The sequence below is a fragment of the Lygodium microphyllum genome, chromosome 29 (genome assembly GCF_053477565.2).
Source record: "Lygodium microphyllum isolate KBCC chromosome 29, Lygodium_microphyllum_v1.1.10, whole genome shotgun sequence".
Taxonomy (NCBI): Eukaryota; Viridiplantae; Streptophyta; class Polypodiopsida; order Schizaeales; family Lygodiaceae; genus Lygodium; species Lygodium microphyllum.
Genome location: NC_141163.1, coordinates 21782491 through 21854579, shown reverse-complemented (window position 1 = coordinate 21854579; position 72089 = coordinate 21782491). Strand labels below are relative to the sequence as shown.

Below are 72089 nucleotides of genomic sequence, written 5' to 3'. Positions count from 1 at the left end.
CCCCCCTAGGCCTCTATCTCATCCTCTTCCTAATGCCATCACCGGTACTAGTTGATAGTCCATAAGGACTGGGTTGCCCTTATCGTCATGCGAGATGTAAGGGTATATGTAAGTCTCTTCCTCATTAGGCTCTTCCATGTAGTGGACTAGAGCGTCACTCAATGGATGGGTCACGTAGGAGCCAGGCGGTCTAGGTATGCATGTATGGTTTATGTCCATCCTAGGAACAGCCGGCTTAATGTCATTAGGCGCAGGAAGGGCCAATGGGACTCCCCTTCCGAAGAATGGTTGTGGCATGTTTGCTAGGTAGGGCTGGCCATATGGTTGGGAGTACGGAAGTCTTCTTAGTCATCTACAATGCGCGATGTCGTGACCGAACCTACCGCAGTTAGTGCAAGGTATTGACCTAGGGTCTTCACACTCGGCTGGCAAGTGGTTTCTGCCATAGTATACGCATTGGACGTGTGGGCGTGTTGGTCATCTCAACATGTCTTGCAGCTTGGCTATCTCCATCTTTACATCAGCCAAGTCCTGATTTGTCCTGGTGGCTTTTCCCTTATCTTGGGTGGTTTGGCTTGATTGTTCGCTAGAGGTTGAAGCTCTCTCTGAGCTCCTTGAGTTGGTTTCTTCTGAGTTTAAGCTCCTGGATCTTCTCTCTTTCAGTTGGTCGTTAACTCTGATGGCTTCCTAAAAAACCCTAGCTAGCACGTCTCATTGCAAGCTTGAGTTGCCTGCCAAAGCCTTATACAGTTCCTCATTTCGAATTCCACTAATGAATACAGTTCACACTGCTCTTTCAGTTGGTCGTTCACCCGTAGGGATTCTCTTGAAGAGACTCCTCACGTGGGTCATGTAATCGCGAATGTCCTCCTTCTCCTTCTGCTTGACATTCATCAGTCGCACTAGTAGATTGTCGGAGTATCCGGGCTCAAAAAATCTCTTGATGAAGAGATTCTTGAGGCCGTTGAAGTTGGTTCGCTCTGCGGCATCTAAACTCGTATACCAAGTCCTACCCTTGTCACCTAAGCAGAGCCCGAACGCTTGGGAACACTGAGTCACGTCGGTGAGGCCCTTGGCTTCGCAGACTTTCTTGAATTGCTCTGCAAAACTGTATGGATCGTCGTGGGGCTAGTACTTGTCGAGCTGCTTTGCAACGATTGGGATTTTGGACTGGCTCTTGGAACCTTGGTTTGCTCCTAATCCTACTACTAGTGATGTTGCTAGTGCTACGGCACTTTGCACTACTGTTGTGTTGTCTAGTAGTTGCTTCATGAGAAGCTCGCTCAGTGTTAAGTCTCCTTCCAGGGCTCTCTCATGATCAGTTCGGTTTCTACTGGCTAGGTTCAACACCCATTGTACCTTGCGCAATTTTGTGCTTTGCCTTTAGCTCCTAGCCTGCTAGTCTCTGTTGTACTCTACTATGCTTTGTAGTGCCTTGTGGGCTAGCTTCCTCTCCTCTTCTAAGTCTACGATGATGGCATCTGTTGTCCTACCGCGGTGCTCATACCGAGCATGTGCATCGTAGCTACTAACTACTGAATCACCTCTGGAAAGACTCCTAAGTCGAGTTCCTCGTTTGGCCTAGGGTCTAGGTTTTCTTCTGCCATCATCATATTCTCGTGCTCCACCAAGCTATCGATCAGGTTAAGTTTGTCAAATCCACCTCTTTGGCACCGCTTGCTTGGTCCTACTCCGTGTGTCAATAGTTTATCTACGTCTTTGGGTTTTCTCCTATTGGTGGGTCCCTTGAGTTGTTTATCTGAGTGAGTTCCTTGACTTATTAAATACAATCCTCGATTTATCTCCTCTCAGTGTGTGTGTTCCTTCCTGTGCACTTGTGCTCAATCAAGGTTTCAGTTTTCCTTGTGTCCTTCAAGTGTGAAAATTCAAGGTGAGTGCGGCAAACAATATCTGAGCATCTTACGCACTCTCGCTTCGTTTTGGGCTTGATAGGCTTGTCGATCAATTCTCTGGCCATCTTGACAGGGTTTCGGGTTTTCCTGCTACATTGCCTTGCTCGTTCTTGGTCCGATCAGGGTTTATGGCTCAACGGGTTGTCTCTAGGACTCTAGGTCTCGCGACAGCCTACGTAAGCTGCTAAGCGGCTGCGCCTTACGATTTTGCCTTTTCCTTGCTCCAGAATCGAGTTCTGAGCGTCAGGAGGACTTGCGACAGGTTGTGCGACTGAGCTCTAGCTGGGTCTGGTCAAATTTCTAGAAAATTTGGAAAAGTCTACACTCGGTCCAACTTGTTTGAATTGCAGGGGCCGAGTGGGTGACTGGAATGGGCCGAAAAGGTCCACTCGGACGAGGTCACTCGAATGAGCCAAGGGAGCCTACTTGGATGGGCCGAGGCACACGGGCCAAGGGCCGAATCAAGTTTGTCTGAGGGCCGACTTTTGCGCAGTCGAGGGCTGAACTGGGTCACTCGCACGAGCCGAGTAGGGTTTTGGGCCGGGTCGATCGAAAGACAAGGGGTCGAGGGCTGATTTTGGGACTTGGCCCAGAAGCCGACCACTCAGACAGGCCGAGTTGCACACGACAAGGCAGCGTTGAGGCGATTTTGATCGAAACTAATGATTTAGCTGATCATTTCACACACAACCTTCCAAATCACAACTAGGGTGCAAGGGGAAGTGATTGATATACCTGAAGCGATCAGTAGGCTCTCCGACGACAAGATCGAATCGATTCTCCCTAGGGCTCTCTCTCTCTCTCTCTCTCTCTCTCTCTCTCTCTCTGTGCAAGGGTTACAAATAGGCTCTTCCTTGGCCTCTTGGCTCTTAAACCCCTTCCCGGGTAAGGTTTGGACGTTCCCAATCACTCACTTGCCGCCATTAAGCATCCCAAGTAATCTTTTTGCCATTTTTTGCATGACTTGTGCCCTGTTTTGCAACGGTAAATCCTACCCTTTTTTTATTCGATTTCCTAATCCTAACCTATGCTAAATGCAACAAGAATCGAAAGCAAAAAATTGAAATGATTTCTCCATGTTTTCCAATCATCAAACAAACAAAATAACCCAAAATACTTACTTGCTTCGAAGATTTTTAAAAAACCCAACTTCCTACCTATCTCAAGCTCCGGTTCGGGGATGAATCCCTTACTTCGATGCTCGATATGAGACGGAAAAGTGCTCAAGCTTGAATCCGTTTTGGTCCCGGCAACGAAACCAAAATGTAGAGGGAGCTCACGCTCGACCACCAAGACCCACAAACTGCTTATTGTTTCAAGCGTTTCAAGCGAGCTCTAATGGCTATCTCTCACCTAGCCGATGTGTCGTTGATCCTAAGAGTGTAATGAGCTTACCTTGATGTCAAAATGAGTTGCCTCCTCTCTCTCACATGCTGATAGCTCCACAATCCTAGATGCTAGCTCAAGCATCCTCAAGCCTCCTCCATCTCCAAGCTCCATCCACCATAGCCGTGCGCACGAGAAAAGAGAAGAGAAGAGAAAAGAAGAATAGAAGATGAAATGGTGAAGAGCTTCACCCTCTTGATCCCTCACTCCCTCACACTCTCACACTCCCTCTCTCAAGAGCACACACAAGCAAGGAGAAGAGAAGAAGAGAAGAGGAAGAGAACTCTTGTTAGCCACACACCAAAGAATGAGCTCTCATTCACTTTTTGAACTTTATATACAAAACCCTAAATTCCCATGGGCACCATCCCTTTTTTACATGACAGGCTGTTGTGGCAAGGCCCTTTCTCTATTTCCCTCTTCTAGCCTTATGCCTCTAGCCTACACCCATCTAATATTTTACAATTGGCACAAGAGAGAGCCTGGCACTCTTTTACAAGAGTTTTTAGAGCTTTTTGAGATGCCTTTCATTTAAAATTGCACTTTTTGCCCCACTTAGCTTTAGAGGCCGCCTGCATGTCTTTGCTTTTTTTCCTTTTTTTTTGCTTTTTCCTTCATTTCTCTGCCATCTCAACTTGGGGTTAATAGTTGCTCTACTTGAACTAATGGTCGCAATCTTCGAGCTAACATCTCATGATTCACTTTCAGGATGCATAAGAATCCATAAAGCCTTTCAATTTAGCCATGAATATAAACTATAGTTCTCCCATCCACTTTCTAAACAAATCAGATGACGTTTTTCTTTTGCCATGACCTTTTTAAAATCCTTAGCCTACTTGACATACCCTTTTTCCATGGCATCATATTACATTACTTTAAACTCAAGCTCTTTGGTCAAAACATCAACTCTATCCTTCTTGGCTACTAACTATTTTTTCACATCCCATGCACAACCAATTTAATGGCACCCTCATCATGCATACTCTAGTGATAAGAAGACAATTATCTCAACATCCCACTAGCTTGTGGCAAAATCTCAATCCACTGCAATCCCATACATGAAATAACATTATCACCCTAGGATATCAAAACCTCACTCTTTATGCTTGCCATAGAAGATTGTTGGCTACCTTGACCCATGCCCAAAGAATTCAACTTGAGTTTACCAATCTTCACCTTATTCTTCATCGGGAGATCACCCAAACTAGGCTTTTCCCCCTCCGTATTGATAGCTTGCCATGATGCAACCACTTTGTTCTATGATGACCCATTTTCCAATTGGTTTGTATAACCAACATCATAACTCAATTCTAAAAAAGACTTATAGATCTCGATCTTCTCTTCATCACCACTACTAAACAATGTATCATCCATTCTACAAACTAGTTTCAATGCCTTCTTTCTTTTCTCTTATACTATATGAGATGGGGTAACTACGAATCCTTGTAGTTCACATGCAACAAGTGTTCCATAGTCAACCCTAGATGCATAGAGACCGAACATGAACATATAAAGCATCCAAGAGATAGCCACCTCAAGATCTCTAAAGAAGCTTTTCAGCATTAGGCAACATTGACATCTACCATGAACCTTTAATGGAACAATCCAACATGATTTGGCACCCCAACTTTCTTTCAAAACATGTGCTTTCCTATTTGCATCCAACTACTTCAATGCATAACATTCCTTGTCCACATGGTTCTCCAAATGTGGCTAGCATCTATGGCACCATACGTTTCCAAAGTGTGGGAATCTTATTCAAAGGTAAATGAAAAATGATACAACAAATTTTCAACTACTTCAACCCAGCAAGTCTTCATGAATAAAGGTGCCTCACCTAACATCTTTGAAAATTCTAAATAGACCTGCATACCGAACTTCAATTTTCTTGAGAACTTTCCCAAATGAGAATATTATTGTCTAGTCACTCTCCTCAAAACACCTTTTTGGCATGCCTATTGACCCAAGCTTGCCTCTATAAGTGGGCCACCACTCCTAAAACAAAAGCTATAAGCACTCTATCTTTTTCCAATTGCATCAATTTCTCTCATCAATGTTAAACTGATTTTTTAGGATTTAGTTTATGCTTCACTGCAATTTTAAGACTAGGCACAACTGCCTCAAGGGCATACACTAACTAGAAAGGTGTCAAACATGTAGCTACCTTGTACGTTGTTGTGAATGACCATAGTGTAGAATCCCTAATTTATGTACCAATCTTTATTGTTCTCCTCAAAAAATTATTCAAATTAGAGCTCTCCACTTAACCATTTGCCTATGAATGATGTAGAGTGGACTTCGTATGCAAAATCATATGTTTAGCATTTAGTTCACCTAATTCAAGAAATGCTTTCCTTTATCATTAACAAGCTTAATCAGACACCCAAATTGGGTCATAATGTTGGAATACATGTGCTTTGCTATAGTAGTTGCTATATTATACCATAAAGTCTAAGCTTCCACCCACTTTGTGCAATAAACAATGCAAACTAAGATATAATTTGTTACCTATCTTTGGAACAATTGGTTTGATTGACCCAACAAAGTCAATGCCACACTTTTGAAATGTCTTCAATGGTATCCTTCAACCTATCTCTATCAAGGTTAACTCTCTTTCATGAATTCCAAGCATTTAGCACATGGATGTGTATCTTTTAGGATTCATGGAGCACTACTTCTACTCATATTCAAGAACACATCTTCCAAGGATATTACCATCCCCATTTTATACAAAGTTTTCAAGATAACCTAATAGGATGAAATTTTCAAGGCCAATTTCCTTCTCTAGACTAGAAAATGCAATAATTGATCATAATATGAATCAAAATCCATAACCTACACTTCAAGTACTCCAACATGAAGCTCATGAGTCATCACTCTCTAATCTACTCAAATAGTCTACAATAACATGTTCTCTTCCTGGGGTATATATCACCTTGTAATCAAACTCCTAAAGTAACAACATCCATCCAGCCAATCTCCTTATGAGTTGAGGCTTATTAATCAAATAAAAAAATGACTAATGATCAATATGAAAGACAATCTTACTTCCAAACAAATAGTACCTAAATGTTTGAAGTTAATAATTATTCCTAGCAAGGTGGGATGCATCATAAAATGTGTGAAATGGCAAATCCTAGGCAAAAGGTTGTAGAATAGGAGCTACAACTAGCATCTTCTTGAGCAACAAAAATTCTTTCTCCTAATCTTCCCTCAAATAAACTACAACCTTTCCTAGTGACTATGGTGAGTGTCAAATACCTACTATGACATTTCACTTTACCAAGGAAATTGTTTGAGGTGCCTTTGCCTTCTAAATTCTAGAAATCTTTCATGGGTCTATAGCCATTCCCTTCTTAGATAGAATATGCCCCAATAACACTCCTCTCTTGGCTACAAAAGTAGACTTGAATGGGATTAGGGACATTTTGCATCTCTTAAAGCACAACCTAAGATGATTCAAGTGATCCTTCCTCATAAAGTTGTCAACTATGAAAACTCTCATAAAGTTGTCAAGGATCAAATGTCTTATGGGCTGCTCCCTAAGACTCTGGTGTCCCATTCTTGAGACCAAAATTCAAGACAGTGCTAACATGTTCCCCCCATTCAATAATAAAAATAGTATTATCCATATCATCAAGGTACATCCTACTGATTTATCCAAGAAATAGTATATTTGATGCCTAGCCAAATCATCAGGTAATGAGACAATAAATGGAATAAGGAATAGATTTATAGTCGTGGCTACATTAGGCTTCCTATAATCAACACATACACTAATCATACCATTCTTATTGGATGCTATCATAATGGAAGATAGCCATGTAACCCCATTGACAAGCTTGATAAATCCAACCCTCAACAATGTGTCAATCTCCTAGTTAACTTGCTTAGCATAATTAGCATTCATTCTATTCTATTTCTATACTATATCCATCATACAATTGAGGAGGTACAAAAATTCTCTTTAAGATAGGTACAAAAATTCTCTTTGTGTGGACTCTTCATCGCTTATGGTTGTAAGCCTTGGTCTCCTCTTCCTTCTAAATGGAATCCTCTTCTTGATAGTCTTGGGAGATGTTGTGTTGTTCTTGGCAACTTTGGATTTTTCTTTTGCACTAGGTAGAGTTCTACCTCAGTGGTTCCTATTTTTACTCTCGGGCCTTGAGTAGCTCTTTAAGTACTTTCTTGTTGTCCTTACTATGATTTATGGTTGGCACTAAGGTTGGTTTCATTTCTTTCCCTTGAGAAGAGGCAAAATCGCCTTTAGTGAAAGCTATGATTATATTGAAACTTGGTAAGCTCAACTGCATGTGTTGTGCTCCATAGTCAACATTGCATTTGGCCACATGCTTGAAAGTCCTAAAAAATCAAGACTTCCTTTCCCACATCTTCTTACTTAGAAAGCACATAACGCATTATTGGTATATTTTCAATTTTTATGGTCATCAAAATTTTACATTTTCTTAAAGGGAATAACAGTTTCATGATGTCTGTTACCAGTTGCTTCAATAACTCATCTTGGTCATGAAGTGAGATTCATTAAGATAGTATCATTTATATTTGCTATAATGAAGGTGAAGGCTACTTATGGTACTCTGGTAGATGATAGTTGAAGTTGTAGGTGATAGCTTGTAGAGAATGGTGTCATTGTGCTGATGTATATAGACTTGCTTCGTGGTCCTTTGGATTAGTAGAACTTGCATGGTCATGGAAAATGTGTCGGGACATACTCTACATGTGCAAAGAAAAACCTCTCATGCATTCATCTCATGGGGTGACTACTCATCTTTTATGCTCGTGCAGAAGACATATTATTGGATTAGGACATGGGTTGAACTCCAAGTGAGCATGGAATGTTGTCCCATACTTGAGAATCTAAACTATGTACATTATGGTGCAAATAATATGTGAGCATGCATGCTTACATATGCTAATACATCATTAGAAGGAACCTCCATAGGTTCTTATTGATAACTTATTGATAATAGTTCATGAAGGAAGGAATTTAGGGTTGATGAAGATGGAAATTTTTATCATTCCTTAAGAAAAGGGATACTCAACAAAGATTGTATGGAAAGAGTCGCAATCGAATGGAAAAAAGTTGGAATCCAAACTATGTAACTTTTGAAGGATGTGTATCTTTTGATTAAAGTGCCTTTTCCACCTTGCTCTCACAATTAACTTATTGACATTAGGGTGAGTAAGGTAAAAGAAGAAAAAAATGTAAGTGACTCAAGAAGATGAGCTAACCAAGACAAGTCAAGTCTCCTTAAGTGTGTCTTGCCCTTCATGAGTCTTGAGTGAATGTGGGCATTAGGGAAAATTTGGACTCCAAAAGGGCCGCATAAGAAGGAGATTAGTAGTAGATTACTTTTTCTAATCTTGTAGTATGGTAGGCCTAAAGTGCAATGATTAAGAGGATTCTGGATGGTGGTTTTGAAATAAAAGTAAGGAAAAAAAAGCACAATTTTAGTTTATGTAAATATCAAACAAGTGTCATGGCACAAGTAACTCCTTGTCTTGATGGTAGGGTGGAGGGCCCATAAAGAATAGGTAGGTGATTCCATTCCCATATGCCACCAAATTGTTAACTAAAAATAAGATGTAATAATGCCCTTGAGAGGCATGGTATATGTGGCACGAGCTGATATATTTAGATTTTTCATTTACATATTGTAGTGTTTCTAAATTCAATGTACTCCTCTCGATAAAATTTGAATTTGAAAACTCAAAATTCTATGCTCTTTTATTGCAAACCCACTCAACTTCTTGGACAAACCACTTTTGCAAGCCCGAGATGGAAGGCAAGTGGAGAGATGTGCACACCACCCCTCTCCCATTGGTACACGTCAAATCTCTTATTATTAGAAAAGTGATTAACTCTTGAGCTAAAGGCCCTTTTTCAGTGTATGTATTTCCTAATGGGAAGTTTGAATGAGGGGCTAGAGAGTTAGAGACAAAGTTAGCCAACTAGGGCTACCAAACATATCTAAGTCAAGGACTGCAAGGTGTGATGCAGTGTGCATGAGTGCATATTTTATTTCTTTTTTAAAGAATAAATATGATTAATAAAATTATGCATTCATCCTCACAACATATAAATTGTGAAGTATTAAAGATTGGATGACCAATTCAAGACAATAAGGCCAACTCTCAAAATTAGATGGTACAAAAAATGTGCAAAATGAATGCTGACCCAAAACATTTGAAGCACAATGCCTTGTTATAAATGGGCGTTCATCTTCAATGTTGCTAAAACTTAGAATCTTCAAGGGATTCTCCATTGTTGATATCTTCTACAAAAGCTTATTCTAGCATTGCTTATTACATGTTTTACCCTACATTCACTTGATGAAGCTTTGATAGCATCGTGAGCTCCTTAGATACATCATTAGACATGAGCCTCATGGGTACATCTACAATCTCCAAGTAATGCTAGCAAATGTATTCTTGCTCCTCCCATTCAAGAGCCATTCTAGGAATTATTCATGATTCGCAACCAAATATCTTATGTCAGCATGAACGGACATGTAAGCAAGCAATATCATCTTATTATGAATTTTGTTGTGACATGCAAATTACCAAGCTGATTCTCTTAGTAATTTCATTGGAGGTTGTGGCTAAAAAGATAATGTCTTCATAAGTGTTGGATTTTTTGTACCAATTCATCTTAAGATTGTATCCCTTTTTTGTGAAGGACTAGGGACAACATGTTTTTTAGCTGAGCTGGTGGGATTAGTTGTAGCTAGAGGTCGTAAATGTTTGGGTTCAACTTTGAATTTGGAAATAGTGGCTCTAGGCTTAGTGGATTTGGCAATTTTGGCAATCAATAATGACTATTTACTCAATTCCTTAGATTGATTTGAAGTAGACTTGGTGTTAGAAGTCCAGGATGTGTACGTAAAAACTGTCTCAAAGGGAGGTCATCGGTCATTTTGCATTTCTTGGCTATTCCTTGAGGAACCATTTTCTTAGATTGGATAACAACATGGGGCTGATGCTTTCTATTTTAGCTTGAATAATAAAGATTCCTAATATTCGAGAGACATTGGATGTAAGGATGGATTAGCAATTACATTGGGTTATTGCTTGTCTACATAGGATAATTCTATTGTTTCGCTCTTTGGATTTTCTCTTTTAGCTTGGGTAGTAACGCAAGGATGCTACTTATTAGTGTTCTCCTTTTGGGTTGATGGTTTCTCAAACACTATTAGTTTTCCTTGTGGATTGGCAATTGCATCATGCTATTGCACTTTAGTATGGTGTCTTCTTCTAATTGACAAGAATAATTGACTTTTTGGCTACTATATTGTTTGATTTTTTCTTCACAGGCATATTAACTATTATGTTTAGGACTAGTTCTCACTTTCCTCGCCGTGGATAGAGGTTTGGCCATGGTCAATGAAGGTGGTTATGGGGGTGGTTTTGATTACCATATGTTTGTGGATATGGTTTTGATTACCATATCCATCGATTTTCCACATAGTAATAACCTTGAGTACACAATAGAGCTTTGGAAACTCAATGCATCTTTTTGTGGACTCTTCATCACTTATGGTTGTAAGCCTTGGTCTCCTCTTCCTTCTAAATGGAATCCTCTTCTTGATAGTCTTGGGAGATGTTGTGTTGTTCTTAGCAACTTTGGATTTTTCTTTTGCACTAGGTAGAGTTCTACCTTAGTGGTTCCTATTTTTCCTCTTGGGCCTTGAGTAGCTCTTTAAGTACTTCCTTGTTGCCCTCACTACGATTTATGGTTGGCACTAAGGTTGGTTTCTTTTCTTTCCCTTGAGAAGAGGCAAGGTTGCCTTTAGTGAAAGCTATGATTATATTGGCACTTGGTAAGCTCAATTGCATGTGTTGTGCTCCATAGTCAAAATTGCATTTGGTCACATGCTTGAAAGTCCTAAAAAATCAAGACTTCCTTTCCCACATCTTCTCACTTAGGAAGCACATAAATAATTATTGGTATATTTTCAATTTTTATGGTCATCAAAATTTTGCATTGTCTTAAAGGGAATAATAGTTTCATGAGTCTATTACTAGTTGCTTCAATAACTCATCTTGGCCATGAAGCGAAATTCATTAAGTTAGGTACCTACATAAGCCTTGAGGGAATCTTCTTATTTCATGTTTATTCTTAAAATAGAAAGGTGTAGGTTTCATGACAAGGCTCAAGCTTTTAGTAATTTTAAAGAATTTCTAAAACTTATTGAGAATGAAATAAGAAAGAGTGTAAAGAAATTCAGAATAGATAGCGGTAGTGAGTTCAACTCAAAGGAGTCAAAAGAGTATTGCAAGAGAAAAGGGATTAAGTGTTAATTGATGATGCCACATACACTTCAATAAAATGGTAGTGTTGAATGCCAAAATTATATCATTATGGAAATGGCAAGGTACATGCTAAGGGCAAGGGGTTTCCTAACCAATTTTGAGCGGAAGCTATTAATACTACAATCTACATTCTCAATCAAAGTTAATAAAGGCTCTTAAGAGCAAAACTCCTCACAAGGCCTATATTGGTAAGAGACCATCTATCTTACACTTCAGAACTTTTGGATGTGAATGTTATGCACATGTTCCAAAGGATAAGAGAAACAAATTGAAATCAAAAGGCCCAAAATGTATGTTCTTGGGTTACATAATGAACAAAATGCTTATAAATTGCATGACTAAGAGAAAAAGAAGACCATAGAAGAAAGTTCACCAACCTATAATCATGCTAGTGAAAAGGCCATTTCCACATTGGGTAATCCTATATCTCCAACTATTGAGAAAAAGGTAGATGGACTAAGGAGGTCTTAGAGAATAGAGGAGCAAAGAAAAGCTTTTTCTCACATAGTCAATATGGCTTTGATGGCTAAGATTATGAGAGAAGTAAAGGAGTCATCACACTTGGAAGAAGAATTTTGAATCTCACATGAGGAGGTATGCAAGCTGGGTATGATAGTATGATGAAGAATGACACTTCCGAACTAGTGGATCGGCTAGAAAAAAGGAAGATTATTAGCACCAAGTGGATTTGAGAGGTAAAGTACAAGGCTAATGGTAGCTTGGGAAAGTATAAAACCAAATTAGTTATGTAGGAATTTTCACAATTCAAAGGATTTGATTTTTAAAAATCATTCATTATCCCGACTACCAAAATGACCACTATTTGCATAGCAACTGCTCAAAGAAGTGGCTAGTTTACTAAATGGATGTTGAGTTAGTATTCTTAATTAGTGACCTCAAGGAGGAGGTATAGGTGGCTTAGTCCACTAGGATTTAAGATCCCCCATTTTGAGAATAAAGTTTGTAAGATAAAGAATGCATTGTATGGGCTAAAACAATCCCCTAAAGCATGGTATAATTGGATAGATATATTTTCTTGAAGGCTTAAATTTCAAAATACGTGTCTTATATTCTAGCTTGTATGTTTACAAGGATTGAAAGTTTGTAATGATCATCCTATATATGGACAACCTTCTTATTACATGTGATTATGAATGTATGATCCATCATACTCGAAAGGCTTTGAGCTCTCTTTTTTAAATGATAAACTTAGGCTTATTGCACTATTATTCAAGGATTGAAATTTAGTGAGAGCCTGGCAAAATCTTCATCTCTCAATAGAATTATGCATGGAGGATGTTGAAAGCATTTGGCATGACCAAGTGTAAGGAGATAGCCACACCTATGGAGGTCAATGTGAAGTTATCCATTGAGAATGCGTCAACACTAGTAGACATTTGGACATATAGAAAGTTGGTCAACAATCTCATCTATTTTTGCAACACCTAGCAAATATCAATTTTTTTGTTGGTGTTTTTATTAGGTTCTCAAAAAAATTACAAGAAACTCATTGGAAAGATAGGATGTGGGTGCTTATATCTTTGAAGGAAACTCTTGACTATGGTATCACATATAGTTCTAGAAGTTCTTTTGTGGAACACTGTGACTTATATTGGGAAGGTGATAGTAATTTCAATAAATTAGATTCTAGATATTGTTCTCTTTAGATTCAAGAATCTTCTCTTGGATTAGTAAAAAAAAATCAATAATGGCATTGTCTTCTATCGAAGAAAAGTACAAGGTATCTTATTTTGTTGCATGTGAAGAAGTATGGTTAAGGAAGATTCTATGGTATATGGGAGTACTAGATGAAGATCCAACAATGCTACAATGTGACTGTCAAAGTTGTATCATCATTTCCACAAATCTAATTTTTCATGTATGCACCAAACACATTGAGATCTAGTATCACAATGTGTGACTTGATCAAGGATGGAATAATAGAGCTTATCTACTATCCAACAAAGGATAATGAAGCAAATACCATCACTAAATCTCTTAGGAAGGATCTATTTCAAGTTCAACTTCAAAGACTCAACATTTGGTTGAGGATGTAGCTCATCTATGGGGGGTGAACATTTGGACAGGGGGGAGGGAAGGGTGTTGGTTGCTATGCTTAAAGCCCCACCCTCATAAGGTGCCACTAATGATGATTGATGATCCTCTAAGTTGTAAGGCTCCCATTGTGATGAGAAGCCATGAGTGAGCTCTCAAGCTCAAACAGTAGTTGGATTTTAACTTGTATGTTAGATGAGGTCTATGTGACCAAATAGCAAATGATCTTTGTGGATCTGCCCTTTAGATTAGATAGAGTGATCATGCTAATAGCAACTTGAGGTAAATACATTGAGTTATGGGATGTGAGAGTTATCAAGGACCCCTATTTTAGGTTCTAAAGGGCCATGGAAGTAGCCCCTTATTAGGGGGGTCTCAAGGGCTCAACAACCCCTTAACAAGGCTCTGGGGGCAACACCCAAGGCTTGATGGTAAAGAAAATATTCCTTAGAATATTTATCGGCTAACTAGGGAAGGTTCATAACATGATCAAATAGGCCAACCATACTACCTTCCCTTGCTATAAAAGGAAGACTCCTCCAAAGCCATCACCAGTCTATCTTTCATCTAATCAGAGTTCTTCTATCTATCCTTAAGCTCTTCACCTACTATTCGTTTGGATCATAATCTAAGCTTCACATTGGAAGTACACAAGTAGATAGAGCCATCTTTGTATCACAACCTTCAGTTTGGGAGGAACATTTCAAATTGGGTTTTAAAGGTAATGAAGATGCAAGCAAGATGACAAAGATACAAGTTTAGAAATAACTCTCATCCCAATCAAAATTTGCTCTTATGTGGCCATAATTATTGTAATAAAAACACTTTGACATGCCTTGTGCATTATTCACTAAAAGGGATTAGGCTTATAGATATCCTCGTATACACATTTCTTGAACCAATAAAAAAAGTTATGAGTGCATCTAGCATCGTGTAAATACTCATGTCAAAAGACCCATGCATAATTTTGCATGTATCTAATGTATGAGAAGGGGCATAGCCACAAGTTAAACCAATGCTAAAGTAATGAAAATTGGTGTCACTTTTATAAGTCACTAATGCCACGTTATTTGTGATTGCATTGTATATGGAATGATGGGTATCTTTCATGCCATGTTTGCAATAGCATCCTTTAAGCAACCATTTTTTTTAATAAGCATCCTTCAAGCAACAGCCTTTTCTTTTGCTGCACATAGCAAAACTACTGCTTACTTTCAATCTTAGACTTTTGAGCTCTTAAGTTTGCTCTCATTTGGAACAGCCTTTTCTTTTGCTGCACATAGCAAAACTACTGCTTACTTTCAATCTTAGACTTTTGAGCTCTTAAGTTTGCTCTCATTTGGTCCTCTCTCTCTCTCTCTCTCTCTCTCTCTCTCTCTCTCTCTCTCTCTCTCTCTCTCTCTCTCTCTCTCTCTCTCTCTCTCTCTCTCTCTCTCTCTCTCTCTCTCTCTCTCTCTCTCTCTCTCTCTCTCTCTCTCTCTCTCTGTGTGTGTGTATTTTTCTCTTTTCTATTTTTTTAAGTATACCTTCATATAAATACTAACTCTGGCTATTATCTTTTTGTAAAGATCAATTTGTGGAAGATTGGATAAGTGCTCATTGATTTCTCTCTCCCATTTACTTACACATACTCTCTTTCTTCCTCTCTATGTTTTCTCTTTTTTGCTATCTTTACAGTAGGATTTGATTCTAGTTCTAACTTTTATATCAATTGTTGTTTTGCAACACTTAACACCATGCAGCAGAGCAAAGATTATGTAGCTCTAGGTTTTGACCACAATATTATCTTCAACAAATCAGGTTATAGGTAAATTCTCCCAATTTTGTGTTACTTTTATTCATGCAACTATCTATATATTTTTTGTTAAAATGTATTCATCCAATAAACAATCTAGTCATAGTTTTATCGCACTATGATTTCGATAGGTTTTAATGACCATTTCAAATCTATTGTTGTTATTGCAATCAATAAAGTAATGTAGATACTCTAACTTATAGATAAATTATTTTTTTTAATTGCAAGAACTCATGAATAATTAGTTATTTTGGTTTTTTTTTAAGTGCTTTGTTTTTGTGCCATGCAAATATTGTGCAAGGTTTAGATGAAGCACAAAACTCTTGATAAACTATTTTACTATGATGAGTGATTCTTTTGTAATGGATGATATGAATCTGTTGGAAGTCGAGGTTAAAAAATTCTTTGATTTGTTGATCCTACGTGTCCATTTGGATCTCCATCCTAATTGGCTATGATCCATAAGACTCTATCATATCATCCATATAATGCACAATATACGGAGTCATAGAATATCTCATGTCTCAATCCAATGTGCCTATTCAGATTTGCATGCCATGTTCATGTCATCCTTGTATCAACTTCTCTAATACTTACATTTTTATAAAATGTACACATGTTGTACCAACACCTTTGTTACAAGGTGAAAATCAACCTTCCTTTGTGTGAGAGCTATAGTTTTACCCTTCTAGTGCTTTGATATATCTACAATTGCAGATGGTTTCACCTTGAAAGCTCCCTTCATACTTGGATGCACATGTATCTAAGGTAAGCAATGATACATATTCGTGATCCCATTCCCTTATTTTTTGTTACATACTTCTATCAAGAGAATGCTTGTTCTTATGTCAAGCATTAGAACCTAGGCAATAGATGTAAAGAAGTATGTATTAAGCCCTAAACACTAAGTGTTTTAGGTCTAGCTTTACCAATATGCCGTATAGATCAACGCGACATTAAGAGATGTTTACACTTTTGTAAACAAACACAAAAATTGATATCAAAATGCATATAGATATGTACATTGATACAAGGTAAGGATTCCATTTCAAGGTATCACTTTAACCATACCATTTACATGAAATAGAATGAAAAGAGTAGTATAAGAATACTCAAAGAATTACACAAAAAGAACTTGCATTCTAATGAATAGAAGTATGATTTGACTCAATATATTCATGATTAAGAACTTTCACAAGAGTGAGATCAACTAACCATGAAAGGGTGTAAACTTAGTCACCATTGTAGCAAATGGTGCTACCAAGCACAAAATTCTTCTTTGTAGATGATGTAAGAAGGGGAAAATAGAACCATTTTCCCAGGAACCTAAATTGATGAAGAGCAGCTCGATTTTTATTAGTGAGACAAAAAGCCATTTCTCAAATGCCAACTCACTAAGCACCTTCGACAAGAAGTAAAAGAATAACTCAACCATGGAATATGAAGAATACTATTGTTTAAGCCAAGGCAATGAGAATGCCACTAGGGCCATGAGTATCCTTTTCATATCACCTAAGTATCCTTTCCAAAGTAGCCTTAATCCTACCATCAAAGTAGCCTTGATCCTTTCCAAAGTAGCCTTAATCCTATCATCAAAACTACAAATATCTTAGCACAAGGCTTTCTCCATTTTGACCATATCACCTTGTTCATTGTGAACAACAATAGCATATTCAAGCTCCATGTGGTCCACCTTCTACACTTTGGAGGTCCCATTTATGACAGGTGGATGGACTAGTTCAAGTATCCACTTCTAGTACATGCCCTACTAGGATGCAATAAGAAAGAAATTGTTTCCTATGCAAATAGACAAACTTCTCATGTTCCCTACTCACCTACCACTCTCGCTCCCACTATCCAATCTAATTAAATTGTTTTTGTTAGAAGTAGGGGTAAGGGGGCCATAATGTGATGACCCCCTTAACTATGTTAAGTGGCCCTGCCTAAATTTCACACACGTGGCCTAGCAAAAGAACAAAAATCCAATTATCTCGTTGGAGGAAAGCTAAGCACTCCAATCCGGAATTGCCACATGTCGTGTCACTTTACTAGTGCAAGTTTGTCTTGCTTTTGTGGCAATTTTTTAGGAACTAGAATCAATTCTAGAGCTTCAATCTTCACTAAGAGAACATAGTAGCTCAAATTTCTTCTAGATAGTCACTTGTAGGAAGTGAATGGCCTAAGAGATGGAATTTTTTGCACACTCACATGATAGCTAAGATCAAAAGGGGGGAAAGTTGCATGCCATTATACTAGTCCCCCTTACCCTAAAGGTGTTGGTGGTGGCTCCTTTGCTAGCTACTTCCAATAATGATTGAGTTGTCTAAAATATTTTAGCTATTCCTCCAAGTCCTACAAGCTAGCTTACAAGGTATTGAGCAAAACCCTTTAACTACTTGTTTTTTGGACTCCATGTACTACTCCTATAGGAATATGAAAATATTTACCTTGGGTGATACACAATAATTATGCTCTCATTTTTTAAAAAATGTAGATTCTCTTTCAAGCGACCTTGGAAAAACAAACTCTTAAGGGAACCAATTTATTCAAAATCTTAAGTATTCCAACTATTATACATGTATTCATATATCGCTTTTTGTGAGTGGTGGAAAATCATGCAAGATGCAAAGGCATATTTGACTAACTTGTTATTCTTGAACTTTTGGTTTCCTAACTAAAAAGTTCACCGGGGCGGACGTGATATTTGTGGGGGGCGGGTGCTGGACGCGTGGCACCCACCCCCGCGTTCTCTTTTTTTTTGTGGGGGAGGTGGGGGGCTGCCACGTGGCACCCGCCCCCCACCTCTCCTTATCTAATAATATAGATGGTATGGTGAACTCTAATCCTAATAGTTACTTCTAGTTAAGATGTAGACTTTTGTCAAAAGAGAAAGAGAAACCCTTTCTTTTTCCAATTAAAGTGGTCCTTACTTTGGGGAGTAAAGTAAAACAAAAGGGGCAATGCTCCACTAGTGCACACTTTTTAAACATACACGTGTTCTCTCTCTCTCTCTCTCATACCTAAAGTTTAAAAGATACGATTTTATCCTTCCAATCTGAACATGGAAAAAGATATGATTCTATCCTTCCAATTTCAACATGGAATATTTGTTTGATTTCACCATTTTATTTATACCCTTTTCAAACGCTTGAGATAATATCTTCTTTCAACATTTGCAATTATTACCTTTCTACATGTTTCTAGTGGATCTTTGGGATATTTAGAGAATAATTCATTTTTTAAAAGGGAGGAATTGTCCTTAAAGGTAAAATTCATTTTGAGAAGCATTAACTACTAAAAGCTATACTGTATTACAGATATGTCATCGCTTGAATTTATTGATCTTATTCCACTTGTCCATTCTTTCAAGGCAAGTCCTATATTCTGCTCTCTCCATCTATGGCAAGACCATAACCAAGCTTTTGGACACCCACTGTTACACGTTTGTGCATCACACATAGACTTTACATACGTGTTTAAGGGCCACACCACACCTAAGTCTAACAAGTAAAACTGAGAAAAAGCAACAAGGCCACCCACACATGGACTATGCAAGGGCCCTACTTGTGCCAAAATCCAAGTGTTTCAGGTGAGAGCTATTTAGAGGAGAGAGAAAATGATTATTCCATAGACTCCCTACATTTCTAACATAGTTAAAAGTGATCAAATAAACCAACCACTCACTGTTAAGCTTCACTTATGTAAACTTGTGGAAGTCAAATTTAGAAATTAAATTGCCAGGAAAGAAGAGATTACACATAAGACAGACATGAGAGAGAGAGAGAGAGAGAGAGAGAGAGAGAGAGAGAGTGTGTGTGTGTGTGTGTGTGTGTGTGTGTGTTTTGAAAGATTACGAGAAACATTGCGAGTTCAAAATAAAAGGCAACTCCCAGTTACACCTTACAACCACCTCTAGGCAGAAGGCAGAAGGCAGAAGGCAGAAGCAGCCACCCAACAGGCCAAGTACAGAGTCACCAAGATACATCAGAAGACTGAGCACAGCTTCCATTATGATAAGCTGATAATTTTGAGACTTATTCAGATGATTCATAAATTAAAAAATATACTGCTTGTAATCAACAAGTTCATTTCATTTAGTTGATTCATTAACTCCCCCTTCTTGCATCTATCTGCCTGGAACAGTTCCCACTCGCACAACTACCTTCCCTTCGACCTTTCCTCTGCAATGACACTATGGATTTGATTATGAAGGGCTTCTTAGGCACAGGAATATACTTCACTACAAAAGCAAGGGGCCAGCTTAGAAATCCAATCACTATGCTTATGAGCCAGAACCGCCATTCCAAATGGACTGTTGAAGCAAAATTATTCAGAAACTCAACAATGATAACCTGCAGAATTAAGCTGCCACCAATGACACCCAGGAACAACCAGTTTCCAAGTAGCCCTCGAAATACATTTTGCTCCTCCAATTTCCTTGCATTGACCTCATTGAACAACTGACAGAAAACAAAAGTATTGAATATTATTGTCCGATTGATGCTATCTGCATCAGGACTATCCAAGTTCAGCAAATCTTTGCCTCTGAATTGTAGAACAAGAAGTACAGTAACTTGAAAGGCAGCCTGTGAAAATATGTTCCTCCACATCACATTAGAGATTATAGGTTCTTTGCGACCAACTGGTGGTCTGAGCAGGAGCTCATCTGTAGGCTTCTCCGTGGCTAGCGCCAGTGCTCCAAGTGTATCCATAATGAGATTCACCCAGAGAAGCTGGACTGCTGTCAAAGGCACAGAACCATACGATACTGCAGCAATAAAATTGACAGCAAGTGCTGCCACATTTACAGTCAACTGGAATTGAATAAACTTTTGTATGTTGAGGTATACCGACCGGCCCCATTTCACCACCCTTACCACTGATGCAAAGTTGTCATCCAGTATGATAATGTCAGAGTTCTCTTTTGCAACTTCTGTTCCCTGGATCCCCATTGCAAGTCCACTATCAGCTTCACGAAGGGCCGGTGCATCATTGGTCCCATCACCTGTTACAGCTACAACCTCACCTAGTTCTCTCAGAGTCTGCACCATCAGTAACTTATCAGTTGGTGAAGACCTGGCCATCACCTCTATTTTTGGCACTTCTCGCAACCTTTCTTCAGGAGTAAGATCCCGGAAGTTGACACCTTCAATAGCGTATCCTTCCTTAAGAATTCCACATTCTGTAGCTATTGCTTTGGCTGTCAGAATGTTGTCCCCTGTGATCATTCGCACCACTATTCCAGCAGCTTGGCACTGCCTCACACTTTCTGGCACTTCAGGTCGGCAAGGATCCTTGATTCCCACAACTGAAATAAGAGTAAGCAGTCCTTCTGGAATCTTCCAATCTTCCAGTGCTGCTCCAGTTGGGACTTCTGTCAGGCTAATTTCCTGGAAACCAAAGGCTATGCAGCGTAAACTTTCAGCAGCCATACTTTCGATAACCTGCATCACATTATCCCTTTCAATAGCACTCATGGGAACTGCCAGGCCTTCTTCAGACAGAAGCTTATCACACTCTTGCAAAACTATCTCTGCAGCCCCTTTCCAATGAACGTGCACTTTCCCACCCAAAACCTTGACAGCCACCCCAGCACGTTTCTTTATAGAGTTGAATGTCTCCACCTGCAGAATGGTAGACTGTGATTTCACTTCGTCATAGTTCATTCCAATTTTCAGGCCCCAGCACAACAGTGCCTTTTCAGTAGGAGAGCCTGTCACCTCCGGCTCACCATCTGAAGGAACAAAGACACTGCCATTGCTGTTTTGGGCAATGCCCTCGATGAGTATACCACATGCATCTTTATGGAGGTGCCGTGTAGTAGCCACCAGGTCCCTTAATTTACCTGCAATCCAAGCTTTCACTACAGACATCTGGTTCAAAGTGAGTGTGCCAGTTTTATCGCTGCATATAGTAGTGGCGCTGCCCATAGTCTCGCAAGCAGATAAGCATCTTACAAGGGCCTTATCTGCTATCATTTTCTTCATTGCATATGCCAGGCTCAGTGTGACAGCAAGTGGAAGACCCTCCGGCACAGCAACCACAATAATTGTGACAGCAATTACAAAAATGTCTACTACAGCGTTTCCTACAGCAGTTCCTGAAGTTTGTCCTCGCTTGAACTTACCAGAATTGCCAGAACCATTAGTGTGGCCACTAAAGTAGAAAATGATCAAAATCACCAAAAGTGAACCAGCCACTACGAGCCCTACCTTACCAATAAGGGTTGCAACACCATTCAGCCGCACTTGCAAAGGAGTTTCCTCACCTGTCTCTTCTCCAAGGGCTGCCATCAGTTGACCCCATTCAGTCATCATACCCACTCCAGTAACCAGCATCAGGCCGTGCCCATCACTCACTTTGGATCCCGAAAGCAGAAAGGGCTGTAAGTGATGCACATGAACTGGCTCACTCTCCCCTGTCATGCTGGACTCATCCAAAAATAGAGAGTGTCCTTCAACAAAAAGGCCATCAGCAGGTACTTGATCCCCAATGTTGAGGAGAACAATATCACCCACTACCACATCAAAGATAGACACTACTTTCGTTCTTCCGCCTCTGATAATTTGAACCTGAACATTCCTTTTTTCCTCACTTAAAGCCCTGAACTGGAGAGACTGCTTGTAGTCACTGATGGCTGTAACAAGAATAACAAGCAGAACAGCAACGGTAATGCTCACACCATCATACCAGCCTTCCCCCACACCATGGCTCTTGATACCTAGGCCTAAAGAAAGGGCTGCACACAAAATCAAAATGATCAAGGTCAGGTCCTTGAAGGCATCCACAAAAAAGGCAAAGAAGCCTTTCGGAGGATGCCTGGTATAAGAATTGGGCCCGAAAACTGTCTTTCGTGACTCCACTTCCTGAGGGTCATCCTTTATACCCTTACTGAGATTGGTTTGAAGCCTGTAGGCAATGCCTCCAACTCCACCCAACTCTGCGAGGTATTCAACTTGATGGTCTTGCACCAGACCAACCAGCTTTTCAGGTTCCACACTGAAACCACTCGGCCGCTTCTCATCCAAGGCTGCCCCTGCCTCTTGAAACCGTTTTGCAGCTAGAACAGCATTGATGTAGGTCCTGATCCGCTTCAGCCTTTCGTCCCGCTTAGCCTTGATATCTTCAGCAAGTTGCTCTTCATTATACTTCGCAGTGTACCGGAACCTCCTTGCAGCGTTTAGGGCCAAAGTAGCTGCCTTCCATTTCCGCAAGTGAACTGAACTACGGTGCTTTGGCGGGATATCAAAGACATCATCCTCAGCACTTTCATAGTCAGGCGCAACTGCACCCCTGGAGGAGCCCTCCCAGAAAGAGGACCGGGTGGACAGAGGCTCATTGCGCGCTGAGAGGAATTGATCACCTGAGAGGGAACGGTCCGATGGAAGCATATTAGGGTGACGGATCCGTGCCTTTCCTCAATCTGCACCACGAAATCCTTCTGTAAGGGAAGCGCATGCGCATGAGGATACCTGCAGGACGCTGTGAGGATCACAAAAGCATATGGGGGATCAGAGGAGTTCTGATGATGTTGATGCAGAAGACAATCCACGAGAGAAACTGGTTGGGGGAAAAAGACAAAACCGAAAGAATACCTCGAAAAGAAAAACGAAAAGAAAACAGACACAGTTAGGTTTTTCTTTAATATGCGAGAGGAGAATGAATACAAACTGGTAAGGAGAAGCTGTGGCAGCGAGGGAGCGATGGACTACTGTGTGTGTTAGGGTTTGCAGCTGCGAACGGGCACCAAGAGGAGAAAGGCTTCATGCCGTAGAGCTTAAAGGAGCGGCCAGCAGGAAGCTTCTGCGAAGCTAAATCCAGAGAGATGATGATGATGATGGCTATAGTTCGGCAAATCCAGAGAGAGTATGTGCGTGTGTGAACCACGTTCTCAAGCGGACCCCGGCCCGCAGGAACAGCACTCAAACATCTCCTCCACTAACTCTGACGGAGCCTACGGGACCGTGGACGCGTACTTCGCCGTACCTCGTTTATACCGCGCGCCTCAAAATACACGCATACACGAATTTATTAATTAATTAACCACTATAGTCTATAGCTCTTTCTTAAAGCTCCTTTTATCATTCGGACACGATAAAGCTATTAGCCATGTCCCATCCATGGCAAATGGGGAACTCGGGAGTATAAACATCCGTCTTCCAACCCCCGCCCCCACCCCCCCCCCCCCCCCCCCCAAGTGTTAGGGCTTTGTAGCCATATCATGGCATAATTTACTACCAAAAACACTTATATAGGGAGTAATAGTGACTTTAAGCCCTACTTGGTTTTCACTCTACATGTGATTCCATATACCCGGTGGTGAACCTTCTTAAGTGCAGCGTCACGAGGGTGTAGTCCTGGCATGTGTCTATGTTATATCGTTTCTTTGATTGAATAATATAAGAGTATACTTTGCTCTCACATATTATGTTACCTTTCTGTGCCATGTTGAGTGAGTGAACGAGTGCAGGTGCACCACACTTGGTATCAAAGCAACTCTCGCTCAAAGTGAAGGAGTGCTCACGGGAGCAGGAGAGGAAATCCAGTGTCCCAAAGAAATTATGCCAAAATGACCCACATCGTATCGCCCCATGTTTCGTCGACCCCGTCGCATTGACCCCGGGCATGGTGACCCCGATACCAACCAACATCTAAATACGTGACGAGGGTCGACACAACCCCACGACCACCATTTAAAGGCAAAATGCGGCTTCCCCGCGTTGACAACCCTGAAAGCCGAGGCGCGGCTTTCCACAACCACATGGAGGACGACAAAGAGAATGCACCCATCCCAACAATGGAAGAGACGAAGAAGAGCAAAGGGCAAGAATGGAGAGTAGCTCAAGAAGAGAAGATAGCCGAACTAGAGAGGTAGTTGGAGGGCATGTCAAGCCTATTGGACTCAATTTGGAGGAACGTGCAGATGAAAGAGGAAGAAGAGGAAAGGATAAGAAAACTAGAAGTGGAGTAGGATTACAAAGAGTGGGCGTTACAGCAAACAAGAAGAGGAGAGAAGACATAAACTACAAGAGGAGATGGATAGGTTAGGGAGAGAGGAGACTTCTAGGAGGGCGCAAGATACAAGAAAAGACAAGGAGAAGCAGAAAGTAAGAAGAATGACAAAAGACACAACCATAGAGAAGAGGAGGAGAGAGATAGTTCAAAAGACAACTACGACAAGTTTAAAATGCCCCAACCCAACAAATACAAAGGAGAGAGAGATGGGTTGGTTCTAAAGAAATGGATCGCCAAGATAAACAAATACTTAAAGTATGCTAGGATCACCAAAGATAGAAAGGGAGAAGTGGCATCAATCTACTTAGAGGAAAATGCTGCTAATTGGTACTTGATGGAACAGGAGCAAGGACACACCATCTTTTTATGGAAAGAACTCCAAGAGGAACTCAAAGACTATTTCATTTCAAAGATGGAGAAATTCAAAGTTAGAGATGAATGGAGAAACCTCAAACAAACACAAGGGAAGATGAAGGAGTATGTTAGCAAACATAGACAGCTCATGCTGCAGTTAGCCAACATGGACATTGACACTAAGCTACATGGATTCCTATTTGGCGTGCAAGAACGGGCCAGAAAAGATGTAGAGAGACATGAGCTAACTAGTTTAGCTGAGGCGATGAGGATGGTTGAAAGATTAATGGACCTAGAAGGGAGGAGGATAGCCCAAGGAAGTCAAATCAGATTCAACACCAACCTCAACAACAACTTCTAGACCCCGAGACTCAATAACCCTAAAGGCCCATCTCGGAGACGTGGAGTCAAACCTCAGGCATAACCCCAACTGCGTCACATTCCCCCTTAGTACCAAGAGGAGCAGTTGGCAGATGGGGGGGTAACCACTACAGAACAACTCCGAGTGCATCATATGGGCCCACATGATCAACTACATCATGGTGGAGACCCTAAGGTTCAACCACATGGATTAGATGTTTCCAGTGCGGAGACCCTACTATCAAAATAGATGCCCCATGGGTGACACAACCTCATTAAGTGGGTCTAAAGTGGTAGGCACTAGTGCATATGGAGGAGAGGAGCCACAATCCCCCACACATCCAACAAATCCCCAGTGGAAGTGATGAAAGCCTAGACCATCCAAAGATGGGGGACAATCAATGCTCGTCCCTAATACATGGTGGCCAGTGTAGCAACAGTCCACACTTATACATCAAGGGCAAAGTGAGTGAAGGGGATCAAGCTACCATGGTGGACAAAGGGGCCACCCACAACTTCATCACACCAGACTGTGTAGCCAAAACATGGGCTAAAATTGTCTAATGGCCAAAAGGATTAACAGTAACTTTTGCACAAGGAGAAGCCAAGGAGGTGAAATGTGTCTTTGTAGTGCAAGTAGAAGCAGGGAAGTGGAAAGCCAAACCAACTTCTTAGTCATTCCCATTGACGATTTTAAAGTCATAATAGGCCTCGAACTCTATGACAAGTATGTCATCGCAATGTTTGGGAAAGGAGTTAATGAGATGATGCTGGATATGCAAGGAGAAGGCATTAGAGTACCCTATGAAAGAATGTAGCTGCCACATAGAATATCAATCAAAGTGCAAATGAAGGAGAATAAGTCAGGAATCTCATGCCAAATGGCAAAACCAAGTACAAGCCAACCAGGAGTACCAACCCAAGCACCGCCTTGCCAAGTTAACCATATTAGGCCTCACACCATGACCTATAGTGTATGCCAAGCAAGTGGAGAAGTCAGTAAAGTAAGAGATATGGTGTATCTATGGATGATTTGACCCATTAAGCAGGAGGTTACCAAGAAGCCCAAACTCCAAGTTACTAATACAAAAGTGGCAAAAATACTTGAGGAGTTTAAGGATGTAATGATAGTAGAACTACCCAAGGCCCTACCACCAAAAGAGATGTGGATGACAAGATCAAGCTCATTCCAGGGTCTAACCATCCCACTGGCTAGAGCCCTTTATTGTATGAATCACATGGAACTCATGGAGTTGAAGAAGCAGTTACATGAGTTGGAAGACCAAGGTTTCATCCACCCTAGCAAATCCCCCTTCGGTGTCCCAGTGTTGTTTGTCAAGAAGAAGAATGGGGGACTCCTGCTATGTGTAGATTATAGGGCCCTTAATAAGATCACTATAAAGAACAAGTATACCATGCCCCTAGTTGAGGACCTCTTAGATAGGCTACATGGAGCCAAATACTTTAACCGTATACCTTAGGTCAAGCCGGGTGCATGGTGGCCTGCCTTGTCGCGGCCACCTGGCTTACGAGCCTAACAAGCCCAAACTAAAGGGCCACCATGTTGAGACACTCCTTTGAGAAACAAGTGAGGTGGAATGATGATGCAACTCCATCCGGTCACTTTTGTGGTGAGCGAGGAAGCAAGTGGTGTCATGTAGCTGAGGTCTCATGCCCTAATGCCAATCATGTAAGGGAACCCTCTTGCCACACGAAAGTGTCCAGTGAGCCATGAGGTTGCTCTTTCCTTCGAGCTTGGCCTCAACTCATGGAAACCACGAGGCGGGTTCAAAATACGACAGTGCCATGATGCACTTCTTCAAGAAATTGGGTAGCATGTGTGGTGACATGTATGATGCCCACACTTGCCCGATCACAAGGGAGTATATGGTGATGCATCTGGTACCCGTGTACAGTAGCTGCAGAGGAGTGTATTGTGAACATTATGCATATTTGACTCAGGAAATGGCAAAGTATTTGTAGGACTGCCAAGGGGAATTACATGAGACACTCCTTAGGGAGGCAAGGAATGAGCTTGAAGGATGACAGAGACTCCATCCAATCACTTTTGAGGCGAGCGAGGAAGCAGGTGGTGTCGTGTAGTCAAGGTCTCATGCCCTAATGCAAGTTGTGCAAGGGAACTCTCTTGCTGCGCAAAAGTGTCCAGTGAACCATGAACTCATGCCTTCCTTTGAACTTGGTCTCAACATGTGCTAAGCACGAGGTGGGTTCAAAATATGGCAATGCCATGATGTACCTCTTCAAGAATTGGGGTAGCGCATGTGGTGACATGTTTGATGCCCGATCCTGCCTTATCGTAAGGAGTATGCATTGATATGTGTCGTATCTGCATACGCTTGCCACAAGAGAAGTGGGTTGTGGACACTTGGGTGTATTTTACCCCAAAATTGGAAAATAAGCAGAGTTTTTTCTTTCTCCAAGGGAAACTTAGGCTAACTCCAAGTACCTCAGTAGGTCGAGTAGATTGTTGGGAACTTGAGGAAGTTGAAACCAGAGACTTGAGGTGGGTTGAGCACTTCAATGCCAAACACTTCGAAGACAGGTCTAAGTGACTTGGGATGCCCCTACAGGGGTATCTCGTCATCGAAGCCAAGGGTCCAAGAAGTGATGAGTTACGCTAGGTGAAGGAGTTGTGCAACCAACTTGGATGGCCCAAGAGTATGTAGGACCCTCACCCTCTCAATAATACCAAAAGAGAGGTGTACTATGCCAACAACTGGGAGCAATATAATGGATCCCAGGGTGTCAACTACCTCTTAGTAAGGTTAAAATTTGTGCAACTTGTCACAATACGAAAGGAGCGTAAACTATGAATTGAGGCCTCAAGTCCTAAGGGTTAGAAAACCCATGATGGGAGGAAAGGACCCGTAAAAATGTCCTAAGGCAAGACAATGAGGCACAACTGAGTGGAAAACCCCCACATTGGCACACCACAGAATTTCCGCCAAGTCTCCTTGGGGGAGAGTATGATACCTAGTAAGTGGAACACTGCTAGTATGTGGCATGTAGGATAAACAAGCTCAGTTGCCTTGAGTACAACGTCCCAACCCTGAAAAACAATGAGGCAAAAAGCGGGTGGTTGAAGCGTGAAACGCTCCCCTAGGTCTCTTCAAGATGGAAGGGGAGAGATGCAGTACAAAGTCATATGGTCTGCTCATGAGCTCAAGGGGGATGGCAACTCCAGGGACTATGGGAAACCAAGTTTGACCCCGAAAGAAAAGGGCGATGGCTAAGTCCCCAGAATTGCCTCTAGTGACAAACAGGTTGGATCTCCGGGAAACCAAGGCTAATCTTCAAGGAGTGGATTGATGCCTAGAGATCCCAGCGTGTGTCATAGCACTTGCCCTAGGCAACCAGATTGCGACAAGGGGTGATCCAAATTGCCTAATGCACAAGTCCATTTTGGGGGTGATTGAAGGTTCTTAAGTAAATGGACTCGAGCACACATGGTCCCGTGGAGCTATGAGGCACAAGTGAGGGTAAGAACTTGACCTCATCCCCTCCAAATGCTTCATAGGGATGCTGCTCGCTTGCTGCCTGGACCCGAACTTTACTTATGTGTCTGTACAGATTTGGGCACATGAGTGGGTGGGTGTTGGTTCTTCTAATGAGTTCAAGGTCCCTCACGTGGCTTTGCCGAAACCCAAGACGTAACGACCTGATCTGGGGTCGAGTCAAGGGCGGTAGACATTCAACGTGTTGGGGAACAGGAGGCCCCAGTTTCGACCGCGAGGGGGTGCTGGCCCCTAAGGGGTGACGATGCTCCGGGGTGGCGGACTGGACATCGCTTACTCACCAATCCCTAAACTAAAAAGAGAAAACCTGGAGCTGGGCGGGGCAAATGGCCTAGGGGTGGGGGTTGGCCTGACACAGCACGCCCTCCCCCCCCCCCCCCGAACAAGAAGTGTTCCTAATCCTTACGAGTTACTCGTGCCAACTGGGACTTTAAATTGGGGCAACAGAGAGGGTGGAAACCCTAATCCCCAGGCGTACCAGGATCGGAATGGAAATCCTGTGTATCCAACTAGCATCATCACCCTAGCGACCCCACGTGATGGAGGAGATGCGGTCCCAACTGGTTCCGTGTTTATACCATTACCAAACGAGACAAGTGAGACATGTGCATTAACCCACAATCAAGGGTACTATTGCAAGAGAAGAAGGAGAACAACAGCGTATGCCTAAGTTGTCGCACACAACAAAGCTCCCAACTGAATAGATGCAGTGGGGGTGAGAGGAGCAGGGATGGACCCTTTATTAGGACGATCGATAACACCTCAATCACAACTAGTGTCGGTAATGGCGACACAACTACCTTTGCCATGGTGGGACCCTCGACACCTCGTAGTGAGACCCACACTGTCCTCATGGGGAGGGACAGAGACATGGCCATAGCATTAAGGTCAGCAAGCTTGCATACGTACTTGAGAATTGTGATATGGGGGGCCAAAAGCCTCATAGAATAGTCTATGTGGGGCGCCTTGAGACTAATGCTCCGTTCAGATTTGTATTGGAAGGTTAAGAAGTGCGATCGAATTAGGTGCTTGCGAATCGATATGTGTGGTTTGACATCACAGTCGAGTCTCATGAAGCAGCCTTGAGCATTTTGACTCGTATGAAGGAGGAACATGTGTTTTGTCGGTGGCACGCCTGCCTGTCAGTACCTTTCAGAGAACACAAGATTTCACAGACCTATCTTTGCCAATCGCAATATCAACTCACTCCGTTCCAAGTAGGGTGAGGGTGGGAGACCTCCTGTTTGAAGCCATATCAATGAAGCGAGGCGTATGCCAAGGGTGGCCCGGATCCCCCAACCTCTTTCACATATTTATCAATGATATCATAAACAAGGGTGACAAATTGAGAGTCAGCATTCCCGGTCTTCGAGAGAAAATTCAGGGGTTACTTTTTGCAGATGATTTAATTCTTCTTGTAGAGTTCGTCGAGGAGCTGCATTAAACTGGTTGAGTGAGTGGGCAACCAAGTGGGGAATGAGCTTTGGCCTATCAAAATGTAACGCCATGGTTTTCTTTGGTAACTTGCAAGCTCTGAGGGATCGACCATCTACTTAGGGACCAAATGGATCGAAGTCTATGAGAGATACACTTATCTGGGCATTGTTTGATAGTGAATTCTCAATTGAAACAGTAATTCGAGAGAAGATTGAGAAGGGCCGTAAGACCCTCCATGCCTATCAAGCATTCCTCTCTTCCCCTTCGACCCCCATGTGGACTAGACTCAATGTCTTCAATGTGTGCGTGCTTCCGGTCCTTACGTACGGAGCCAAAATTATGGGAGGACATTGTCGGACACTTCTTCAGCCGTTGGAGATAATGGCAGTCATGGTGATGAAGTGGATCCTAGGTAAGGGAGCTAAGTCAACATCGGTCGGTGTAGCCACCCTACATAAGGAATTCAATAATCCCCCCCCCCTTCCAACATTTTGTGGCGGGCAACATGCACATGCTTTTGAAAAGTACCCGAGGGTCGGAACATGGATTCGAGAGCTTTTGAAACCTCCCTCACGTATTAAGAAAGTCCACAAGTGGACCTAGTTTTCCAGGACTGTGTGTTGGTTGGAAACGTATGTCCCTGAAGCACCTCTACTTGTTGTAAGATATCATGTCTGGAAGAAATAGGAATGACAACATGAGTGTGAGACTCTCCTCTTATAATGAGAATGAGTTCGAATGCTCAAGGAACTACCTCTTTCACACCAATCTATTGGAGAACGTCAAGGCTTCAGAGGAAAGGTTTTTGTGCTTAGCACGAGTCAGCGGTGTGAAGATGGCAAACAGTTATTATCACTATCGGTGACAAACCTATCCCCTGTGCAACTCTCATGAAGCAAGAACCTCTTATGCACACATCCTGCTTTCCTGTCCTGTGTTGATCGATGAATGCGACAAGCACATTTCGGGTAATATAAATGAAGCTCGTGACCTTTTGTCCTGAGGGTGTACCTTAGAGGATAAAGCTATGCTACTCCTTCGTGGGGAGGTTGGCGGGGTGTGTTTACCCAACTGGGTGAGCACTCATTCGCACTCGAGGAATGTAGTCCCGGGGCATCGCCTTGTGGCAGCATTCCTCGGTGAGGCGATGCCGAGGTACCTGTGAGCATTATATGCATGATCCCTACCCACTGCAGGTAGGGAGATGAGGTATCCTCCCTTTGCAATCTTGTGTGCAAGCTTGTACTCATACCAATGATGGCATCTCCTCGCTCAAGCAAGTGAATGCTGTCGGGAGGCAGCGTATACTTGAGTGCAATGGGACACCACCTTTGAGCCGATGCCCAGCCTTGGGATATGGCATCCCTTTGAGGGAACTCACCATGGTCAGCGGTTTTAGCTGGTGAGAGTCCAACACTACCCCTGAACCGGGGTGGTAGGTGCCTATCCATGCTCCTTTCCTTAGGAGGAGTCTTCCAAGGACATTAGTCTTGAAGGAAGTAGCAAAATCATAAGCTAGTAGCACGGGATTCCACCTTTGAGTCTGATTAGGCGCCTGGCTCAAAAAAAAAACCTTAGGTCAAGGTGGCATCAGATTCACATAGCAGAAGAAGATATCCCCAAAGCAGCTTTATGTACTCGATATGGCAGTTTCTAATGGCTAGTCAGGTTTTGAACTGACTAATGGGCCTAGCACCTTTTATGGCCTCATGGATGGAGTTTTTAGGTCCTTTAGGTCCGAAATAGATGTCTTCGTCATTATCTACATCGATGATCTCCTAGTATATAGCAAAACTCTAAAGGAACACAAAAGAACTTACGCCTAGTTTTTGAGAAGCTGAGACAACACAAACTATATGCCAGCCAGAAAAATGTGAGTTTGTAGTAAAGGAATTAGATTCATGTAGGAGAGGTTGGCATCAAAGTGGACCCCAAGAAAGTAGAAGTTGTTAAGAATTGGCCTATGTTGAAGACTGCGAGGGAAGTGTGAGTGTTCCTAGGCTTCATGGTCTTTTGTAGAAGATTCATCAAGGATTATAGCCTCATCACTACACCACTATCCCACCTCATCAAAGAAAACATGTTTGCATGGGGAAGTGAGCAACATGCTACTTTTGAGCTGATGAAGAAATGTATGAGTCAAACCCCTGTCCTTAAAGTGCCCAACTTCACCAAGACCTTCAAGATATCCACCACAGATGCACTAGATTATGGCATTGGGGGCGTGCTAATGCAAGAGGGCCACCCCATAGCTTATGAATCCAAGAAGTTTACAGATGCCAAAACCAGATGGAGCACACATGAGAAGGAGATGCTAGTAGTAATTTATTGTCTTAGAAAATGAAAGCATTATGTCTAAGATAAACACTGTGTAGTTTTCACAAACATCATCTCCCTCAAATACTTCCAATCACAATCAAAGCTATCTATCAAACAAGCTCGATGGCTCGACTTCTAGCAGAATTTGACTTGGAGATCAAACACAAGCCAAGATCCACCAACAAGATAGTTGATGCTCTAAGTTGCAAAGCTAATTTGAAAGTCGTCAGTGTGGTCAGAATAACTTCCTCGAGTTAGTGAAGGAGGCTTTGGAACATGACCAAGATATACACAAGATTATGAAAGAGGTGAAAGTTGACAAGACACCGCATGGCATGTATACCCTAGAGGAGGGAATTCTGTTTGTACAAAAGAGATTGTACATTCCCAACAGCATGGAACTAAAGAAAGTCATTTTACATGAAGTGTATGATGGAAAATTAAGTGGATATAAGGGACAAAGCAAAACACTTGAAGTACTCACAAAGCAGTTCTTTTGGCCCAACATGAAGGAAGAAGTCATAGACTACAATCAAGACATGTCCTACATGCCAACTTGTGAAGGCACCACACTCTAAGCCAGCAGACTTACTTTAACCAATGCTAGTACCTAGCTGACCATGGGATGTAATTAGCATGGATTTCATTGTGGAGCTCCCCAAATCCCATGGTTACACCATCATTTTTGTAGTGGTGGACTATTTCTCAAAGCAAGCTCACTTCATAGTTGCCAAGCCACCATTGAATGCCAATGAGGTAGACCGCCTCTTCTTTATGTATGTTTTCAAGCTACACGGTTTACCCTTATCACCACTAGAAAGAGTGGTAGCATCTCCTGCATCGTCTTTGTCTCTGTTGCTCTCTAATCCGTCTAAAGCATTTTCTTTTAACATGCCCAAGCTTTCCACAATAGAAGCATATAACATCTGTAACTGAAGAACCTGTAGAAGATGACAAGCAATCCAAGTCATCATGAATAGGGCTATCCATAGCATCCACGGAGCTCAACGAGTCGAGGGCTGTCCCAACAAAGGGAACCTACTCATAAAGACTATCATCTGCAAGTACATCAATGGTAGAAGCATGCTACAAAGGCTCATGAAACCTCATCGGACGGGAGGACATAAAGGCATCGACCAAGGATGCAAAAGCTCCCACATGAAGAAGAGTCGTAGCCAACTGCATGGCATAACCAACCACAGTACGGTAAAGCATAAGACATCTATCATAAGAGCATACGGTATTTAGCCATGAAATCAACCCATAACCATAATAGCAAACATGACTCTACAGTACATCAGACCACATAGTAGCATTCAAGTCAATGCAAGACCAATAAGTGGCATAAGATCCTACAATGGTCAGGCTCTAAGGAGAAGCCCAAATACCTATACAACATCATCCATACAAGGGGCTCTATAAGGTATACAATAGTAGACCATGTGCATAGATGGGTAAGCATACATAGCATTTGCTCTCTAACATGGACGAGCAACAGTAGCCCACCAACTAGAATAGAAGCTAGACAACAAAGGAGCAAGAAAGCCATAACTGTTTGCTAATCCCAAGCACTATAAAGTCCACTGATCAAGCAAATAACCCGCAATAAATCCAAGTATAAATGAGCAATCACTGCTCAATAACCAACTGCCAAGACAAGGAAGCAACATTACTCAATACATGTCTGCATAAACCAAACATCCAGGGATCCAATCCATCAGAGCATAAGGCCAAGTAGCATCCAAGGTCGTAACGGAAAAAGCCAAATCAATGTTCAATTGCTCCACAAAAGTCCTCAAATGCAAGTCTTATCAGGTCCAAACATCTGCCATACTACAATTGAACCCAAAAGCATCCACATTAGACCTAAACCCACATGGGTAGCCTAGGTATAAGCAGTCATAAATGGAATGCCAACTCCAAATAAAAAATGACAGTGAACCATAAAATTGAGCTCTACTTCTTGCTCACAAGCATTCCTGGAGCAAAAAGAACCATGTGGCGTCATCCAAATACATCAGTACATAACCCCAAATAGCCGGGAGCACCCCGTGATCAATAGGCATAACCCAACTGCAGCATAAATAGCTTCAGCCATGAAGTTTCCAGCAGTAAATAAATCTCCAAAACTGAGCAAATAGTGGCTCAAACCAAGCTCAAAACCATAGGCAAACCATAGGTATACTTTCCCATATGTATAACAGGCATAATCGGGCATCAAATGACCATGTAGCATAAGCATAAAATGTAATGACAAGGGGCTGCCCTGTTTTGGGCTGCCTGTGGTCTGTGTAAAATAGTCAACGACTGAGCAAATTCAGCCCCAAAAGCATCTCACATCATAGGCATACATTCCCATAGCATTCGGGACCAACCGTGCAACCAATGTCAATGCCAAAGTGGTCTAGACATAAAATGCTAATGTAGCACTATTGTGGGCTGCTTGTAAACTGTGTATAACAATCCCAAATCTAAAGTAAATCACATCAATGCTCAATGCAAAGTTTGAAGATCAAGGCCAAGGTTGAAATCAAGTGCTGGGGGCTCAAGAAGCCATGTCCAAGTGCCCTATTGATAAGGGGTTGCTTCAAATGATGGTCACAAGTTGTAGATAGGTCTAAAAAATGGTGCAAAATGCTGAATCATTCAAGCATCACATTTTTGTATAAAATCAGGGTGGGGGGAGGCAAGACAAGTCCCAATGGAGACCTAGAGTATGCACAAACAAGCCTACAAAGGCTCAAGTCAAGGGGAAGTAGAAACAAGCTCCAAAGAGTGAAGCTATGGCTATCCCTGCTCTTCCAAACCCTGGTATACCTATGAGTGGCTGAAATTGAGTGAGAAGCAGGCTCTCGTACCTCGTGTGCACAGCCTGATCGCACTCCAAAAGACCCGCTCAGATACTAGTTGAAGGGGATGCAATGGCAGTGGAGAAGGAGAAGAGGAAAATGCCGGAGAGAGGAGTACACATAATGTAGGTGCTATCAAGAATGATATCGATAGCCTCATTGCACTTTCATATTATATATGAATAAAGAATGGGCAGGTCTATGTACATGGTTAGGCCCAGTGGCCTTTTACCCCAACACATGCTGCCACAAGCTACACACCCTTTAAGTTAGCCACAGGAAAAGAAGTCATCACACGCATTGCCTTAGCCTTAGGAGCAGCCAAAGCTAAAGATCAGGATGCGAAAGAATTCTTGAAGAAATGGAGAGACCGCAATGCCGCAGGTAAGTAGAGCCTAGAATTGAGCAAAATCACCATGACAGAACAAGCCAACAAGAAGCGAAAGACAATATGCTTTACCAAGGGAGACATGGTCCTAGTTAGCTCCAACAAGCATATGTCACTCCCAAAGAATATGAGCCCCAAATTCAATCACCGCTACTATGGACCCTACTGCATTACTCAAGTGCTGAATGAAGTCACATACAAGCTTGGCCTGCTAGAAAGTATTTGTGTTCATAATGCATTTCATGCTCGACTTCTATGCAGGTTCTAGCCCAACAACCAATGGGGGTGGCACATACCACTACTTCATTCTAATGGTCCCTTTGAAGTAGAAGCATTCCTTTGGTGCTATGAACAAAAAGGGTACCCTGAGTATCTCACCAAGTGGAAAGGACTCTCTCTCAAGGAAGCCACTTGGATTTCAAAAGTGGAGGTGCGTGAACGTGGCAAAGACACCTTTGCATCTGGCTCAAGGAGAATCCCACCAGTTCTTTCAATGTCCCTTGAGTCATTGAAATGGAACTCGTCATAGGCCTAGTAACGCCTCCACTCCTCATATGTAATTGAGTCAAGGGTGGACTTGCATGGTAGCTCGAATAAACCAAATATCCCAAATAGTCTAGATGGGCAGACACTTATTAGAGTTCAGAAGGAAAAAAAAGAGATAGAGACAAAAAACTCAGGCCCAAGGGTAGCAGACAGCTCCCTTCAGTTCATTCTCCATATCCACACCCAGTCACTCACAAGTCAACTATATGTAATTCACACACTCAAAGATAAACTGACCTAAATCTAATCATGGTTAAGTCAGTGTGACTTAACCTTATTCACTAAGGTAAACAAAATGAGCTTGAGTCTCAACACTCCCCCTCAAGCTCAAGTAGGATACTTGACTCCAAGCAACTCTCTGAAATGCACAAACTTATCTTTACCTAATGACTTGGTAAAGATATCTGCAGCTTGGTCTTCTGTCCTCACATGGACCAAATCAATGTCACCTGCAATCACTTTTTCCCTGATGAAGTGATAGTGTACCTCAATGTGCTTAGTCCTAGCATGATAGACAGGATTACTGGCTAGGAGTACACTACTCATGTTGTCACAATAGAGTGTGACAGGCCTGACTTCCTGCATGCCCAAATCATCAAGAAGCTTCATGAGCCATGCTGCCTCACATGCAGCTAGTGCAGCACCTCTACACTCTGCCTCAGTACTAGAGAGGGCAACTGTAGGTTGCTTCTTACTGCTCCAGCTGATCATACTACTACCAAGGGAAAATGCATACCCACTAGTAGATCTCCTGTCATAGGTACTTCCTGCCCAGTCAGCATCTGTATATCCTGTAAGCTCCAAGGCTTATCATGCTCATAGAATAGACCATAATCTGATGTAGCCTTTACATATCTCAAGATCCTCCTCACTGCATCCAAGTGTGGCTTCATAGGCTTCTGCATGAACTGACTAATCAGTCCAACTGAATAGCTAAGATCCGGTCTAGTAATGGTAAGGTAAATCAGGCTACCCACCATTTGTCTATACATAGTGACATTCTCAATCTCATGTCCAACATTTGCAAGTAGCTTAACATTTTGTTCCAATGGAGTGCTCAATGCTTTGCAATCCAACATACCATACTTGGTTAACATATCCTGTGCATACTGCTTCTGCAACAACCAAGTACCATGAGATGTAGAGATAACCTCAATCCCAAGGAAATACTTTAGATCTCCCAAATCTTTGACCTGAAATTTAGCATGTATCATTTCCTTGATCTCTCCAATTCCTGTGACATCATCACCTGTAATGATTAAGTCATCCACATAGATGACTAATACTACATAACCAGCTCTTGTCTTCTTTGTGAATAGGCTATGATCAGCCTTGCCCATAGTAAAACCAAGTTTTTGTAAGCATGCACTTATCTTAGCATTCCAAGCTCTAGGTGCTTGCTTCAGCCCATATAATGCTTTCTTCAATCTACACACATATGTAGGAAAATCTGGATGTGTATAGCCCTCGGGCTGATCCATGTATACTTCCTCAACCAAATCACCATTGAGAAAAGCATTCTTCACATCCATCTGATACATACTCCATCCTTTAGATGCTGCCAAAGCAATCACTGTCCTCACGGTTGCCATTTTAGCAATAGGACTGAATGTTTCCTCATAATCAAGACCATATTGTTGTGCATACCCTTTTGCCACAAGTCTTGCCTTGTACCTTTCCAATGTGCCATCCGATTTGCATTTCACTTTGTATACCCATTTGCAACCAATAGCCATTTTTCCTTCAGGCAATTCAACCAAATCCCAAGTGTCATTTTCAGCCAATGCTGAATATTCCTCATCCATTGCCTTACACCAATGATAATCCAAAATAGCTTCAGAAAACTTTGTGGGTTCCTTGAAGCTAGTGACTTTTGCCATATATGCATAGTGCCTCACTGTGTAACCACTGTATGTAAGCCTATCCATAGGCTTCCTGACTCTTTCTGATCTCCTCAACTGAGGTGCAGTATGAGACTCTCCTCTCTCATGAGGTGGTATATATCTATGTCTCACACCAGGAGTCACAACTGATGGAATACCAAACTCACTATCCAAGCTGTCAGTACCAGGTGAATCATAACCACAGGTGAGTGGCCCAGTAACATCATCAAGTTTTCCTTTGCCTTTATCCACATCTCTCCCCCTCACTGACATACCCGTGTCAGTGGACAAAGATGCTGAAGTCCTCCATCTACTTGCTAACTGACGTAGTAGCATCTTTAGAAGGCCCAGAAATTGCTGCACTTTCATTTGTACCTGCATGTACATAAGGCTCGTGATAGCCATCCTCATCATTCATCACAGTGATCTTCTTCTCATGCCATGATTTTAGCTCATCAAATACCACATCTCTTGAGATCAATGTCTCATGAGTAGAAGGATTGTAGCATTTGTACGCTTTCCTATCTTGTGCATACCCAATAAAAATGGCCTTTTCTGCCTTTGGATCGAGCTTGCTCCTCTTTTCATCTAGAACATGTACATATGCCAAGCATCCAAAAACCTTAAGATGGCTGATGTCTGGCTTTATCCCATAAAGCCTCTCATAAGGAGTCACCTCATGTATACCTGCTGTTGGTGTACGATTCATGACATACACTGCAGTCATTACAGCCTCTGCCCAATATGCATTTGGTAGGCTTTTCTCATTCAACATGGCTCTAGCTGATTCCATGATCACCCTGTTTTTCCTTTCGGCTACACCATTTTGTTGTGGTGTGTACCTGCATGTCAGTTGCCTTTTAATTCCATGAGCTGCCAAGAAGTGATCAAAGTCTTTAGAAACATATTCGCCACCACTATCAGATCTCAAGCATGAGATATAGCAAGCCAATTCTTTCTCCACATGTCTCTTAAAATCCTGAAAAACATCCATGACATCACTCTTGTGCTTTAGCACATACAACCATGTGTACCTACTATAGTCATCTATGAATGACACATAGTAACGTGATCCCCCAAGAGATGCATTCTGTGAGGGTCCCCATACATCAGAATGTACCAGCTGTAATGGTCTAGTAGTAGTGCTTACATGCCTCATAAATGGAAGCCTTGATTGCTTTCCAAATTGACAAGACTGACATACATGTCCCAATTCCGCATGCTTGAACTTAGGAAGTCCAAGTACAACTTGTTTATGCTGCATATTCTTCAACTTTTGAACATTTACATGTCCAATCCTTTTATGCCATATCTCAATGTCCCTTATTGCAGCATTTTCATGTGAGTACATAGCAGCATTCAATGCTGGAATTTTCGTATCCAATGTAAACATCCTGCCATTTCTTTTGCCTTTAGCAATGAGTTTGCATCCTTGACCATACTCTTCAATGTAGCATCCATCTCTATTGAATCTAACTTGTAGATTTTGTTCAGCCATTTGTCCCACAGAAAGCAAGTTTTTGGTTATGGAGGGTACATGCAATACATCATAAAGACTCTTTTTCCTGTCGCCATGCATCATCAAGGAAACAGTACCTGTATGCATAATGTCATGTTGCGTATCATCCCCTGTGCAAACATATCCATGAGCACCTTCTACCAATGTGTCAAACCACTCTCCATGAGGAGTCATGTGGTTAGACGCCCTTGAGTCTATATACCATACATCATCTGCTTTGTCGTGTACAGGCAACCCTTTCTTCACATGTTGCATTGCAAACAACCTGTCATCCTCCTGCATACTACTAGAAGAAGCATAATTACCATGTTGCTTTCCTCTTGCTCTCTGATCATTCTGCTTTTTGTAGCAATCCTTAGCTACATGCCCGTATTTGCCACAATAATGGCAATCCTTATTTGCATTTGATTGCTGTCCATAACTCATTTGAGGCTGCTGCCAAGTACCTCTTCCTCTAGGTGAATAACCTCCTCTTCCACGAGCATTTGAGGCACCTCTATTTGCTTGAGGCTGCCTATTTTGCCATCCAGTAGCTTGCTGTCCACGGGCTGCATATGCATTTCCAGCACCTCTTCCTCGAAAATTTGATCTTCCTCTTCCACCTCTACCCCTTTGATTTGAGTAGAAGACATTGTCCCTACTGTTTTTAGACCCACTAGAACTTGTATTAAGTCCAAGTTTCACTTCTTCATGCAAAAGAAGTGCTACAAGTTCATCAAAGTCAGGCTGCTCCTGACGCACTGAAATGGAAGTATCAAACTGCTTATATTCCTGTCCAAGTCCATGGAGGGTAGTGGCTACCAAATCATCATCCTCAACTTCAGCTCCAATTGATCCTAGTTGTTCTGCAATGGATCTGATCTCACTGACATAGTCCTCAATAGACCTTCCATTCCTGGATATGTGGCTGAACTTTTGCTTCAGTTGTGTCTTTCTTGCATGAGTAACATGCCCATAATTCTTCATCAATAAGTCCCAAGCAGCTTTTGGGGAAGTACAATTTGCAATTTGCATAGCCTTAGTGTCTGACACACATAGTGACAACCAATGCAAGACCTTGCTGGCCTTTTCCAACCAAGTCCTGTGTGCCTTCAACTGATCCTGTGTTGGAGGTCTATCTTCCGGTAGCTTGGGCTCATCTTCAAGACCTGTGACTAGGTCCCAATAGCCTCTTCCAATTAAAAAATTAGACATCCTGAATTTCCATAGAACGAAATTGTTATAGTCCAGCTTCTCACCAACTATCTGAGTGATAGTATCCTTCTCTCCTGTGTTTGCCATTTTAAAGCCTTAAGCTTTGTAAAACCAGTCAATTTTCCAAAATGCCACAGGCAATATACTTCAATAACTTGTAGTGCAACCAGTTTTTAATGTAAAAATGCATGTGCTTCTGTTTCCATTCAACTGCAGTTACAATGCATCAACAACTTTGCATAAGAGAACATCAAGTACAGATATTAAAATTTCACTTGATACATTCACTGTTGCTGCAGAATTTGTCTCCAACAAGGCTCTTACATGCATCAACAATGGGTCTGTAGCCACTGCACCTGCAGATATTACCCACTGTGGCAGATTTGCAAGTATCCGTATTTGAAGTGCCAGACTGAGCACTGTTCAGCCAAGCATACATGACATGTATATTTCAAGTGTGCACTGAGAACCATGAGAAAAACTGCAATTCTTTCTTGCTCTGCATTCTTCTCTGAGTTCCTCTGCTCTTTCTTCCCTTCTCCCCAGAATGCAGAATGCGGAAGCTCTAGCTTCACAGATCTTTAACGGCCTTCCGTGAGAACGATGCCCTTTGGGCTTACCAGTTTACCCTTTAGAGTTGCTTACAGTTTTCCATCGGTTCAAGCTACAATGAGCACAAGGGTTATGCTGGTCATGGACCAAGTGAAACAGATCAAGGTCATACATGATAAGTCTATCTGGGTTACCTGTCCTGGTCCAAGGGAGGTGATCGAGCATGCTGTGTTATTAAATATGCCATTTCTGCAGGGTGACCAAGAAGCATGCACCCTGCAATCTCTATACAACTTACAGTTTGAGTTTGATAATATACTCCACCTCTCAGTTGGGTGAGTCCTCAACAACCAAGATATCTGCACGCATGCTCTTATCATCCGTTTCCCAACCATTCAAGTATTGCTCGATTTTTACAAGTCAGAAGTGCTCGCTATTGTCAATGCCAAACTGACTCCCTTCCTTTATGGGCGATATGTGGTTGATTATTCGGCTACAGCAGCAAGTGGGGATGCAAATCTTAGTTCGAAGGTAGGAATGAATTGGGTGAGCCTCAATTTCCTGAGAGTGAAAGCAGATGTATGCTCTGAAGAACTCAAAAAAGCTTTGGAGGCTTTAACTGCTGTTGCAGAACACCTCGATTATGTGAAAGAGGTCACAGCAGGTGCCAATTTAGATGCCGCGGACAAAACATACACACATTCGTATGCAATGTATTTCAATTCAGTTGAGGGATTGGAAAAGGTGCAAAAGAATCCTCGATTTGCCAAGGTTTTAGAAGACAAAATCCTGTCCTCTCTCTCCATCGCTGCAACGCTGTCGGCATGGTTGTCTCCTTTGACAAAGCTGACAAAGGCGAGGTTTTGGGAGCCCTTGGAAGGAGCTGCGTCTGGTGATGAGCCGGCACCATAGCCGAGACCTTGCTTGAACCTGGCAGCAGCGCCCCCCTTTCTCACAATATCTTCAAGACAATCCAGGAGTGGATTGCCTCAGTCAGGGACAAACTGAACAAGCGCTGCGATGTGGATGACTCTAACCATGGCCTAAGGGAGCATCACATGAAGTCAGCACCAGAACTGAGAGACCATCTCGAGATCCTGCCCCCGGACTGTCATTCATCCACAGACTCCTCTTCTTCATTTAAGCAGGTCTCACAGAGGATGGAGGCTCTGATACCATATTAGAGTTCAGAAGGAAAAAAAAGAGATAGAGACAAAAGACTCAGGCCCAAGGGTAGCAGACAGCTCCCTTCAGTTCATTCTCCATATCCACACCCAATCACTCACAAGTCAACTATATGTAATTCACACACTCAAAGATAAACTGACCTAAATCTAATCATGGTTAAGTCAGTGTGACTTAACCTTATTCACTAAGGTAAACAAAATGAGCTTGAGTCTCAACAACACTAACTAGCTTGATAGAAAAAGATATATTAAGACCCCGAAGCTGATCCAGTCTGATAGTAAAGGATGAGTTAAGATCCCGCTAATGTCTCAAGTCCTAGACCAGTAGAAGTTGACACTAGCCAACTTGTTAGTAGAAGTTGTGTTAAGACCCCAAATGAGTCAAATAACCTCTACCCTTAGATTGCTGAGGACAGCAATTCAGTAAAAGCAGGGGTGAGTGTAAGGGCTTTGTAGCTATACCATGGTGTTGCTACCAGAAAAACCTATATAGGGAGTAGTAGTGACTCTGAGCCGTGCTTAGTTTCCACTCTAAGTGTGATTCCCTATACCCAATGGTGAACCCTCTTAGGTGCAGCATCACGAGGGTGTAGTCCTGGGATGTGCCTATGTTGTACTATTTATTTGATTGAATAATACAAGAGTATACCTTGCTCTCACATATTGTGTTACCTTTCTTTGCCATGTTGAGTGAGTGAATGAGTGCGGGTGCATCACACCCCCCCACTCCCCCAAAACTAACCCCACAGTCATACACCATGTGTTTGTGGGTGAAGGGGGTGTTAGCTTCATCCTAGGCTAACCCTACTAACACCCCCCCTTTTTGAGAGGGTGCTACCTTTATGCTAGCAAGGTTAGTAAGAAAGAGAAAAGTAGATTGATCCTAGTAAGCAGGCTTAGCAAACCCAACAAATGGGTTGCTTCAAACACGCTTTTGTTATGCGCTTTATCCTACATACACCCCTAAGTGTGATCTCTCATCTTGTGGGGGGAAGGCTTACCACCACTATATGAGCCCCACAAGCCTTGCAATCCCTAGGCATAACATGGCCCTTATATTACTTTACATATCCTCGACACTATGAATGAATGTCTTTCTTCAATTGAGATCCCACTAAACATAAATTTTAATCATATGAAAGTATTCATTTTTCAAAATGATATTTTGTGCCTTTCAATGATATTTGTAGATGGGAATAGCTATTTTTTAAAATGTGATTTTGCACCTCTCATTAGCAACAATTATTGATAGGAATAACTAGTTGAGCGTGTGGATTGGTTAATCGCATCTACCTTGTAACTTTTTGCTCAATAACATTTTTACTTTATTGCTTTTCTCAAAAAATTAAAAAAAAACTCTCTGTGTGTGTGAGTTGTGGGAAGTCAAAGGTCCAAAACCTCAATTGGTGGGCCTTGCAGTGCCTCACCATTGAATCCATTCTTGACAAGTCACCGAATAAAAGATTCATTGGATTTTAAAAAATTGCATGTAAGCCACCTTGTACTATCTTTCTTGATGGCCTTTAGAGTCACAAGTAGATATCTCCTCTCTTGCATTATCTAATATGTCCTATAAGCAGGATCCTTATCACCCATGTTTCCAAAATGGCATGGCACAAATGAGAACCGCTCTAACCACATGCCAAAGCTTGACAGATTCTCCATCAAAAGAACTACACATAACAACTTCTTTATTATGTTTCATGGAGCTTTTAGTGTGATTCTTTGGTATCATAAAATGCATGTGTGTTTGTCTTGCCTAATAGTAGTGGAGGAAGATAGAGAAGCATACAAACCCTTGGTCAATACCTTTTCTTGCAACAACTCCTCCCCTTCAAGCCAACCATAGGGAGAGTGAAGGATGACTAGATTGGATATTCATGCATAAGGATTTCATTAAGAATGAAATGTGTGTCCCAATGAAGAACATACACTCTGGTACCTTTGAACCCAACAATGCTATTAAGTATCCAATCTCTCTCTTTTATGGAAAGTAGACTTTACTTGTCATTTTGTGAGTTTTTTGTAGGTTATGAATGTGATATGGATCAACTTATACTATGTGATTGTGCAATAGATATTATAGAAAATATTATAATAATAAGATGATATCATATATATTTATTTATAAATTCTCATTGTTTATTTGTTGTATGATCGGTGACATATCACGTGATGTAGTATTGGCATGTGGCTAATCACCCACACCTATTATAGAGTTTGAAAGTGCAAATTCACTGTAGAAGGCAACTCTAATATGTTGAAGTTGAAATTTATCAAGCTTGGTTACCAATGATATTCTAATTTAACATAATATGACACATCTTCCATATTCTACTAGTATGGAACACTAGAATGTGCAATATGTGGGTGACTGAGTACTTGAGTTGTTTATGCCTTTATCATAAGTATCTTAAATTTGTAGTACTTTTTGTTTAAGCATTGATACTAGTTCATGTTTCTTTAGGTAGGAGTATATGCAATTGTGGATGATTGCTTCTCAATGAGAGGGCATGCTATAGAAAGTAGACTTTACTTGTCATTTTGTGAGTGTTTTGCAAGTTCTGAATGTGATAAGGATAAACCAATATTGTGGGATCATGCAATAGATATTATAAAAAATACTATAATAATAAAATGATATTAAATTTACTATTTGTATATTTTTATTATTTATTTAATATATATAAATAATATTACAATAATAAGATAATATAATTTATTTATTTATAAAATTTTATTATCTATTTATAACATAATTGTGACTTATTATACGTAAGCGTTGTGTGTGACACTGGTCTCATTATGCTTGGCAAATAGATGGAAAGAAACTAATGTGTTTTGTGATGTAGTGAGGAGATTATTATATAAATAATCTTTAGAGACGAGTCTATGTACTAAGCTGATGTATAATAATATATATTCACATGATATTGTATAGTATTAAATGTATTAGTTTATTTGTGAATTACAAGTTTAAGCTTCTTTAGTGATAATTTTAACTAAATCATTCATCCTTGATGTTATTAATTTATTTAATTTAATCTTTTTAGTACTAATAATATTAAAGTATCAAATTTAAGATATGATTTTATTAAAATAAGCTTTCTATATGGAAAGCTTTGTTATTTTCTTTATGTGTTTATTTTTAGAGAGGTTTACTAGTTTTCTTTGTAAAAGCACCAAGATTGCGTGCAAAATAAGAGAACAAGGTAAAAACTTAGTTTTCTTATTTCTCTCTCATTCAAAGTTGGAATTCAAAGCTTTCCATAAAGATTAAAAATAAAGGATACCAAACCATGACTTTTGTCATGGAGGAGGTTGGGCCTTGTCGTGTATTTTCTCTTGTTCTTTCTGAATTTCTTAACTTTTTCAATTCTTTTATCTTTCATAACATTGTTTGTATTTAATATTAATGATGTTGAATCTACCATGTGGTCCCTTCACAATACTCTCTACATATTATTCCATGAAGGAAAAAAAGAAATCCTTATTCACAAATCATTATATGTGTAACATGGTGTGTGTGATTAATATGTAACAAGGAACCATTTCTCAAAACTCCTCCTTGCTAGGAGGGATTCCCACAAAGAGAAATACAAGCATGCAAAATAAGCTTACATACTTGAGTTTCAACCTTGAGAGTGAGAAAGTTGCAAGAGCCTTAAATCCCTTCTTACTTACTTCCACCAACTTTAATCTCTTATGCTCATTATTGGAACAAAGGTCCTATCGCAACTTTCTTTCCAATCCTTCCATGTTAGCACTACAAATCCAAATCCACAAAGTTTAGATCCATGGCACATTTTATGCTTGATTAGAGTTTCTCCTAAGTGTTGGAGCTAAGTGAGGCATGTAGCACATCCTTGAGGATTTGTTTGCTTGTATAGTATCCTTCGATACATGCAATACATGATGTATTAGCATAAAAAAGGCCAATAAATGATTTGAGTTAGAATGACCTATTCATGCACCTTGTTTTATATATAAAGAGTCCATATGGATCCTGCTTTGTAATTTATACATGTATATATATAGATATACATGTATATATATACATGTATATATATATGTATATACATGTATATATATATGTATGTATGTATGTATGTATGTATGTATGTATGTATGTATGTATGTATGTATGTATGTATGTATGTATATATGCAAATAAAACAAACATATGTTGATAAAGTAGCTGCCCCTAGAAGAGTATCAACAAAGGATTTATAAGATTGCACCTAGATCTTTTAGAAATCTCAAAGGAATAGCAATAAGCTTCTTAGGCTTTTGGAATTTATAAAGCACTTGCCTTGTACAAGCACCACCAAAGGAAGAACAATAGGCGTCCACATAGGCTTTTTGGACATCCAAACAACTAGAAGTCACACTACATTTGCTTCAAGTAAAAAAATTGTGTCTTGCACATCACAATGAACTTGAAACTTAATTTGGCCTAGCCAATTTAATTATTGGCTAGTGAAATAAAAATTTTGAGCACTAGAATTATTATTGCCTCCTCATGTTTGTTGTCACCTACACTAAATGGACCTTGGGCTGCTATCATCTACTCCTAAAGGGGTCCAAATTGTTGTCACTTGCTGTAGGATTGATTTATGGTGATTGCAAAACACATCAACAGCATCTCCTTGCTCTTTAACAACCTTCTTCTCTCTCACAATGGTTGGAATAGTCTTCCACCAACCCCCAAAAACGTTTTTCCCACTTGCATAGGCAAGTTTTGCCAATTGGCAACCTTCTAATCCCATGTTCCAACATTATCCAACTTATTAAATTAATTCATGATTAGAAGCTTGGTTAGATTGAAAGTTATAGCTCTAACCTTTCAAATTGCATGGTAGAAGTTGAAAGATTGTATCTAAAAGTTCTTGATCATGGACTAAGATAAGATCAAACTTTAATCATCTATGTCACCTCAAGATGACTAAGACATTGGTCTCTTGAAGAGCAAACTTTGTATTCCTAAAGAGCACGTGAAGAAACCAAGGGAAAAAATGCTAGAAGGGAGCCATCACAATGTTCCATTTTTTTGCTGTACACAAATATGGCTTGAACAACTAACCCTCAAAAATCACTTAAACATAGTTGCCTACCATTCAAAGTGACATTATTGTCATCTCATAGTACCTTAAACTAAACATTAATGCATGATGGAAAATCTAATCTTACTAATTGGTCAAAACTAGGACAATCAATGAAAACCCCTATTTGCACTTCAAATGGACCATAATAACTTTTACCATGTAGCATCTTACATCAAAAATGAATTATATATGTCATATTAGATAAGTATGTAACTATTTGCCATGTGAAAAGTTTTGGGATCTCTTCTTTACCATTGATAGGAAAAGCTTTCCAAGCTCGCATTGCCCATAGCTATGATTAATTCACTCCTATGAAGAGTTGCTTGTAAAATCCAAAATTGTATACACTCAATCTTCCATTAAAAATCATCTCCACCAAACATTGTTGAATAGTATTGTAATTTCTACATGAATATTCTAAAGGAAAAGATCTCTCTCTCTCTCTCTCTCATGAAAAGAGTGGCTTATTACTTGAGTCTTTTATATCTTTTGAATGCCTCACCAACCATCACTTTAGGACCACACACACACACACACACACACACACACACACACACACACACACACACACACACACACACACACACACACACACACACACACACACACACACACACACACACACACACACACACACTCACTCACTCACTCACTCACACACACACACACACACACTCTCTCTCTCTCTCTCATGAAAAGAGTGGCTTATTACTTGAGTCTTTTATATCTTTTGAATGCCTCACCAACCATCTCTTTAGGACCATTTTTAACTTTGCATAACACTATTTTGATTCATATTTTATGCATAGCTTTCATGTTTCTCTCCTAATAAGAATCATTGTTCTCTTAGGCCTATTGAAGACTTTCTTGAGAGACCCAATGGTTGAGGGGCCAAACCAAAAGTTATCATTATGCCATAGAAGTTTCCCTTAGAAGCTTTGCACTCACAATCATAAAGGTTTATTGTACTGCAAATATTCTTAAATACGATGTAAGATGGTATTTCTTTGCATAATGACATGATACAAGATAAACAAAATAATAAATAATTTACAGTGAAGGATTCCCACCGACCCAAGAGTGCACATACACACACATGTAAAGCTCTATGGTCTACAAAGCAACAACTCAATATACGAATGTTACATAATCAAAAGTGGATATCATTACAAATGTTGTCCAATATTGACAGTGTCAAATCAAGGTAGTGCTTATACTCATTATGTTGTTGTGAGTGCTTAGTTTTTGTTACACTTTTAGTTATTTTACCACATATTAAAACTCAAAATGGGGAGATTGTATCACATATATGAAATGCTTATATCAAGAATTTACATATACAAATTGTGTATAACATTTAGTGTAAGTGAACTCATGCTCCTCTTGTTGGAGGGTTCTTTATGCCACATAGACCCTAAAAATCCTAGCTATGCAAGTTCAACTAGAATTTGAGTGAGCCCCCATTTTCATAGGTGGCATGAAGGTGTAACATGATAATACGACTTCCAAGAGACAAAGGTTTTGGTAACTTTTGGGCCATATCAAGGCTATCATAAAGCTTTTATTGTTGCATGAACCCCTTGAGACTCCTTAATTCAATTGACTTAGTTAACTTTTGTGAAACACATAATACACATGCTCTTTCTTCAAAAATCTTGGCATGAAGAGTGTGCTTATTTGGCTTATATTGTTACTTGATATACACCTATTGTTAAGTGTCAAATCAACAAGTTTTGCAAATTCTATCATACATGCATCTCAATGGAATGATATTTTCTTATTGTTTCTCTTATCAACAACATTTGAGATGATATGGCACTAACTTACCTTTTCATGGAGACTTCTATACTCTTATATGCTATTGAGAAATATGGAAATGAACATTCTACATGGTCAATATTTCCAACATGAAATTGTGCCACATGTCCTGAAAGCTTCTTTAAGGAAAAGAAACATGCCTAATAATCTCTATCTTGACACACAGTAGAGCTGGAATCTACTACTCATCTCTTCTTGTATTTCACAAAGCTCAAAGTTATCTAAAAGATAGTTAAATTTTTTGGTAGGAAATTCTCAGGATTCAAGGCTAATCTCAAAAGGTTTCTTCATGAAGCACTTGAATTGGCTTTTGTTAATTTCATAAAATCCTAACTATCATATAAACTTCTCAGTGTCTTGTGTTGTATCAACCTTTTTTCTAGTGCAATAGTTATAATGAGGCTATAATGTTGATTATGTAAGTAGCCACTTAGCTATACTAGCATTATGTTTACAAATAACCATTGACCTTATCTCATGCAAGATGCATGGTTGATTGTGAAACATAAATAAGAGAAGAGTAGCACTAGTGTCAAGATATATAGACTCTATACATGATGTTGTGCCCTTAACAAGATAATCCCACCAAAGTGAGATAGCATACCATAATCAAACGTTTAGAGGACCGCTACATGCCACTTACTATTCAACACTTTTAACACTCGTGTTGAGGTCATTGAACTATATGCAAGATTGATACTTTGGTTTTGAAATGCATTTTGAGCAATAAATGTTTTGCTTTTGCATGAACATTTGTGAGATTGCCTTTCTGTAGAGTCCAAGCAAACCCTTTCTTTTTATGATTATGTGAGAGAAGGGGTATCAATGGTGCCACTAAATTGGGTCCTTTATCTAGCATAATTGTGGATTTACTACTTGAAACTCAATGCTCATAGCTACAAAACAAGGTATGTAATTTGTGCATGCCATTGACGATACAAATTTACAAGCAAAAAGAAAAGTAAAATTATATCTTGTGGTAGAGTTATACCAAACAAGAATGAAACATTGAAAAACTCAATAAATTTTGTCGATTGTGCGAGTAGGATAGAAACTTTATTCATCTCACATGGTTGTGTGGCAGGGCTAGAGTTGTTATGCAATTAGTTGGCCTTAAACTTGGGTATTGGATGATGTGTTGCTTATCGTACAGTTGGGCATGCTACCCTAGCATGTCTTTGTATTGACTTCTACATCTAGGCTAGATATTGTGTAGTCCAATTTGAGATATTTCACACATGATAAAAAGACCTTTCAAGCATAAATATTATACAAAAGAAGAAAATTAAGCCTTTATAATCCACGGCTAAATAGCTTGCAAAATTTGATGGCAATTAGGGTCTTGTTCTTATTAAGCCCAAGTTTGTGATCAAGTTGGGAACCCGTTGTCAAATTCGCATGTTCCCATGGCTTTTGGATTTGAAGCCACAATGGGATGCAAGAGAGGAGTGGCTACCTACCAAATCAATGCATTAAATGGCAAAAGCACCACATTTTGGAAACTAAGTTGCTACTAAATCAACCAACCACTCTCATCAACCTTTCTGCACGTTAAAACATGTAAAACTTTAAATGAAGTAGCCTATGAAATCAACGTATGAAATGCTTTTTGGGTGCTAAACCTACCTGGTGGGAATAACTCCTAGATTGGCATTAAAATGTTAGCCTTGAAATTTGAGTGGGGCTTACACAAGTAGTATGAAGTTATGGATAATTTGTAGAGAATGCTAAGTTTTGAAGTTAGAGGGGGGAAGGGCCTTTGGCCGAGTGCTCACCACCGGCCATTCACTTGTCGAAGAGGCGATTTAGGGGAAGGGATATTTTCAAGGCCTAAATGGATATTCTCCAGAAAGATGGATGAGGCATGATGAAAGAAGAGGGTACCATCACTCACATTTGGCATCATTACGGAGGATGAGCTGGGTGTGTGCTATGAGTCAGGGGGAGGCAGCCAGCATCACGCTCAGTGTTCACGAAAAACATTTTTTGTAGCAGATACAAAAACCTTTAACTCAAAATTTTGTAGGGATGATACGAGTCGGGGGGAGGCAGCCAGCAGCACGCTCAGTGTTCACGAAAAACCATTTTCATAGCAGATACAAAAACCTTTGACTCAAAATTTTGCAAGGATTATTGAATCAAATTGCATGCATTTGCCGTATTTATAACTAAAAATTTTCAGAAGTTAAAGATTTTAAACCTTCTTCTTTCAAATTTGAAGGTTTTTTTTAGAAAATTCGCAATTCACTTTACATTAAAACTCAGCTTTTCGTGAACAATGAGCACATGCTATGAAGTTTCTTCCCCACTTGCCACTACAATTTCGGACACTTACTTAGAAAGTCCACTTAGTCGGTGGTTTGATGAGTAAGCGTGGGGCGCCCGGACACAGACAGCTATATTGACGTACATATTATTATCATTACCCCCGCCCATCCCACATGACATTGTGCGAGCAGAGCTTGCCGCATCCCACGGGAGGAGAGGATATGCCCCCTTTGCAGATCAGAGGTGGAGAGTGAGGAGCATTTTGTTCTCAGATGCCCGGCATACTCAAAGTTGAGATCTAGATACACATTGAGCAGCTCACTTCAGGGATGTATGACTGATATGGATCAGAGATCATTTGGCCGTTTTCTGGGAGAGGCATGGCACATCAGAGAGCAGAGCACACAATGGGTCCCAGTCAGAGAGGGGCCCACCCAGACGACTATTATACAGTTCTTTCAGACAGATAGAGTGAGAGCTACTGTACCAGCCTGCAGTCAGACCTCCGGGCTCACACTACAGCAGGCTGAGGACCAGCGTACCCGACGCCACACGAGGATCCGTGGGTTTCGGACCCCATAGCCACACCGACAGGAGATCCGGAGGATTCTTGATCTACATCGACAGCAGACTGAGATCCGACGACACTCGACACATTGGATCTCAGATCTCCAGTTTGCTCTTTCTCCACCGCCGATGTACCACATCCTGCATCCAGGAGGGATCACCTGCTATTAGCGACTTCGACGACTGCTACTACATCCCAGGATAGTATATCTTCCTGCATCTGTTACATATACACATCGCACTACTTTATCACAGCCGACAGTTGTTCCCCTATCACAGCCGACATTTGTTCCCCTTTTGTAGCCATTATCTGGAGTACCAGAGCTACATACGCACATACACATACACGACACTTATCATACTCACAGCACCGTATTTTCAGTTTCCAGTTTTTAGCTTTTCATTCAGCACTTTTATTTTGGATAGCTGGACCTCATCAGTTGTATCATAGTTTGTCTCATAGGCCAGTTTTGGTCTTTAGAAGACGTTAATATAACTTTCTTTCTTTCTTTCTTTCACTCTCTCTCAGAGCCATACGTGTGTCACTCGACATAGACGAAGTGTACCTCTCTTTCTTCTCGCAATGACGAGCAAGTTGACGAGTACGCCAGTGGGTGGCTTCGTTCACACTGCACAGAGACAGCCGGATTGATAGTAAATATACCCTAGCGCCGCCCCCGCCGACTCTAAGACTCTCGGAGCCATACGTATCTGTAGATAGAGACCTAGTTAGGCACGTGTCTCTAATTCTCGCAGCCATACGTAACAGCAGAAGTAGACCAAGTTAGCCACCTCTCTCTCTCTCTCTCTCTCTCTCTCTCTCTCTCTCTCTCTCTCTCGTGTTCTTCAAGAAAGACGCCATGGCAGCTTTGCATACGTCGAACGATACACCTACCTGCTGATAAGCCGTGGAGTCGGAAGTAACCATCGCCAACGCCTCCTTTGCCTTGGCCAGAGCTCCTCTCCTGCGAGAGAGAGAGAGAGAGAGAGAGGGGGGGGGGGGGGGGGGTTTTACGAAAAAAAAAGAGAGGGGGAGGGGGGGGCGGCGCCGGGGTTTGAGGAGGAAGGAGTCTGGAGAGAAGATGAAGTCACAACAGCTTGACTTGGAAGCTTCCACGCTCCTTCTCAACCACCCGATTTCGTATCCGCATCTAATGTTGTACGTCGATTTTCATTAAGACTCTCTTTGCTAGTCGGATACCTCCGCCTAAACTCGACGACTTTGGAGGACATTTCGTATTTCTCAATTTTGTGACTAAAGTTTTTCCGACGTTCAAACGTAACATTAATGTAGCGTTCTCTAAATATCTCAAAGATCCACCAAACATGTAGAAAGGTAACAATTGTAGACCTTGGTAGACAAGTAACGATTGCAAATGTTGAAAGATGAAATTATCTCAACCATCTAAGCATTTCCAAAGGTACAAATAAAATGGTGAAAGCAAACAAACATTATATTTCAAGATTACAAGATAAAATCAAATAATTTAAAGTGTATGAGAGAGAGAGAGAGAGAGAGAGAGAGAGAGAGAGAGAGAGAGAGATTTTAATATGGGGGGGAAAACCCCAAGATGCCTTAAAAGTATATCCCACAATGAATGTGTGTATATGTGTACATGTAAAAACTCATAAATACACACACATGCACATAGAGAGAGAGAGAGAGAGAGATAGAGACTTTGATGGATGACATCATGAGGTCATGTTACATTGCAAATATCATGTGAGCATTGTCATTTTCATGCAATTCATTGATAATTGAAAAAGAGTACTTCAAACGAGTTATTACATCTTGACTTGGAAGCTTCAATGTTCCTTCTAGCTTGACTCAATTTTGTATTAGAATTTGGTATAAATGCAAAGATAAGAATGCGTTCTTTATGGTAAGATAGAGTAAGGAGATTGACTTTGATCCATTCAATGCAACCAAAATGCTCAAACAAAGAGTAAGAAAATTCACTTTGGTCCATTCAATGCAACCAAAATGCTCAGGCTTATAGTGTGTGCAAGAAGCTAGCTTTTTAAACGAGCTTTTTTTGGGCAACCTCCAAATCCATTCCACATAGTCCACTTTTTCCTCCTTTTCTTTTGGGCATATATCAAGCACCAATGCTACTACTCCACTACCACCACCATTTCCATCAATACCACCACCTCCACTGCTACTTCTCCACTACCACCCTTACCACCACCACATCTTACTCAACCCCTCCTCACATCAATACCCCAACCAACAACGCCACCAACACTTAGTCACTCTTTCCCCCCTATTAACTACCTCAATTGCCAATGCTCCTCTCTCTCTCTCTCTCTCTCTCTCTCTCTCTCTCTATCTCTATCTTTCTCTCTCTCTCTCTCTCTCTCTCTCTCCTCATATGTTAGGGACCAACCACCAACACCTACCTCTACACAATAACATCTGTGTGTGTGTGTGTGTGTGTGTGTGTGTGTGTAGTTCTTTGTAACTTCTTCACATCCCCCCTCCCCCTCTTAATTCTTTGTATATTTTTTATAATAACATCATGATGTATTAGTACTTCAATTGTGCGCACATGAGTGAAACCACATACACTTATACTTACACATTTCTCTCTCTCTCTTTCTCTTTCTCTTTCTCTTTCTCTTCCTCATTTAATTAGGTTTATGTATGGATTGAAGTTATGCCTATGTTATAATAGACCTAAGCTCAGCTCTCTCTCTATCTCTCTCTTTGCGTGTGTGTGTGTGTGTGTCTCTCTCTCTGTCTCTCATGTTTGGGGACCCATGGCATGCATATCCTCTCCTCCTCCCCCCCAATAACACACACACACACACACACACACACACACTCTCTCTCTCTCTCTCTCTCTCTCTCTCTCTCTCTCTTTTCATCCCCAACTCTCTCACTGCTTTAGAATCTCAAATATTTTGATATACTAGTACATTTTGCATTATACTGCACGAAATTACTACAAAAAAGTACAATAGGTCCACAACTACATTTATAAGATGGTGAATCACTGTTATGCAAAGCAAGTGTACATATTCATTGCAAACATCAAATATCAATCTAGGTCCATTTTTTGAGGGTGGAATGGATAATCCCTAACAAACTTGGATTCCCTTCTGAAAACTTGTTGGTTTAGTCAGATAGGGAAGCATATGCTCCAAGAGAATGGTATCCACAGAATTTCCCTCAAATGTAGGTGGGTATTTAAAGGACATAGGTGCATTCCTTTGCATCTTCTCCATGCTATCATCCATAAATAGCGTTGTTGTAGGGCTAAACTATGGCCAATCAATATCATCAAAATATTTTAAAAAATGTGGCTTCCATATCTGACTCCTTCAAGAAGTAGTTAATATGGGAAGCGCTTTACACATGCCTTGACTATATTGAAATACAAAGTGTGGTGCTTGATTCATTTACTTTATATAATCACTTCTAATAAATAGTTGGAGTAGCTCACTCAGGTTGTCCTCCTTCATCGAGCTCCAAATGGTAATGTCAAACAATGCAGATATTCCCTTTAGAAAGTTAGTGAGGCCTAGTTGCAAAATCACCCAATATTTGCTTACTTCCAAGGGCTTGACTAGTAATGATCCCTTTTGCCTTGGATGCCTATATAGAAGCACCCCATTCACATCAAACACAATAAGCTTCTTATTTGTGAGGATTAATTGTATATGAACAATAGGAAAGTGAGCACATGTATGTATTAGTATGACAAAAAGAGAGCTCTATTATGATTAAAAATTAGTTGTATATGAACAATAGGAAAGTGAGCATGTGTACGTACTAGTATGACAAAAAGAGAGCTTTGCTATGATTAAAAATTATAGGGATTTACATAAACTTGTTACCTTCGCTATTAAAAGTCTCCCCTTTGTGAGACAAAGTGATATGAGCATACGAGCTGCCTTTGAGAATCCAACTATGTTGATGCAAGGACACCATACCGCACATTGTAATCTAATACAATGTCCCCTTCGGCAAAAATGAACTCCAGAAAGCCCTACCATGTTGCATGCCACTTGCAACATGCAGTATTTGTACCAAGGAATTAGGAATTTACTAAAACCTTGGAAACAACTCTCTAATACCTTAACAAAAATTGATCTCATACCAACCTCTCATTGGGGCTCCTATTGTATCTTTCTCTATAGTAATATCATCTATCATGAATTTGGAGGGATACTTATCTCATAATTGACATTTGAGTATCTATATGCTAGAGTATGTATCACATGTACCTGTATTTCATGCAAAAATACTAATTTTAGCTATCATAGTTAGTAAATGCAATCACCAAGTGTTGGCGCTCTAGCAAGCATACCGTCGAGACCCAAAGGACTGCTTATTGCTTCAAGTGTTTCAAGCCGAGAGCTACGGCTACCTCTTACATAGCCGTGTGCACTGTCTCACATACAAGTGTAGTGAGCTTATCTTTGAATCTGATTGAATTACCTCCTTCTAAGAATCCACTAGTAGCTCCACAATCCAAGATGGGCTTTCAAGCAAGCTCCATCTCTAAGCTCCAAGCTTCAGGCTTCATAGCCACATGTGCGAGAAAAGAGAAGAGGAGAAGGTGATGATGATGAGAGGAAAAGAAGAGCTTCTCCACGGCCCCTCACACACTTACACACACACACACACACACACACACACACACTCTCTCTCTCTCTCTCTCTCTCTCTCTCTCTCTCTCATACACAAGAATGAAGCAAGAAGCAAGAAACAAGAAGAGAATAAGTTTAGCCATACACCAAGAATGAGATTCTTCATTTATTTTTTGACTTTTATACACGCCCTATCTTCTCCTTAGGTGGCCACCCCTTTTTTGGTTTGGCCTCTGTTCACATTTCTCCACTCTTTTTCCTCCTCCTTTCCTATTAGCATGGGCTTAACTCGTGACTCTTATTCTTTGCAACTTGCACGAGAGAGAGCCTAATGCTTTTTACAAAATAAATTACAATATTCCTGGCACTCTTTTTGCAAAAATATTAAGGTGCGCTTATTCTTGTACGCCTCCCTCTTACATTCAAATTTTTTCCTATGCTTTGTGTCTTCAAATTTTCCTTAGTACGCCTTTGTCCTACGTCTTCCTCTTGCCTTGGGACTGTCTTTCGCTTTCAATTTTCTAGATTTTCTATCTTGATCTTTCAAGGGTTAACATTATCCCCCTCTTTGTTGAGTGCTAATCCTATGGCACTTGATGGTACGGGTTGAAGATGTTGAGGGTTGGTGTGGAATGGTTCTTGGAGCCTTTGGGGAGGTTGGTTATGTTGGAGACGTTGTGTGAAGCAGGTTTTAAGGTTGCTGATGCCAAAGATAGATTGGTGGTTGAAGAAGGCCTCCATAGTTGTTGGCTTGCGTGCGCCCTGCACAATGTACCTAAAAAGAAGAAGGAGTGCACTTTCTAGGGGGGTGTCTACCTTACCGTATAATGCATTGTGTAAGTGATAGTGGAATTGGGAGATGGGTTGATGAGAATAAGGTGTTGTTCCACACTTGAGGGCCTAGTTCATATAAAGGGAGGTGTTGTGTGTGACTTAGGGAAACATGTCTATTAAAATGTCTTGCCCTTGATGTGCCCTAAGTTATATAGTGAGGGAGGGGCTAGGGTGGTCCCTAGGTGCAGTGGTTGTGACACTCATAGAGTACAAATGGAGGGATCTCATTTTTCTTTTCTTTTCTTTTTCACTTGTTTTCTCTTATTTTCTTTGCTCTTTTTTTTTTGGGCTACAAAGAAGCACGTTCAGTGGCATCTTGTTCATGGGCAAGGGCCAAGCTACAAGAAGGCATGAGGAATTTGCTTACGAAAGATAACCTTTGCATATAGCACTTCAAATTGATTCTTACATTTAGGGGGTTTGGTGTGGATAAAAATGGGTGGTTGCACCCCAATAAACCTACTATCGCTCATATATTCTAATAAGCTCATACATAATGTTGGCAAGAGGGTGGCTCTCATCATGAGGCGGGTCATTGTGTAGCTATCTATCCATGCATTAATGTCAAAGAAGAGGAGTGGTAACCACTCTTCCTCTATAGTAGGCCTTTTTTTTAGTAAGATTCTCAAGAGATGGAGATAATTACAAGTGGTAATAAAGACAAGATTTGGGTAAGAAGAGAATTCCTTGAGAAAGCGTGCTATGGATGGGCAGAGGTCCCTCTTTATGAAGGTTAAGTACTCCTCCAGAGATGTGGCATTCACATTGTAGATAATAGGAAAATCATACTTTCCATGCACCTCTTGGTTGAAATTAACTCCAATTCTCCGCAGATAGGGCATGTAGGTAGGATTATTCATCTTGTATGGTAGTGTGTTACAGAATGCCATCCACGAATCTAAGTTAGAGTCCCAAATATTTCTTCAACCCTCCACTTTCATGGGCATCTCCATCACCTTGTCCTCCCAATAGTATGCAGGCTCTTGTTGCCACCTTGTGGGATGTTTAATTCTTTCCTTTGACCATCACTTCCCTAGCCTTGCCAAGAGCTTTATCACTTCCTCCACTACCCTTGGAGATAACACCCTGTCCAGTGTTCGAGGGAAGGTGAAGGCTAATTCAAAGGGTTGGTTGTGATTCTCCTACTGCTTCAATACTACAAGTTCTTGGTTCCAGTTCCAAGATAGCACTCCTCTCCTTGAGGAGCGGCCACACTAGGGACTTGTTGCAGCTTGGCTTGGAGTTTTCTTCATGTTAGCTCTATCTATTCTCTCCACTTGTGCCTTATATTCACCATTCTCTTGGGGGGTATGGTTTTCCCATCTTTCTCTTCTGTTTGCACTTGTGTTTGTAGCGGGGGGCTTGGTTCATACAGCTGCTCTTCCTCATCGTGGTCTTGCTCAAAGTCTGGCCCCTCTTCATGTATTGGCTCTCTCAACTCCTCAGGAGGAGACTGTGCTTGCTACTTTTTCTCTCCAAACCCTAGCAAATTAAGTTCCTGCATGGATAATCCAACTGTGATTAAATGAGCTCTTTGTTCCTCCACACCTCTAAGCTAGTGCTAGGTTTGGGCATCTTAGCATGGAGTCCATGCTTAAGTGCTCTCCTTGCCATCTCTAATTTCCTTTTGAGTTCATCAATCGTCTCTTCCTTTCTTGCCTAGGTGGCATTTAGTACTGCGTTCAAGAAGGATTTTTGCTCCTCAAGCATATCTATCTCCATAGCTTTAGCTTTACTTTCTACCATAATGCATTTGCTCTTTGAATGTGCTAGGCGGTAAGCTAAATCTTTAATTTTGTCATCCATTTTAGCTACCTATTCTTCAAACTTTCCTTTCATTTGCTCTAATCCTTGGTTCTGGTGTTGTACGAGGGTAGTGATTACTTGCTCTTCCTCTCGCCATAATGTACTCATTTGTTCCTTCTTTCGATTCTAACACTCTACTTGTTCCCTTAGGATGGCTTGCTCATGCAGTGCTGCATGAAGTTGATTATGCAACTTAGCTATCTTTCTCATTGCCTCGTGCTCACCTTGCACCTTTGCCTCTTGCAGTTCTTTGGATAGCTATTCTCTTTGTTACTTCAAGTTATTGATCTCTTCCTCAAGGCGTCCCCTGTCCTGAGATGCGAGAGTGCATTGTGTCTCTAGAGCAATGCGACTCTCCCTTTCTTCTTCATATAGGTATTTTAGACTTTCTTCAACTAGTCTTGCCTTTAGGGCCTCTTTCAGAGCTATCATCTCCCTGGTATATATCATCATTTACCTCATTTTTTCCAGTTGAAAGGCTACAAAGGCCTCCTTTTCTGCTTCTAGCTTGGGTACTGTAGTTTTTTTTTCTCATTCATCCTCTTGCACTAGCTTTGGAGATCTTTTACTAGCTCATCGTATTCTTTTATGTTGTGCATTGTTGAGGGCACCAAAGTAGTAGATACTTCAAGGTAGGGTACCTTCGGCCCTTGACATGATTCTACATCAGCAGGCCTTTTGGTTCCTATGTGAGTGGAGCTCCTTGTGATGCCATAGGCACCAACTCTCCTGTACTTTGCCCAATAGATATTGCACCCACACCATCACATTGCTTTCATTAACCACCATTACTATGGCTTCTTGTAATGGGGTGATTGTTGGGACCATGATTGGTGGGATTGCATGCATGGGGGCCTTTCCCTTTCATTCCATCACTAGCCTTTACTCAGCCTCCTCCTCTATAGTAGCATTTGTGCTAGGCACATCCTCACATGTAGGGCTCATCATGGTTAGCTCTTGAGATAGAGAGGGTTGCTTCACTAATCTTCTAATAGCCATGGTCACCTATTCCTCCTCCTCTCATCTTAGTCTCTCTTCCTTTTTCTCATGTTTCTTTTTACATTCTTCTTTAGATCTTTTTGACTCCTCTTCCACTCTCTCAAGCACTCATATTATTTCTCCCGTTTCTTTTTGTGCTCTTCTTCCAGTCTCCTTGATTCTGCTTGGGTGGTTTCTAGGTCTCTACCCCCTTTTGCTATGGCTCCGATCATTCTGCTTGGAATTCTCAACATGATTCTTCTTCTTTCTCCTTGGCTTGATGTCACAGAATTGTGCTCCCCTTGTTCACTAATTGTCCTCTTGCTTGAAGTTTCTTGCTATTGAGTTTGGCAATTGGCTTCTCTCTTCTTAGCAGCTTGATTTGCCTCCTCCTATTGAACTCTATTGAATTCTTCTTTCCCCAAATTTCCTATTGAGAATGAAGTGGGAGGGTTCACTAGAGTGGGAGAGCGATACTCTTCTTGGGTTGGTGATCATTCAGGGGTCTCCTCCACTGCTTCTTCTCTTTCCATCTCCCCCACGACTTCTTGTATTATGGTTGTCAGCACCCCTCTAAACCCTACGGTCGACACCTTGGATGCATGTTTTTCCTCTCCGATTCCACTGTTGTAGCTAGATACTCTCTTCTTGTTTCCCTTGGAGCTACTGTTAGTATCTTTGCCAATGCTTGGATTGTTTTTTGGACATAAGCATTCTAGTTCACCTCATCTAGTGCATTCGCTGCAAGGCTTTCAAGTAAGGGCACTCCTATTTTGTTCATAAGGGCATTATATCTTTGACTCCAGAAGAGAGTGTGGACCATCTTTGCTTGTAGTCTGATGGTGGGCTTGAGAATATCAGCCAACTTGATTGCATCATTCGTGTAAACTTCCTTCTTTTCCATTTCTAACATCCCATAGACATCTGTCTTCAGCCTCTTTTTCGACTTGTCCACTAATCCCAAGGCCTTCTCCATGACCTCTTGACTTTCACCCTCCTAGTGGTATCTCCTTGTTTGATTGTCATCGTGCCACTATTCTTCTAGATATCAAAAGCTTTCAAAAATTTAGTGCATTTACTATGATCTATATCCTAGCCCATGTTCTCCAAGTACTTAACAAGATTACACTATTCTATTATCTATTTGACTGCCTTTTTTGATATCACCAGCTCCTCTAGGTTATGGATGCTACGGTATTTCAAATGCTTGAAGATGTGTGTCTCAATGGCTAAGCTGTATTTTTTTGTGTTTTTCCTCTGAGAGTTGGTTTTATCTTGCTGCCCTGCCATTTGGGTTTTTGTCACCATTGAACAACAATTCACAATGAGTTCTCTTTGAAGGACATTTCTTGCACAAGTGATTAGAAAGAAACACTATTAGATGGTGAAATGTATAAATCAAGAAATGAAAATTTTCACATCAATTAATCCATACATTCCATGCAAGAACTTCATGGATAATTTCCACTAAAAGAAGAAAGAAATTCAATTCATCCTTTGCTTTTGAAGCTCAATTCTTGTTTCAATTTTTCATTCACCTTCCACTTTACCTCGTCCCCCTTGGAAACGATGAAACGATTGTGGAAGTAAAGGTGTGAGGGCCTTTAGTGCATTCTTAGTGTGCCTCATTGTTTCAAGAACTAGCCGTAAAAGGTTGGGTTATACGCTAATGTCACATGACAATCCATATCGTATGGATGAATGCCCACATGTGTTATATAAGTCAGTACATCGGTCAAGAGATCACTTGAGTTGATTTGACTTGCGATGTGGAGTTCCTCCTATGTTAGAATCCTATCCATGTATAGATGTAGCATGATATTGTCTCCTAATGGTTAATTTTTTGTCATTGCTAATATCCTAAATGAAGTTGGGGCCACATATGTTTGGCCATATGCAGAAGTCTTGATGGCACATCGTTGCTTTGCATTGGTCATGATTTGAATTTCCTCTTGTGCCCATTGAATGTGTAGAGTATACCACTTGCGTAAAAAGTTGGACTTAGGTTCACAACTAATTATTGTAGCTTAGTAAGTTTCTATGGTGGCATGACAATTTTGCTCTTCTTGAAGGATGTGATTAAGCATTTGCTTAAGGCCTATTCTCTTGAAATTTCATTGGCAATCAACTCTTTTACAATGCTGGAGGCCTTTGTGAAGATGAATTTGTATTCTTCCCAAGAACACACCAAGGAATGTACCTCATTTGCTGTGTGTTCGTCAAGTAGGCCTAGGTCCAAGTGTTCATAACTTCTAGCAAATAATGTGAAAGTTGAGTCCAAGCATTGAATGCACATTATTAAGTCATCTCATGTGTTGATGGCCATGTTGGAAGCCAATTCAAGAACAGATTGTCATTGCTACAACGGCTTAAAGCCTATCGGGGGCTTTGGTTTAATTGGATTGGATAGGTTGGTACTTGGTGATTCTACTTTGGGATTCTCATCGGGTTTGGTGAGCATGGTTTGATAAGTTCATTGGGTTTGAATTTTGGTTGATGCTTTGTTGTTGAATTGTCTAGTGGTGATCACATTAGAGTTTTTATGTGCGAGCTCATTGATGATTGGTTGCTCATTGATGATTAGTTGAGATTTTGGTCAATAGACCATTGGAGTACTCATGGATTGAGCATCCTTCCTCTTGGATTTTCTCTTGCCCTGGTTTGATTTACATTTCTGGGCTTTTGGAGCCTAGGATTGAGGGGCATATATACCACTTGTGAGTTTGGGCAGCCACACCAAGATGTTACCTTCATAGTAAACTTGGGCACACAATAGGGCTTTTAGGACCCAGCGCGACCTAGTCACCTATGTACTATAGTAGTGCCCACTAGGGTTAACTACTGGTGGCACTACAAGCTTTTGGGTAGCTATGGTGCCCTTGCTAAAACTTATTCTAGCATTGCCTATGGCAAGGTGGATGCGTTGTAAATTATAGTCAACATTATAATGAACTCATTTTTTGAACACGTGACCCAATAATGATTCCTTGCTAATACTTTGTTTGTTAGGGAGCACATAAGCATGATGGGTAGGCTCTTAGTCTTGATAGAAACCAATAGTTTGCACTTTTCCAAGAGTGGATAGGATTGCTCTCCAAATGGGCTGAGTTTTCCATTGGTTGGTTATAATTGGGGTTGAGAATAGTGGTCCAGTGATCATACATTAAGACATTATAGTTAGCTCTATCATCAATTAGTGCATCAAAGGTGTATGCCTTTTGAGCAGCCACTATTATATGCAAGTAGGCTCCTGCTATGGCTTCCTCATTCTCATCCTCTATTTCAGTGATAGTTGTAACTCTCACACTCATTGGTGGTTCTATGTAATGTCCCCATTACTTAGCTAATTTTAATGTGCGTATACATTCCAAAGAAAATTGATTTATGTTCCACATTTTTAAAAACTAACTCTAATTATGAAATTGACTCTCATTATAAAGATAATTGTTATTATTAATGAGGTATTATATGCCAATTCATGGAAGGAAGACTGTCTCCCAAGACTAGCTCATTAAGACTATATTTGTAGTATAGAACAACAAAAAGAACTAGCCTACTGGATAGTCACTTGGTAGTTAAGTGCACTTGAGTGACGACACTGCCGGGATGGGTGATCTCTCAAGAAGATTTTTCTATAAGCTAGTGGGAGCTTCTCACGCACAGCCAACAGTGCTAATTAAGCCTTACTAGCCCATTGCCAAGTATCCCAAGGCCAAGATGCCAAGGTCTATGCCTTGGTCTCCACCTTGGAGTGACGACGCTTGACAACGAGACGTGCGGTGCTTGCCCATATATTCATTAAATTGGTATCCTCACACTACGAAAATGGAGCCCCTCCCTGACGTATTCAATGACATCATAAAAAACACTAAAAGAAAACATTCCCTCTTTATCATCAATGATGTCATAAAAAAACGCTAAAAAGAAAACGTCCTCTTTTTACCCCCTTGGTTACTATATAAACAAGGGTAAAGCGTCACATCAGGAACACACACAGACACAACAATGACTCGGGCAGAAGTCTCTCTGTTGGTTGACGCGATGAAGCTCTGCTGTAACCAATTGAACCTTTCTCTCTCTCCACACCTATGCAAGAGCGCACTGCTCGAATCCATTAGCTTCTTCCATGGCTCCCAAGAGATGTTGAGATGCTGAGTGAGGTCACGCTCACAAAGTTCCCCAACGCGAAGAGATGTCGAGATGCTAAGTGAGGTCATGCTCACAGAGTTCCCCAACGCGAAGAAGTGGCCAATGTTGAGGGAAATCAACACGATATTGAAGCGCAAGCGGAGGTTAATCCCGAATCCATTCAAACCAAAGAACCATCCGTCTCACAACAAATCGAGGATGCAGCCATAAAGCGTAATCACGATGGATGACCGAACGGAGATAATCAGGTTTAGTACATAAAAGAAGGATTACTTTTTAAGCTATTAATTCTACAATTTCCTAATGAGGGATAAGCTAGTCCGCTACATAGATTACGATAAGTTAAAACGTAATTAAATTTACAAAAACATGTTAGTATTATCAATTAATTTTTAGGAAGGAACACATAAATTGATGGAGGGGATAGATTCTATGCATTGCGTTGATAACTGTGTTAAAATGTATTATGGTTATGATTGCTTTTGGATTTGTGAATGATGAATTACGGTTCTTATGATTCTGTGCTTGCACCACATACAGGCGAGTTGAGGATTATGGTGGTTCGGACATTGCACCACAGACAGACAAGTTGACGATTATGGTGGTTCGGACATTGGGGTCCCCAACCCAATGCTCCTTAACACTCTGTGGAGTAGGTAATAACTCAGTTGCAGGTGGGTGTTTTTGATTTTTGATCACTTGAGCACCTGAGAGGGTAAAGGGCCAAGTGGTAAGTGCCCTTGTTATGTAGCATGACTCCGAAGGCCCAGGGAAGCTTAGAGGGGCTCTGAGCCAGTAAATTCCCTGTTGACTGCGGATGCAGTGTGATCACATACAACGCAATCTTGAGGGATTGGAAGGTCCTATCTTAGGCTGGGCAGCGTCTTTTTACGAAAGATGGTTTTGTACCACTCTGCGGAGTGATGATTTTGGATGTTATTATGAAATAAAATATATGATTTTTTGAATTGTTTGTTATATGCTAAAGATTGAGTTTAACGGGCTTGATTTAATAGATTAATAAAAAAAGATGATTTTATATGTCCAAACAATGTGGTAGTATGCTTTGCTAATTAGAAAACTAAGCAAACCCCATCGAGGAAAGTGGAAGGCTTCGATCTCGACGATGGAGGCCTATGGCTAGGTGGACCTGATAAGTCGGGTAACTTTCTAACACTAGATAGAGTTGATTAAATCATGACCCTCTCAATATCGGTAGGATTAGCTACGAGGTTTAACATTATTTTAGGGGGCTGAAGTTGAGATTTTACCTTATGGGTAGGGGGATCAAGTTACACTCTCCCCCGTCTCTCACTCTCTTTGAACCAAGTGTGATGTTAACCTCACTACGCCTTTGATTGATTACAAAGTGGTCTTTCTTAGGTGGGTGTTAGATTTCTGTTATAGGGGTAACTTGTCCATGCTTCCCCTATGAAGTAGAAGTGAGATTCCCATGTTCAACTAAGTCCAAGGATTCCCATGGGGAGACGGGATGGTGATGTGCATGGATATGAATTTCAGTCGACTACTAAGAGGACTCCTCTGAGTCTACTGGAGGAGGCACCTCACACGTGGTATGAGAACCTAGGTTTCAAATGAGCTTTTAGTGTAAGGTTAAGTAGTCAACATATAAAAGGAATTAATAAAATAATCACACTTGTTTGAAGAAAACTATTGTTAACTATCTTGCATTAACCCTAGCATACACATTGTGCCTTATGGGTAGGGGGATCAAGTTACACTCTCCCCCGTCTCTCACTCTCTTTGAACCAAGTGTGATGTTAACCTCACTATGCCTTTGATTGATTACAAAGTGGTCTTTCTTAGGTGGGTGTTAGATTTCTGTTATAGGGGTAACTTGTCCATGCTTCCCCTATGAAGTAGAAGTGAGATTCCCATGTTCAACTAAGTCCAAGGATTCCCATGGGGAGACGGGATGGTGATGTGCATGGATATGAATTTCAATCGACTACTAAGAGGACTCCTCTGAGTCTACTGGAGGAGGCACCTCGCACGTGGTATGAGAACCTAGGTTTCAAATGAGCTTTTAGTGTAAGGTTAAGTAGTCAACATATAAAAGGAATTAATAAAATAATCACACTTGTTTGAAGAAAACTATTGTTAACTATCTTGCATTAACCCTAGCATACACATTGTGCCCACATGAACTTAGCGATGAGGAAGATACATGCTTGTGGGATATTTTTCCCATCATGTATCAAGTAGCCTTAGGGTTGAATAATTTCTCATACCACGAGGCTATATTTGAGATAATGGAGATGATCTTTATTCCTCCAATTATATTGCAACCTCATCCTAACTCATGGTACATTAGAGATTTCTGGCCAAGGAATAGGTCACATATGGGGATATATTGTGGGCGTAACATCCTTCTTCATTACGAACTATGGAGGATTCGATGGGCTGAACGATTAAGGATAGTTAAGATATACCTTTTGTTCAGTGCCTTTGCTAAATGGTTACTAGACATTGGGAATGAGCCTATACCTGAAACCTTGTGGGTATATCAGAAAGTGCTACAAATAATACTACATGAAAGAGTTGTTGTAGTACCAAGAAGGCCTTATTTTGGTATGAGATGTTTTGCTTATCCCCAGGAACCACCATATTATGTTGTTTACCATGTACATGACAATCCCCCAAGATATGAGAGCATAGACCCTGATACTTTTCATGAGGAAAGGATCCATGAGATGGTGTATTGGTAGAGCATAAATATGATCAATATATCTTTGTAAATACTTTTCATAAATATAAAGTCTCGTTATTATTTTTTGAAGAGCATGAGTTATGAGCTTATGATGATAATTGAGTTGCTTTGACAGATAAATGATAAAGTACACTTTATGCTATTGATTTTTGAGATAATGTATTCCACTACTTGTCAATCCTCGAACATTGAGTTTTGAGAATCCATGATAACAAATCTTGAGAATATGATAGACCCTCATCCAACGGGGTTGGTTTAGAAGAATGCCATGGAGAATAGCTCAGAACTTCTTCACAATCAACCTTGATCATACAAGGAACCTCAAGATCGATCTTAAGAGAATTCAATGGCTTGAAGAACTAAAACTAGTTCGATGCTTCTTATTTGAAGGGCAGAGGGTTAATGATACTGTGACAATCAATAGGGAGATAATGACCCTACATCGTTGGGTGTATGAACAAGCCATCCAAATTATACCTCTTGACCGTATAATAGTCCACAGGAGGCATGCCTGAAATGGCTATTCTGTCAGAGGATACCCTCCTTTACCCTCAGTTTATAGAGCCTTAGCAATAGATAAGAAACCCCCTTACTTTGTAAATGTACCATTATATGAAGTCCATAACTGATCTCCATTGTATTTCTCTTTTGATAAATAAGGATTACCTTAATTTCTATAGTTGACTAATAGCGTATATGTACTTTAAATCTTGGAAAATAAAATCTAACATTCAGCTTATATGATAATCAGAATCGCCAATTAGTGCGAATTGATGAAACATACAAGGAACTCCAAGAGAAGAAGTTTCTTCTCAAGCAAACATCACTACCTAGGTTTAACGGTGAAGGACCCAAGGTGGAGCAAGATGCAAAAGCGTGGATTGAGGCTTTGGATGACTATTTTCTAGCCGCTAAAACAACTGTTGCAAATTAGTCCATGACTGCTCGTCTTCATCTTATTGGCGAAGCTAAGCTTTGGTGGAAATAGTTTTGCTGAGATAAAGGGGTAATAGAAGCTTCGCAAACTTGGGAGGAGATCAAAGAAGTTGTGAAAGGACCTTATCTTCCCCCATCTTTTGAATCAATCAAGATGAATGAATTCTACAACTTATGACAATTAAGCCTAACCTTGGAAGGATACTATTCTAAGTTTGTGAGTCCGCGTAAATATGCACCCCCAATGACAATGTTTCAACAGATTGCAAGGTTCTGCCAAGGACTAAATCCACCTTTGGACACTCACCTTGAATCAATGAGACCAACGACTTTTGAAGATGCTCTTATGCGAGAAAAACCTATGGCCAAGGAAATCACTCAAAATGGCCAAAGGAACCGTCCAATAAACAACTATGGAAGGGGATACCCAAACTGTGGTGTTGACATGGCCAATGCGAGAGGGAATGGTAGAGCTAATGCAATCACCCAAGGACTAAATGGGATAGGAATCAGACACTGCTACCAGTGCAGAAGAATTGGATATCTAAGGGCGAATTGTCCTAACCATCCTCAAAATCCTAGCCCAAACCAGGTTGGTGGAAGAGGCCAAGGGAACAACAACAACAACCCATGCCGTGGACGTGGAAGAACAGCTGGTGCGTGGGTAAATACCATGATTGGACAACCCGAGGAATGCATGTTAGGTGAAGAAATTGAAAGAGGATCCATTCATGCTGCCATGGAAAGGAAAGGAGCGGACCACCAATGTTCAGTAATTCAATATCTAGCTACTTACAAGGGTATGCCATTTATAATCTTAATTGATTGCAGTAGCACACATTCCTTTCTTGCACCCAAGACAATTAAAAGATTGCACCTAGAATCCAGGGGGACAAGGAAAATGATAGTAGAATTGGCTAGTGGGAAGGAAATTGCCTCAACCGAAACTATAGGGAAACTTCAATTTGAGTTAGTAAGCCATACAAGTGAAGCAAAATTTTGAATCCTACCACTAGGATGCTACGATTGCATTCAGGGAATGGATTGCTCAAGAAGAACAAAGCCCAGATTCTGTGCTGAAGAGAAAATAATCTTTCAAGACTTGGAAAGAGAAACTATAAAGGCATATGGGAAAGCTAGAAGAACTAGAGTCCAACTAGCCAAGGCAAGTTGACTCAGGATGGGATTGAAGAAAGGTAAACTAATCTATATGATCCGGTTGAATAAGGTCGAAAAGACTAATGAAGGCGCTCTACCTTCTTGGATCAATGACTTTGAGGATGCCTTTCCAAAATAACTGACTCAATTGCCTCCAAATTGTGAGGTTGATTATGAAATAAAATTGATTCTTGGAGCTGATAAGCCAGTATCAAAACGACCGTACAAAATGTCTATTCTTGAAGCTATTGAGCTTAAGGAACAACTGAGGCAATTGATAGAGCAAGGATTTATCCACCCAAGTAACTCACCTTGGGGAGCACTTGTCCTCTTCCAGAAAAAGAAGGACTAAATCAGGTTACGGTAAAAAATAAGTATCCCATGCTTAGGATAGATGAACTTTTAGATCGCCTACACGGAGCCAAGGTTTTTTCCAAGATTGATCTAAGGTCCGGATACTATCAAATTCGAATCAAGGAACAAGATATCCCAAAGACTTCCTTTAGTACTAGGTATGGTCATTATGAATTTTTAGTCATGCCATTCAGATTGACTAATGCCCCAGCTACATTCAATCATCTAATGCAAGACATCTTTTGACCATATCTAGATGATTTTGTGCTAGTATTCTTTGACGATATACTAGTATACTACAAATCAATAGAGGAACATGAAGGTCACTTAAAGATCATCCTGGTAACACTCTGTGAAGATTAGCTCTATGACAATATGAGTAAATGCATATTTCTCACTAACAGGATTGAATATCTTGGATACATTGTTTCCACTAATGGAATCTCTGTAGACCCTACCAAAGTAAAAGATATCCTAGAATGGCCAATACCTAAGATAGTAAAAGAAATTTGAGGATTTTTGGGACTGAGAGGATGGTACCGAATCTTTATTAAGGATTATTCCCTCATTGTTGCATCCTTGACAAATATTTTGAAGAAAAATGCAGTAATCATTTGGACCAATGAGGATCAAGAAAGCTTTGATAAGCTTAAAGAAGCTGTAATCATTGCACCTGTATTAAAACTCCTTGACTTCAGTCAACCATTTGAGGTGATTACTGATGCAAGTGGACTTGTTATCGGTGGGGTGCTAGTATAAGAAGGAAGACCAGTGGCCTATACTTTCAGAAAATTGAAACCCTACAAGTCCAATTATGCCACTCATGACCTTGAGTTACTCACAATAATCCATGCCTTGAAACTATAGAGACACTATCTATTGGGAAGGGAATTCACTTTAGTGACAAATCATAAAAGTCTTAAGTGGATCTTTACCCAAGCTGACCTAAATATAAGGCAAAGAAGATGGATAGAGATACTTCAAGAATTTGATTTTAAAATCAAATATCATCTAAGGAAGGACAATGTTGTTGCACATGCCTTAAGCTGAAAAGCCTTTCTTAATAGCGTTGTAGAAGTTTGAAGCTTAAGAATCGTATCCACACCTGATAATCCTGTACTTGAGCTTGTACGCTAAGCTATTTCTCAGGATAAGGAATATGAAGGACTCATGGCTAAGGTACTTCAAGGAGAAAGCTTTGACAAGGAAATGTCTAAGATTAAGGATTATCGTGCTCGCAATGGTTGTCTATATTACCATGATCGCCTTTGTGTCCAAAAGGACCAAAAGTGAAGACCAAGATCTTATGGGAAGCACATGACAGCCCCATTGCATGACATTCGAGATATTCCAAGACACTCAACTCAGTTTGTAAGAGTTATCATTGGGAGCTATCACTAGCCAAGATTAAAAAGGGATGCATTAAAGTACGTAACTCAATGCTTGACTTGTCAAAGAGTCGAGGTGAAAAGGACCAAGATGCTTGGAGAGTTACAACCGTTGGACATTCCAAAAATGAAATGGGAGTCAATAAGTATGGACTTTGTTATTGGATAACCTGTTGTTGGTGGATAGGATTCCATCATGGTAATGGTTGATAGATTGAAAAAAGTTATACACTTAATCCCAGTCAAAACAACCTTTAAGTCATTTAACATTGCTCGAGTCTTTATCAAAGAAGTATTTAGGTTACATGGATTGCCAAAGAGCATAATCAGTGACCAAGAATCCAGGTTCACCTCTAAGTTTTGGACTTGCCTATTCCAAGAAATTGGAATGTAGCTATGCTTTAGTACTGCTTATCATCCTCAAATTGATGGCCAAACTAAGAGGGTGAACCGGACCATTGAAGATATTCTAAGGTCTTATTGTGGCAGAGAATTGAAACGGTGGATTGAACATTTACCTTTGGTGGAGTTTGCTTATAACACTACCTTTCAACAAACAATCAAGATGTCACCATTTCAAGCCTTGTATGGGCAAGAATGTCGTACACCTCTAAACTTCTTAGATCCCACTCTCAAGGTAGAGGCTTCTAAGGCTATGCTTGAAGACATGGACCAAAAAATCCAATCTATTTGACATGACATCCAAGCTACTCAAGATTGGCAAAAGTCTATATGCAGATCTTGAAAGATCCATAAGAACATTCAAGGAAGGTGAC

The 72089-nt window shown here is 40.7% G+C and overlaps 1 pseudogene across 3 annotated transcripts; it reads right to left on the bottom strand.

The window, feature by feature from the left end:
- Positions 1-19529: 19529 nt before the first annotated feature.
- On the bottom strand, positions 19530-53372 carry LOC148010446 (calcium-transporting ATPase 8, plasma membrane-type pseudogene; annotated as a pseudogene). Of its 3 annotated transcripts, XR_015689609.1 has the most exons (3): positions 53276-53372; positions 52947-53091; positions 19530-22965 (listed from the first exon to the last, which is right to left on the bottom strand). The product of XR_015689609.1 is annotated as a calcium-transporting ATPase 8, plasma membrane-type pseudogene, transcript variant X2 (transcript). The 3 variants fall into 3 exon arrangements; XR_015689610.1 differs by lacking the exon at positions 52947-53091 and having other exon boundaries at positions 53276-53293; XR_015689608.1 differs by lacking the exons at positions 52947-53091; positions 53276-53372 and adding an exon at positions 23155-23421.
- Positions 53373-72089: the final 18717 nt, after the last annotated feature.